At 38.1% G+C, this 62,540-nt stretch overlaps 3 protein-coding genes and 1 non-coding gene across 4 annotated transcripts; 2 read left to right on the forward strand and 2 right to left on the reverse strand.

Moving 5' to 3' along the window:
• Positions 1-9,058: 9,058 nt before the first annotated feature.
• On the reverse strand, positions 9,059-11,194 carry LOC122968674 (tripartite motif-containing protein 16-like). The gene has a single exon (XM_044334068.1). It carries the CDS (start codon positions 11,192-11,194, stop codon positions 9,527-9,529), a length of 1,668 nt encoding a protein of 555 aa, XP_044190003.1. The 3' UTR covers positions 9,059-9,526.
• Positions 11,195-15,041: 3,847 nt separating this feature from the next.
• Positions 15,042-52,795, reverse strand: atp8b1 (ATPase phospholipid transporting 8B1). Its single transcript, XM_044333772.1, has 30 exons — positions 52,485-52,795; positions 38,991-39,172; positions 38,497-38,594; positions 35,412-35,525; positions 35,010-35,108; positions 34,200-34,261; positions 33,748-33,820; positions 33,058-33,128; positions 32,304-32,386; positions 30,876-31,034; positions 30,028-30,116; positions 29,548-29,738; positions 28,645-28,729; positions 27,586-27,709; positions 25,969-26,012; positions 25,582-25,738; positions 25,099-25,287; positions 24,138-24,250; positions 23,810-23,974; positions 22,587-22,698; positions 22,074-22,149; positions 21,285-21,417; positions 20,918-21,046; positions 20,632-20,788; positions 20,301-20,524; positions 19,479-19,562; positions 18,714-18,959; positions 18,320-18,458; positions 17,640-17,770; positions 15,042-16,854 (listed from the first exon to the last, which is right to left on the reverse strand). The coding sequence occupies exons 2-30, from the start codon at positions 39,151-39,153 to the stop codon at positions 16,621-16,623; spliced, it is 3,744 nt and encodes a 1,247-aa protein (XP_044189707.1). The 5' UTR covers positions 39,154-39,172; positions 52,485-52,795; the 3' UTR covers positions 15,042-16,620.
• Positions 52,796-54,794: 1,999 nt separating this feature from the next.
• Positions 54,795-60,572, forward strand: txnl1 (thioredoxin-like 1). Its single transcript, XM_044333773.1, has 8 exons — positions 54,795-55,051; positions 57,239-57,335; positions 58,616-58,789; positions 58,940-59,062; positions 59,510-59,579; positions 59,768-59,940; positions 60,103-60,207; positions 60,298-60,572. Exons 1-8 carry the CDS (start codon positions 54,954-54,956, stop codon positions 60,325-60,327), a joined length of 870 nt encoding a protein of 289 aa, XP_044189708.1. The 5' UTR covers positions 54,795-54,953; the 3' UTR covers positions 60,328-60,572.
• Positions 60,573-61,437: 865 nt separating this feature from the next.
• Positions 61,438-61,519, forward strand: trnas-uga. Its single transcript has one exon. It is a non-coding gene; the product is annotated as a tRNA-Ser (tRNA).
• The last annotated feature ends 1,021 nt before the right edge of the window (positions 61,520-62,540 follow it).

The raw sequence follows: 62,540 nt of genomic DNA on the forward strand, positions 1-62,540 counted from the left end.
AAGTCAAAGTTCCAAGTTGGAAACTCACGATTCATCTAGCCCAAGTTTGCCAACAAAAACACACCTGATGTCACAGCAATATGGCGGCACACATAGTGAACAGTAAGATTAACAGAATTAACTTTTCATCAATTTTTACTTTATGTAGCAACTTTGTAGTTGTCATTTCCATTCAGTTGATTTGTGTTTGATAGAAGTCTTTGTGAGCATGCAGTACTAGCCTTCTCTTCCCATCTCTTTTAAAGTGTGCTATTTCGAATATGGATGTTTGTGAAGTTCAGAGACTTGCCATACAAACATCAGTTTGCTGTGGGCATCCATGTTTTCCCAGATGCACTGAGACGCATTTAGATTGGAAGTCAGGAATACCGACTTGGAACTATCGACTTCTGACTTGCAGCATTAACTCAGACAAGAAATATGGCAAGTTAAATTCTGGTGAATAGGCCCTCACAGAGTGGTCCTGGTCTGAAAGCAAACACAGAAACCCAGACTGGCTGCCTGACAAACAGCTGAGCCAGCGAGTCTCAGGATGTGGGCAGCGGGCAGCAGCAGACGCCGGTGGCTCTGCAGCAGCAAACAGCAATAGCAGGACAGTGAACATCAGAGCAGACAATGATACTGTCAGGTTATAATGTCCGCGCTGTACACCTGCACCAATGTGATTGGATGTTACCGGCTACACAGTTTTGAATGAGCCAGTGGTTGTAAAGCACACTGAAAACAGCTTTGCCAATTAGCCAACACAAGTGCACAACCTCAGTGCTCTGTCTGAACAATTGCCATGTATGAAAATACAGAATAAAATAATGGAAAATAACATGAATATTGGTACATTTACCTCATCATAAAAAATAAAAACAATGGTTGATATGTAATTTCTGGCTTGTTTGAAAAAGGAAATAGAACATTTAGTAACAATGCTTATTTTGATTGTAATACTCCCATTACCACTGGACTCTGTATTTTTATTATGTCAGTCAAAGTTATTTCTAAAAGAAATCCAATAAGCGTTGTACTGATCTTTATTCCAGAGAGACTTGGTCTCTACTCCATATGTAGGCTAATATCTTACTGAGACAGTAATATCTGGTCTCAACTGGAAGAACATCTGGAACTTAACTCAAATATTAATAAGGTGAAAGTGTCTTTCAGGATCATTCATCCGTATTATCCCTTTTAATTTCTTCAGGGATCAGGGTAAGTTGTTCCTTTTGCAAATTGTGCCCTGAACATATATTCATAAAGCTCTCCCATCACAAACCTTCATTCTTTTTGTCTTTGAAAATTATTTCAAACAGTACACAAAAACAAGCTTGTAAAACACTGAATCTATGTACTTTATTCATCATTTTTGTTTAATATTTTTGTCCATTGTGATGTCACTGGAGTGTATGACTTTTGTCTCAAACCCCCTTGCTGTATTTGATGTTTTTCTTGTTGTTTAGTGTTAAAGTTAAACAAATATATGTATATTCTAATCCCCCCACTCCAAAAGGTATAATTAATTAGATATTGTTCAGCAAATTTCACATACATTAATCTGAATTTTTAAAATCCTTCCCATAATCTACTTTTTTAAAATAAACATAAGCTCCTAAATTCTGGTGGCCATACAGAAAAAGTTTAGACCCCTATAGATGTATTTTGACAGCTTTGATAGCAAGAAACTGTAGCGTAGGTCTCTCTGTAGAGCATTAACACTTCCCCTGTCAATATCTGACAGATTCTGGTTCAGGACACTGGAATGCCAGCGATCAAAATGTGTGACGTAAGTAAATATTACAGAGAAACCATGTTTGGTAACAGCTGTCAAAGTAAAGATACTAAAGGTCACTGTGAGAATTATGTTTCACAGTGTGTCACTGATTCATTCCCGTAAAAGGAGTTGTTTGAACTTTGGCCATGTGAGTTTTATAGTCCTGGTTTACAACATGAATCGAAGGTTACTCTATGACTAGGCATTTAAATTAAGAAACATTTACTGTTCACAGTACAGCACTGAAACCAACTCAGTATTTGGGCCTACCACAGTTTTATCTGTTTGGAGAAGCTTTTGTGACCTGACTTGGTTCAAGTTATCTAATATCATTCAGAAAATGTCACGTAAGCCTGTGGTGCAGCAGACACTGATCATACTCTAAATAATTATGATTTAAAGCAACGTTTTGGTTGACTAAGATACACCTCTGATGTGACATATCTCCTAACATGTCTCACTAGCCTTAATGGCTTGTGGTAGCAATTTGTCATTCTGCCACTTTTTATTTAAAATTTGAACTACTGTTTGAATGTGGGAAAAATTAAATATGTAAGGGATAATACTCAACAAGTTCCATGATTGTATTATATATTTTTACATGTATATTACATATTTTTTGACAGTGACAGTTCTACTAGCCATGCAGATAGTTTTGGTTTTAATTGTCCAGGTTTTGAGATTTCTGCCAGGTGAACACAATTATGACAAAGTGGGTGAGATCACACCATTTGTCCCCATCACAGTTTGTGTTTCTTTTCATACTTGTTTTTCAAATTTGTTTGTCTAGTCAGTATATGTAGCGTATGTATGCATGCATATGCATATGTAGTATATGTTGTTTTCACATATTATCCCAGGTTTTGTTTGTGTTTAGCATTGTTACATTTACATTTACACCTGCATTTATGGTTTAATCAAGACAGACAAGTATTTAAGTTCACATATTATCAATTTAAGTCCTGAGCTTTTTGAGTTATAGGTTAGCTTGTGTTTCTGACCATACTCACCATGCTTTCAAGGAGTCAAAGGGGACTCGCTTCTTCTTCTTTGTTGGTTTTCAGAGGCAGGTTGCATCCAAAATGCTGCATTACTGCCGTCTACTGGATTGAAAATAAGACTCAATTCTCCTATCCACTCTAAATTATTATATATACAATATAATGAAAATAAAAAATAAGAAAGAAAGTTCTTCCTCACCCCTCATCCCATTCTCTATAATAACTTTGCAACCTAGGCTCTGAGAGGGCCTGCACTTCATTTCCAGTAATTTCCACCATATACAAAAACTTTCCTGCTGCATCAACAACTATCCCTATTCTCTCAGATTTCCTTTCAGCCTCAGCAGCACAGTTAATCACCATGGCCAGAAATGCTAAGAACTTAATCTTGTCCTTACTAAAACTATATTCATCATGCTTCCTACGTGATTGGTTGTCCCTTACTTCTTCAATCTTTCCATTCCTAGCTGCTTCCTCATGGCTTAGCCTTCTCTTGGACCTGATCCTCATGATTTCCATCTCCTTCTTTCTCTTTGGACAGTCTGCTTGCCTCATGACTCCCCCCACACTGATTACACTTGGGTTTTTCACAGTTTCTTCTGCTGCACTTCTCATCTCCACATTTACCACATATCCCCAAATCATCAAATTTAACCCTAACCCTCAACTAAAAATACTTTATTCTCAGAAATCATACTGGGTTTTCCAAGTTTCATGTTAGGATTTTTTAGGGCGCCTCTCATTCCTTCCTATAAATTATGGTAACAGTAGTCAGATTAGTGGTTATTGTTTGACACACAGTAACACTAAGTTATATGTGGAATATTTTACGGAGGACATTCAAATCAGATTCATGGATCAGTTCTTCTTCTCTCTCTCTCTCTCTCTCGCTCTCTCTCTCTCTCTCTCTCTCTCTCTCTCTCTCCTGATAAGTCTCTAAGAAAACTGCCTTACTTGAAATAATATTTCCCACATTTTCCCAGAAGCAAATTTTATGAATGCCTGAATGCCTCAAATGTTTGGGTTACTACAGAGCCACTACTTTATGTATTTGGTATTTCAGTGAACTTAAATAGTCATGACATATTCCTGTACCCATTGATCATTACTGATAAGGGTGACAATTTTGGAAACAGTTATTATTATTATTATTGTTGTTGTTGTTGTTGTTGCTGCTGTTGTTATTATTATGTGTATATCTTTAAAGAAAGTGGTCTTCTCAACAGTCTCCAGTGGATTGTTTTCAGTGTTGCGTGGTTAAGTGGTTGCTGTTTTTTTTTCATTTGATCTTATTTTGACTCATGCTGTGAACTAATAAAGTTATTGTCATTAGAGGATGAGTTGCTACTGTTTTGTTCTTTTGCTCTTCCTGCTTTCTAGTCCCATGTTTATTAATTAAGTGCACAAAACATTTTCCTTTCCTCCTAGAATTTCTGAAATGAACTCACTTTAAACATTTTATTCATTATTGGGAGAAAAAATCTACTTTATTGATTACAGTCTTTTTTTTTGAAAACAAATGAAAGATCTTAATTATAACTGCACATACAGTATTTAACAGAAGAAAACCAAGCCATAGACTGATTAATTTCTGTATCTTTAATCATTATGTGACATTTACATTGTTATCTCTTGCATTTTATTACATTTTGAAGTTCAAATGAAGCTTCTAGCTAAAACAATGGCTAACTAGACAATGAAAACAGTGCCACCTTCTTAAACTAAAATTACTTCAACAAAAAATCAAAGTAGAAGAAAGTTCATCAGTGCAGTGCAGAAACACCACAGCAAAGACAGCCAAGCAGCAAACATGGAGACAAAATCTACTTGAAAACCAAAACAGAATCTTGCCAATGCACCCAATAATGCCTGTCTCCTTGAGTTCACACAACTCTGCGGATCCATAATCAACCCAAGTCCAGCATAGAGAGGCTGAGTGAATGTGGTCTGGATTCTGGAGGAGAGTCATGGTGTCAGAAATGCTGTAGAAAGACAGAATACCTGCTCTGTGATCCAGGTACACTCCTACTCTGGAGGGCGGAAGGGATGAGATAGAGGCTGTGATTTTGTTGTGTCTGAATTCATATCCATTGTTCAAATATTATAATGTCCAAGACTAGTCATTAGTCCCAAACAAATTTTCATCTGTAGTTCTGCTAATATCCTTGTACATGACTGCAATTGAAACTGTCCCCCTGCTCCATTCCACCTCCCAGTAACACCGTCGGATCAGACTCTCTGAAGGCTGGGCTGCTGACATATAACTGCTGACTTCATTGCTTCTGATAGTGTTAGTTCCTTAACTGTTGCATTTCTGTTCCCCTGTGATAATAAGAGCAGAGTGTGTGCTTTGTTTGGTTCCAGTATGATTTGACATGACTTGAGGAATTCAACTCTGGTCTTGGGCTCTGCTTGTGGCAGTAAAACATCCACTTCAGTCTCTGTCAGGGACATCTTCACCCATATATCACAAAGCATGTCTTCTAGTTTATCTCTGGCATCTGACACAGCTGCAGTCACATCCTCAAAGTATCGTTCTGGACAGATACTGAGATGTGTAATAATTGTGTAGAAACTGGAAGTCATCCTCTGTGTGTGAAAGCTGCTCCAGCGTCTTTCCTCCTCAGATCAGTGATCTCCTGCTGCAGCTTCCCCTGAAACTCTTTGACTTGACTCACTTGACTTTTCTGCCTGGATCTGATCAGAGCCTCTATTCTTGATGAGAAGCATCAGATCTGTGAAGATCTTCTCACTGTCTCTCACTGCTCTATCAGCAGAATGATTGATGGTCTCCACCTCGTGCTGAAGCACCTTCACAACTTTCTCTTTGTCCTGGATTCTCTGCTGGATTTTTTGTCGACTTGTTCTGAGTTCTTCTTGCCTCTTAGTCCTTTCTGCTGCAGCTGAAACTGTGTCACAGCCTTCAGGTTCATCCAAGGAGCACAGATAACAGATGCACTGCTGATAAGCGTGACAGAAAATCTTCATCACTTCATTGTGATGAGAGCAGATGTTCACTTGGAACTCCTTTGAAGGATTGACCTGCTTGTGTTTTTCAAAGGCAGGAGAGTCACAGTGACAGAGCCTGTGACTGTAGCAACTGGAGAGAGGAGTTTCTCACGTCTAAAGCTCATCAAAATGGATCTGAGGTCAAACATGCTCCAGGAGCATCTGTCAGCTCTTGCTCAGATTTCAATTGAGCATGAAGTAACCAGATCGCTGGACAAAGATGAACTGGAGCATTCTCAGTACTCAAGCATAGGAGGTCTGAGGGGACCACCTCAGACTGAATCAACGGTGAGTCTTTTAACACATTCTTAGCAGAAATAAAGTTTATAATAATAACATTATTAATAAAATAAACATCTCATTTCATTCAATGTATATAGGGGGCGACCAACTTGTTCTTTTTCCACCAATCGTAATTTCTCTCCCACTTGCTCCCCCTTTGTCTCTCGTTCTCCTTTTCGCTCTCCGGGCCTGATGTGAGCTGTCCATGGTGCTGAAAGAGCGTGAGGTGCAACTCATTGTGAACTACCAGTAGTTTCAGACGATTTTCATTCCCAAGCAAAATATGGCATTATTTTTCTTGTTAATTTAATTTGAGGGAATTGTTCAAGCTGTTTTTATGTTAGCTGATACATAACACATAGTGCTATTCAACACAGACTAGTAGTTGCTAAGAAGGGTGAGGCTTCTACTCATTCCAAAGCAAAAATATCATTGTTTCAGTTTTTAATTAAGGGAATTGTTTGGATTATTTCTGTGTTGAGTTGTCCATGATGCTGAAAGTGCACATAATGTATTTGAGTTGAAGTCTGAAAATATACCATTATTGAGGAAAACCATCTTGAATCCTCACTTTTTTTCTCTTTCTTATTTGCTGATTCATTATTTGCTGTGCCATTTCACCTCTCAGACAGCAAATGTCAAATAGTTTCACTTTCTCATACGAGAGAAAAGCTGATCCAGATCTCCTATTCTCATGTCCACTTGCTGACATGCACTGAATGCATATCAGCACGTCATAGCACGTTGGTTACACCAACCTGTAAACTTGCAGATCTGTGAGGTCACATGAAGGAGGAAACGTGGACTGAATGAGGCTGACTGTACGTGAAAGCAGATAGAAGAGGGAGGAGTTATCTAGCTCAGATACATTCCAGGAAGAGAAGCTCTTTGAGCAAGTCAGCCTGTTTTTATAGCCCCGATTTACAACATGAATTAATAGTTAGCAAATAATACAGATCCTGCTCTACAACAGGATTCCAGGACAATTTCAAAGTCCAGTTTTAATGCTTTTCCTTGCATTCATTGCTCTTGGTTAAAGACCCCCTCCAGACATGTTTTAAAACGTATATAAAATACTCTACTTATATAAATAATAAATTGTGTCTAATATGTTTTTTCCACAAAAAAGTTCAATTATCTTGTTTAAATCCTTAAAATGACAAGTCCTTCTCCTTATTAAAAAATCCATAATCTATAAATATGTAAATATATTTCATTTCAAAAGTTTTCCTGCTGGACAAAGATTTCTTCTAATTCAAAGTGCATTCTCAGTGTTTGTGCACTGGAGTTTCCACATCACACTTATGTAAGTTGAATACTGGACCCGGATTGGCTCCAAACTAGTTGTGATGTCACAAATCATGCTCATAGGCCTGCACCTTAAAATCTGATTTTCAATGAGCATAGAAACTTTCCACTTTCAGCAGATCAATTTGAAAACAGCCCTCTAGTGTCAAACTCTGCACATCATTCTGCACAATGAAGCTCAAACATACAGCTGTAGGAACAAGAAGAAAAACACATTTTTGAGTGGAGTGGAACTTTAAGAAATTTGTCTTTGTCTAACTATACAGATGGACCTTTCTATGGAATATTGATTTATTTGTGGCAATTACACTTTTCTGTATGTTGTTTCCTTTGACTTGTACATACATTTCCAGTATTGAATCATTTCTTGCACCTGTGCAGCTCACCATCAGGCACATATAAAGAAGTGATACTGAAGGAAACATTTTTTGACCTGCCCTTTTGTTTTCTCCTCATTTGCTGCTTAACACTTAGGTATTCTGAGTATCAGCAGAACTTTCTGTTACCACTTTTGAACCCTGAGGCCCTGAATAAATAAACCAATATACTGTAGTGTTTGTTGTGCACTGAGCTAAATGAATGACTATTTGTGTATCTCTTCTCAGTTTAGCTGACTAAAATAGTTGAAACAGATTCATGTTGCTCTGTTATCAGTGGTGATAAAGTTGGCCCTATTGGAAATGTTTTTATAGTGAGTACAGGGAGTGTTGCCTTCACAACAGTCTCCACTGGAGTGTTGTGAAATTTAAAGGTAGACTTTGTACTTTCTATCCATTTTATCTTCATTTCAACTCATGATGTGACCTAATGAAGTCTGGTGTTGGTTTAAACATGCAGCCTGGGTTTCCATTTCAAACATGAAATACTGTAAATGCTAATTTAAGTATGTTCCTTCAGCTGGAATCTCTCTCTGAAGGCTTTTGACCCCATGAAAAGTCTACAAATAAAAGCCTCCACACAGCAGCTCAGTCTTCTGTCATCCTACTGAGAGGATGAGCTGCAATTGTGATCATGTCTGTGACAATCTGACTGTGAACTACAGTTATTTGTTATTTGTTATTTGTTGTTGTTGAAGTTTCTTCTTCAAGACAGTCAACACCACATTATGCACCACTGAATCAAATTTGTTGTCATATTGTCTGTGTGTTACAACTGATATTTTATGCAAATGAATGATTTAATGAATACTTCCTGGTTTGTAGGCTTTTCAATCTTGAGTGAGAAACCCTGTTTATTAAACAAGTGCACAAACTTGCTCTTCAGCAGCTCTGATAGTCTTAGTCCAGTATTTCAACCACTGTGGAGAATCTAATCAGTGCTATAATGATTATCACAATGATAATACAACTTTACAACACATATTAAAAATATGATCAACTATGATAATAATGTGATAACGTGATAGAAGGAAGACTTGTATTGCTGCTCCATTAAGGTCCATGCAGTGGAACAGAAAATATTGCAGCACCAATGCAAATATACATCAAACAGAAAAACTATAGACCTCATGCCAGGTTACAATTTCCAACATGAAAAAAAATGTTTCTGCAGAGTCTCTTTTTTCAAAGAAATCGAAAAAATCATATAAGTTGTAAAATTTTGGGTTACATTTCAGTAAAATTCAGGTAATATATATACATGCATATATACATGCATACATACATACATATATATAGTGAGAGAAAGAGAGGGAGAGAGAAAGAGAGAGAGAGAGAGAGAGAGAGATGCACATTTTTAGTATCATTCTTTGTTTTCATACTTTCACCCTAAAAGATAAACCTGTACACTGTTAACACACATTTTATGTTTTAAATATTTCATACTATACTTACATTTTCTGAAAAATTATTAAAGTTCTTTATAATTATGTCACTTAAGAGAGGAAAACATACAATAATTACATCCTGTTACTTTTTCGCTCACATAGATTTTTCTTGTTCTTCTTATCTATTTAATTGAACTTTTTTAACACATTTTTTTATACCTACAGAAACTCAATATCTCAGCCCTGCTGTTTGACTGACAGGTGACGTTCAGGAAGGGCAGTGCAGAAACATCACAACAAAGCGAGCTGAGCAACAATGATGGAGACAAAAATTTTGTTTGTAAATTTCAATTTACAAACCGAAAACTGATTCTCACCCATCACCTTGTTTATAATAACTGTCTATTTGAGCTCACACATTTCAACAGAGTGATTAAAGCCATAAATCCTGAATCCAGCATAGAGTGGCTTAGTGAATGTGGTCTGGACTCTGTGGAGGAGAGTCATGGTGTCAGAGACGCTGTAGAAGGACAGAATACCTGCTCTGTGATCCAGGTACACTCCTACTCTGGAGGACTGAGGGCCTGAGATATAAGTTCTGACTTTATTATGAATGAATTCATAACTCTCCTCTGAACACTGTAATGCCCAAGACCTATCATTTTCTCCAAATCTACTTTCACCTCCTGTTCTGCTAATATCCTTGTATGTGACTGCTACTCTAGTTTCGAATTCTCCCTTCTCCACCTCCCAATAACAACGTCCCATCAGACTGTCTCTACCCAGGACCTGCTGCTGTTGGGTGAATCTGTTAATGTGATAAGGATATAACTGTTTCTCTGTCATCACTGTTGTTTTTTTGTTCCCCTCAGACAATAACAGCTGTACATGTACTGTGTTTGGATCCAGTTCGATTTGACAAGTGTATTGTAAGAACTCCTCTCTGGTCTTGGGCTCTGCTTGTGGAAGTAAAACATCCGTTGATATCTCTGTCAGTAAGATCTTAGTCCATTCCTCAGTAAAAATGTCCTGTAGTTTATCTCTGACTTGCGACACAGCCACAGTCACACCGTCAAAGTACCGCAGTGGACAGAGTTCGATGCTGGGTGGGTTTTTGGATTCACTGAGATGTGACAGTGAGGGGTAATTGTGTAAAAAATGGATGTGATCATCCGTGTGTGAAAGCTGTTTCAGTTCAGCATCTTTCCTCCTCAGATCAGTGATCTCCTGCTGCAGTTTCCTCTGAAGCTCTTTGGCTTGACTCACTTTAATTTTCTGCCTTGATCTGATCTGTTGTTTCATATCTGAGCTTCTTTTCTCAATGAGACGGATCAACTCATTGAAGATCTTCTCGCTGTCCCTCACTGCTTGATCAGCAGAACGATTGATGGTCTCCACCTCCTGCTGAAGTATCTTCACATCATTTTCTCTGTCCTGGATTCTCTGCTGGAATTTTTGCTGAGTAATCTTTACATCTTTCCGCTTCTCATTCCTTTCCTCTGAAGCTAAGACAGTGTCATGGTCTTTATGTTCATCCATGGAGCAGAGATAACAGATACAGTGCTGATCAGTGCGGCAGAAAATCTTTATCACCTCACCATGATGAGAGCAGATGTTCTCCTGAAGCTTCTTGGAGGGGTCGACCAGCTTGTGTTTTTCAAAGGCAGGAGATTCATAGTGAGGCTGGAGGTGTTGCTCACAGTAAGAGACTTGACACACCAGACAGGACTTGAGAGCTTTCAGTTTTCTCCCAGTGCAGAAATCACAGGCCACGTCATCAGGTCTGGCATAACGGTGACCAGCCAGAGCAACTTGGAGGTCTGTCTTCTTCAGCTCCTCCACTAAATCTGCTAACATGGTGTTTTTCACCAGGACAGGCCTCGGTCTGAAGGTCTTTCTGCACTGAGGACAGCTGCAGATTTTCTTCTGATCGTCTCCATCCCAGTAGCTTTTAATACAGTTCATACAGTAGTTGTGTCCACAGGGAATAGTCACTGGATCCTTCAGTAGATCCAAACAGATTGAACAGGAGAGTTTTTCCCGGCCCATCTTAATTTCATTCTGAGCCATTTCACCTCTCAGACAGCAAATGTCAAATAGTTTCACTTTCTCATACAAGAGAAAAGCTGATCCAGATCGCCTATTCTTATGTCCACTTGCTGACATGCACTGAATGCATATCAGCACGTCATAGCATGTTGGTTACACCCATCTGTAAACTTGCAGATCTATCAGGTCACATGAAGGAGGAAACGTGGACTGAATGAGACTTTTAGCAGGTAGAAGAGGGAGGAGTTATCTAGCTCAGATACATTCCAGGAAGAGAGCAAGTCAGCATGTTTTTATAGCCCCGATTTACAACATGAAGTAAGTTTGGGACATCAAACTTTCCGAATTCCACCTAAAAATACATTCTGTTCTCAATACACAACCTAAGCTTACCCTGCTAAGATAATAAGTCACATTTTAGGTCAGTGTATTAACCTTGTCCTCTCAGCATTTCAATCATTTTGTTCTAAATGGTCATGATTAAACAAATATGTTCCATACACCAATATCATTACCTTTGAATAATAATATTATATCATTCTAATAATATTATATATTAATAATATTGTTTATTATCATTAATAACTGACAAATAATACAGATCAGGACAACTTCAAAGTCCAGTTTTAATGATTTCCCCTGGATCCATTCTTGGTGAAGAGAAATTTGTCTTTGTCTGACTACACAAATGAACCTTTCTATAGAGTATTGATTTATTTGTGGCAATTACATTTTTTTGTATGTTGTTTCCTTTAACTTTTACATACATTTCCAGTATTTAATCATTTCTTGCACTTGTGCAGCTCACCAGCAGGCAGGTATACAGGCACAGCAGTGATACTTCACTGTCAGGCAGATTTATGATGTGCCCTTTCGTTTTCTCCTTATTAGCTGCTTAACACTCAGGTATTCTGAGTATCAGCAGAACTTTCTGTTACCACTTTTGGACTCTGAGGCCCTGAATAAATAAACCAATATACTGTAATGTTTGTTGTGCACTAAGTCAAAGTTAATTTTCAGACTACTTTTGTAATTCTTCCCAGTTTAGCTGAAACTGTTGCAACAGATTTATGTAGCTCTGCTATCAGTTGTGATAAGATTGATTATATTGGAATAGTTTTTTATAGGGAGTGTTGCATCCACAGCAGTCTCCACTGGAATGTTGTGTAGGTGTACTTTCTAGTCATTTGATCTTAATTTTTGACTTTCTATTAAAAGTCAGCTTGTTACAATCTTGGGTGTTAGTTTAAACACGTAACCTAGGTTTCCACCCAGGGAATACAAGTGGAAATTACAAGGAGCTTCTAGTTTTATTAGCTGAGATATATATTTGTTTAGCACCATCTCTACCAAATACAACAGCCTAGTCAAACAGGAAATACTGCAAATTCAAACCTAAGTATCCTCCTTCAGCTGAAATCATTACTCTAGGCTTTTAACTCCATGAAATGTCTACAGACAACAGTTTCCAGACAGCAGCTTAGGCCTCTGTTATCCTACTGAGAGGGTGAGCTATAAAGGATCTAGGGAATAGTCACTAGATCCTTTAGTGAGATCAAACAGCTGAGTTTTTGTATGTCTGAACTAAAATATCTGGACCAAATTAGACTCAATGCATTAAAGAACATAAAACAGAGGACTTATCAGTCTTTCATTCCTGGAAGAGGAGTAGTTTGAACTTTGACTGTGCATCTTACCTGTCCCTGACTAAAACATCAATTAAAAATGAAATAACCTTTATGATCATCTTACTGGTCTTTTTTTCTTTTTAGCCCATATGGAATAGGAAAAAATGTTATGGTAGTATTATCCTTTAATACTACACCTGAAAGCTAACAGATGTTTTGTTTCTGCTTTTCATTTGGGTTTCTATTTTCATTTCCATACCTTTGGGCCCCTACTAAGCAACTTTCTCAAACTTTCCCTAGCTCCTTCCTCTATGTGCTCAGGGACTATATGACCCTACAGTCAGCTTGTTATTATGATATTATTCCTATTTTGCTTCATTATCATTAGTAGACCTATTGCTATTATAGTTATTAGTGGTTTTGTTTGTTTAAACTAATGACAGATGGACTGGGATACACATCCAGTTTAGAGAGTAGCTTTCCAGACTGGCTGTGAAGCAATTCCTTCATAGCGTGACTACTCTGTAAAAAATGGGGGACAAAATCAACAGTCCTCGTTCTGTGCAAAGATGCATTCTTAAGTTCAGTCAGAGGCCTCAACAGTGTGAGCAAGTTTCTTTCCTGGTAGTTGCATTTCCAGGACAGCAATAACGACTACCAGAATGCAGGTATCCACTCAATTTGGATAATTGACACTGCTTAGGCTTTGGCTGTACTTTTGAATGCATGTTTACACAAAACATGGAGGGGTTTGGATTTTGTCCCCTATTTCCTTTGCTATAGTCACGCCAAAAAGGAATCGCTTCACAGACAGTAGGAATGATTACAGTAACTAACCTTTCAACACATATATGGCATATGAATACTATATTAGGATCAGCTTGGAAAAAATCTGAATACTGAACAGCAGAGTTTTTCCTGATCCATCTGAACTCCTTGCTGTGCCATTTCAACTCAGAGACAGTGGATGTCTGAACTGAAAGGCAGTTAATAGTGTCATTAGGTCAGTCTTTGATTTATCGCTGGAAGTGTTTACAGTCACCATACAGCAAAGATAATTTTGTACATAAAACTGGATGAGAAAGTGAAACATCAGAAACATTTATTGCTCACAATATTTAACTGGAAACTTACTGCAAAGATGAATATTGCTATCATGTCCACACCCAGTTCTCTCAGCAACACAGGTTCGTCTGCTTGGACAAGTTGAGTGACTTAATCGGATTAAAGTTATCTATGCTGCAGGAGACGCCGGTCAAGTTCTTAATAATCATGATTTTATCAAATTTGATGTTCTGTTTGGTGAGCATGACTGCTTGAAGAATTTAGTGTTCTTTACTTAGTGTTCCTAATGAATTTAGTGTCCTTAAAGTAAAACCACTGCTGTAACATTCATACAGCAGCAGTAATGATATATGTGACTCTCAGTTAGGCGCTGTGCACAGTTTACCCACACACAAGAGTAACTTCACTAATTATTTGTGCTTCTGTTGAAGTAAATAATTAATTCAGGTGCATGAATCAACAGAATATCATGTTACACGGTCACATTTGACAGTGTGTGTATGTGGCACCTTGATAAGACTGTCAAGAAATTAACAAAATAAATGAGCAAAAAATGATTCAGTCATGTTAAGGAGATTATTACAGGGAGTTTCCAGTGCCTGCATTATTGTGCACACTAAGACATACCCTTATACTGAATGCAACCTCTCTAGACTAGACTCTCTAGAAGTTAAGTGAACAGATAAGTTATATGAGTAATAATTATTAACCCCCTCATGTAATAAATGGCATTAAATGAATTTAGCAGTGACATCTCTTTCCAGAAAGTGTCTCTGTTACTCTGTATAATCCATAGAATAGACCTTACAGTTTTCATAGGAAACAGATTAGTGAGATCTGTGGGAATTCGGTTTACTTCCAATGTATTAATACTTATCTTGCTTTACTTTTTATTTCACTAGATATTGCAGATTTAATTTTAAATATAGTCTTCTTTCACACAGATTTTGCTTGGTCATTGTTTGTTTGGCTTATGTTGTCAAACAAAAGGGAGTATTTTGTGGAAATACAGGCTTATATGCACCAAAATAAATTATGGATAAATGTATCATTTGGGCATCATAATAAAACTCTATTATAAGTTATATTATAACATTAATTATTATTATCCAAACCTTATGTTAAATTTAAAATCACCACAGTCTGACCAAAATGTGAGGTATGACACACCACAATAAAATAAACACTGGCTTTTATTAACAACCATATGATAAAATACCATCATAGACAGAGACCAAAATATCTGCTGGTACAGTCAACAGTCCTGATCTACTACCTCCATTCATTCAGTAATAAAGACATTATCTGTATACAGTAACATTAGTGTGAAGGGGATACAGTAACAGTCAGAACAGGAATGTGCTAGTTTTGGTTTAGCACTGTTTATCAGATATTCTAAATCTGGTTATAGGATCCAAAAAACACAAACATCTTCTCTGAGTTCATTGTAAACAATCAGTGACACACACACACACAGAAAAAGTCATTATTTTTGACAACTTAAGGAACAGGTGATTTAACATCCAATAGGGAAAAAAACCCCCAATAATCAAATTAGTCAAATGAAAATAAACTTGTGATTCTTTTCCCCATTAGAAGATGTACTTAAGAAACACCTGGATTTACTTTCTGCAAATTGTAAAAGCTTGAAAAGATGTTGTGACACTGCTGTTCAAGAAAGACAAACTACAGCTCCTTACAAGTTCCCTACAGAGTGATAAAAAGGTGAGGTATTGTACAAGTGATACTAGAGTCCAGCATTGAAAGAGGTATTTAAAAGATTTTAAGGCTGAAACAAAGTTGAAGTCTATAAAAATTAGTGATTACAGCACCCATCTGTAAGGACACTTGGGACACAGCAGAGGAAAAAGATCACTATTCACAATTTATTTTTAAATTAAGACACACTTTATAACATCCTACCACCTTGCATAGCCTGGCATAGTAACATCCAACTATTACTTATATTAAAACATTAAAAGAGGATACCATGACATATTAAGTTTTAGCCCATTGTTTTGAACATGAGGGAAAATGTTTGAGTTGTCATCTCAACGGACAAAAATAAAACTATAGAGGTTGCGGTCTGATTTCATGTAGCTTACACTGGTGAAAACACTAATATATCAAGTGCTCTGCCAACACTGGGCTAAAAATGAATGTCAAAAAGTATCACATTAAACGATGTTACAGCCAGGGGGACAAACTGACTAAAAATAAAGCTTTATTTTAAAAATCCTGAGTTAAATGACATTGTCAGTCACACTGTCGCTGTATGACCTCAAACCCCCGGTAACGGCGGTCGTCTCTTCGGTGAGCTTTGTGTTTATTTGCATTTTAACAGAGAGTCTGTGCATAAGAACTGGAGGCTGTGGAGACGGAGTCGCTGACTGGAGCAGAAATGCAGTACATTCAGTAGCACTTCATGTAACTTTCTGCACATTGGCTGTACCTACTGTTTTATCTGGATTTACCTTGAATCATCAGTAAAAACTGGTAAACCAAGCTCTGCATTTCAATCATTTTCATCAAAAAGTTGAGGAGCACTAGTTGTGTTGCAGAACCTTCTACAGCACTTAAATACACCAAAGGAAACTCCCAACAAGCTGTTGATTCTGTGCTGAGCTTCTGATGTTGACCATTTCAGCAGAGTCTCCACAGATAAAGATGAGGACAAACCAAGCGCTCCTTGCACTTTTCAAATATTTACAACCGCTCCTGCTACAGTCTTGCCCCGTCTTCCGCTCAGCCCCATCAGATATTTTCAGCCTCTCTCTGGGGAAACTCCCTGATGCTGTCCTGGGGTCCACCACGGGCCTGTGGCCGCCGCCTAATGCTCCGCCCAGACGAGATGAGGTCGGCATAGCCTCGGGAGTGAGAGAAGGCGTAGGCGGAGCGGCGGGAGCGCCGACCACGCTGGAAGGCTGGTGTCTTTTTCTTCTCCTCCTCCTCCATCTCCATCTCATACTTCTTCCTGTTTCTCTGAATCTAAGGGAGGATGGGAAACAAGCAGGTAACATTACAGAAACAATGTTTTGTCATTTTTTCATTTTGTGGGAAAGGAAAGGTGCTGGATTGCCTCTATTTAGCTAATTACATTTTATGACTGACTTCCATTCTCATCCTGTCCATATCTTAATTTGATCAGGTAATTCTGATACTTCCATAAAATGTAACAACTTCAGAAAGACACAGCAGACAGTACAGTCACAGTAAAGACTCTCTTTTTTTTGGTTTAATAGCCTTCAGCCTTGTCTGGTTTTGCCTATACAATCATTTGATTACAATTACTTTACAATCTCCCTCTCCCTGTATGGAAGCCCATTTATGCAACTTGAAAAAAAAACAAAACAAACACAATCCACATTTTGTTTTGTTTCTTGTTTGAGATAATAATAATAATAATAATAATAATAATAATAATAATAATAATAATAATAATAATAATAATAATAATAATAATAAATAGAGACAATTTTTGATTATAGTTAACAGCCATTTAGGGAGATTCCTTCTAATATAAATTATGCATTTACATATATGGAAAATTCTCCTCTATGATAAAAGTTTATTCACCAACAACTGCTGTTACTCCTATAATAAATATACAATAATAATTAACCTTTTTAAAATTGTTGACATACCGTATGTAGTTATGGTCATTATTGTTCTGATCCGTTGGGTAAAGTATATAAAAATATAGTATGTACTATTTCAAGAAGTCAAATCAACATTTCTGTGCAGGCTGGTAGCTTGACTCCCAGAGGTCTTACCTTGTCTCCTACAGAGGGCCAGATGGTTTTATGGAGGAACTGGATGCAAATGACGGGCAGCAGGCTGATGCCCACTGTCAGGATGATGGTTAACCACAGGTAAGGCTGACGCAGCGCGTTCGATGCTGCACCTACAAACACAAAATATACACGTTAATAGAGTAGTGAAGAGGTTTGATGTGGTATTTAGCGGCCCACAAAGACAGACCAACTTTTAATTGGAAGTCAACTATCAGTCCCAAAGAGCACTGCTTTAAGAAACATCCAATCAGAGATCTTCAAATTCTGCTGCTGGACAACTAATGGGAGAGTTGAGCTTGGCTTAACTTGGATAAATTAGACAGTTTGGATTTTAGATCAATTCAACAACAAAGCAATATTTTCTTTATCATAGAAACAGCTTATGGGTAGTGTTGTATTTGAAGCCATTCCAAAGACCAAACTGAGAAACCAAGGAAAAAATATGATTCGTCAGGAAAGAAGTAACATTTCTAACTAATGGCTAGTTGTCCAGGAGACTCTTTGGTTTCTGTGTTTGGGAACACTGAAGTTTTCAATAAAAATGAAACTGTAAAAAATTTTTAAAAAGATGCAAATTTACAGTGAGAACCTCGAGGTTTCAGGAAATGTGTTGATTTCTATCAACTGTGCCACACTGAGGTGAATGGTTGGTGACTGACCGGTGAAGGTGAATGCTGAGGGGAAGATGACGTGGATCCCAGCACTGTGGATGTCAAACATGATGCCAAAGTAGATCGCTATGCTGCCCAAAACTGCAAAGCAGTTGACAAAGGTCCAGTAGGAGGTATCCAGAGATATCTGACAAACAAGAAGTGAAGTAGACAACAAAGGTCAGCAGGATATTTACATTAAAAAAATCCATACTGTGAGGGTACCATATATGTATTGTGGATTTGATTCATATCATCTTATTGAATCTGAGCTGAATTACAGGTGAATCCAATCAGCTAATATTGGAATGCTAACATAAATGTTACAAGTCAAATGTCAGCATGTTATCATCAAAATATTTTTTAACATGCCTAACAGAGTTGTTAGAAATCTGCCCCTTACCTGCAGGTTGACGGTAAAAATCAGCGACGAAGCGGTGACAACGGCGAAGGACTGGTAGTCGGAGGGGGCTTCTCCATCTTGCCCCATGGTCTGCAGGAACGCTCCGTAAGGGATGAAGAAGATGATGAGTGAGACGAAGATGCCGTGGAACAAGCTGATGAAGAAGTTTCGGTAGTTGAACAACACTCCCTGCTGGCCAGGCAGGTAGAGTTTGGGGAATTTCAGGCTCAGCTTGTCGTTAACATCCTGCAGAGGATGAGGAGGAGGGGATCAGTTAACAGAGTTCAGGTTGTCACTTATTGAGCAGAAGAGAACGGAACAGATTTCCAAACTTTTATAACAATGCATTGTGAATTTCAAATCTTTGGTATTTATCACAACAATATATGGTAGGCTTTGAAAAAGCAAGATCATAATGATGGCCAGAGATAAATAAAAGCAATACTTTACTTTTAGGAAAAGTAAGTTTTATTTATTTCAGGTATTTAAAGACAGTAAATGTGATCAACTCATTAATCCCATTATGTGATATGAACCTGAGAAAAGCCAAATGTCTTTATTATTATCAAATCTCAGCACATTAACATGTGTCTTAGCTTATATCTTATGTATTAACTGTCGGATCAACCAGTACAATTTTAACTGTACTTTGCCATGAATTTGGACATGAATTTTGGATTGACATTACGCTAAAACTGTAAATGCAAAACCAACAACAAGCTTTTTCTGTACTGTGTTTGTGTCCATAACAAAGCCTGTTTTTACCTGGTCGAGAAGTCCAACTAGTAGAACAGGTAAGCTGCTGTAACAGAGATTGTAGAGAGTGATGAACCAGTCCTCATAGGCGACCTGCACAGAGGGAAACAATCATTCAGCATTTCTGGAGATCACGCTACGCCATCAGCATCAAGAGTTTTCTTGCCTTCTCTAACATAGTTTGACAACTTCTACAGTGTGTTCTGTAACGCTGACCAATAGGAGCACAGAGAGCTCTTCCACACACAACTGTAAAAACTGAGAAGCGAAGGAAGAATGATGTTGTTGGAGCTGTCAAGTTGAACAGTGAAGTCGGTCCCTGGCACCTAACTAATCAACTTTTTACATTACGCAAGACAGCAAGCTATGGTTGGTTGGGGTCCAGCATGCAGTCTGTCATGTCCTACAGCCAAGTCACTGCAAGAAATTATGACCCTATGATTGCCTGATACCTTAATGGCATTAAACCATAGTCAAAATCAAAACTAATTAGTGTTTTAAATGTTAATTTAAATATTACTTGACGTGATCTAACTCCTCTTGGGTTTTGGTGTTGGAAACTACTGGCAAGATCGCCATGAAATGTGCTTTGAATATTCATGGTCCTCATAAGATGCATTCAAATTATTTTAATGACCACATAACCTTTCTTCCAGCACCGCCTAGAGGCCAAAATTTAAAGTTACACACAAGAAATATAATAATCTAATGGTCAGGTTGCACTTCATGTGATTCTGTCCACCTGGATCATGTAGAAAAGTCTAATTATTTTGGCCTTATATCACATGAATTGGATCATGGGTCAAACAAACTTGATGCTGTGCTGCTGACCTGTGACGAGTATCCACTGAAGAAGGAGTACCAGAAGTGGACCAGCGTGAAGGCAAAGTTCTTGAAAAAGAAGAAACGGAGGAACTTGCACATTCGGATGTAGGACCAGCGTCCGTGCACCAGCAGGAGGCGCTGCAGGTAACGGAACTGGGCGAAAGCGTAATCGCTGGACATGACGGCCTGCATCCCCTCCTGACCACTGATACCAACACCAATGTCTGCAGCTGGAGGGACAGAGAGAGAGAGCTTAGATTCAATTCACTAAAATATTGCATGCAAAAGAAAATATTATATGTCTTTCAATGTGAACAGAATCTATTCATGAGCTTACTCTTGATCATGTTGACATCGTTGGCTCCGTCTCCAATGGACAGCGTCACAGCCTTCTTGTACTTCTTCACCAAACTCACCACGTTGGCTTTCTGCTTTGGCGTGACACGACAGCAGATGACTGCCTCGCACTCGCAGGCCATGTCCACAAAGTCAATCTGTAGAGGGAAAAAAGACATTCCACTGTGTTTGTGATCATGTAAACCATTATGAGATGCGTTGTCCATTTAAATAATTAGCCTGCAATCATGTTCCACTTTTACACTTTTGAATTTATTAAGCTGTACCTGTCTCATCTCCTTCTCCCAGTCGTTCATTGGCTGTCCATCCTGAGGGCTGCTGGGAGGCAATCGCTTTCCCAGGCGATGAAGACGTAGACGACGACGTTTCTTCTTCTTTTCATACAGAATCTCATTCTGAAATATATGTAGAACAAATAAGCATGTAAAAGTTACACCAGGCAGACAAGATGATTTTGGACAAAATACACAGTCAAATGATTTGCAGCCAACACAATGAATTATGGGAAAATGAGAAAAAAAAAATTCCTACGGAGTTTGGGACACTGGCTGCATTTCTAAATATTACAAAAAGCACTAAAGTTACTCATTTATCATCATTTTAAAATGAGTGTTCATTGTGAATTTAACTCACCAGCCATCCTCCGGTGATGATGAGAGCGTTTTTGCCTGGCTGGGGGAAGAACAGATCTGCAGGTGTCTTTTTGCCTCGACGGTAAGTTGGAGGCTCATTTCTCCTGTTGGCCTGACGAATCCTCAGCTTCTGACTGGAGATACAGAAACAACAAACTGTGTCATTCACCACATTGTGACAACCTGAGACCCTCATGAGCTGTTAAGGCTGTCTTCTATTGAGATACAGTGTGTTTACATCTTATTTTGATTGATTATTTTTTGGCAGTTTGCCTTTATTCAATAGTGATAGTAAAGACACAACCAGGAAAAATACAGGGAGAGGGGAATAACAGGCAACAAAGGTCCTCGATTAGAATTGAAATGGGGATGTTATAGCTACCGTGTATGTTATGCATTCTTGTGATAAATCCATTAAAATGTTGAAATCTATGACACATGTAAACATAACAAATATTGATTACACAGCCTTGCCTGGATACCTTGCCTTAAATAAGCTCATGTTACCTTCAAACCCAACAAGTAAAACTAGTTTTGAAAGTCTTGAGCGTGCCAAATTGATGTTGGTCATGTTTCATTGCTTATACATTCAGCTTCTTATTTTCATTAATATTTTTTATTAAAACAAAAATACATAGGCTTTAATAAAATAAATCTTCACCTGGGTGCCTCATAAATCCTCAGCTTAATGACAATCTCAAAAACTCTGATCAGTGGAGGAAAAAAAAAGGCTAGCATGCACCATGACCTCTAGTTAATTTAATAGCTTTCAAGGATTGGATGGACTCACTTGACGTCTTCTCCGTAGTGGATCTGCATGTCGTCTGTCAGAAGTGAACAGGAATATCCGATGTTCTCTGCCGTTTCTGGGGAAAAGATAAAACAGTAAAGAAAAAAAACAGGAAAAAATATGGCACATGTCCTTTCAGTCTTAATCTTTACTAGCAACAAACACAGATGCTTATGGCTGTTACAGCTGCATGACAGTGGTCTGATCAGATGATTCTATTGATTCAATGTGACCCAAAAGGGAAACTTTTTCAGTCACTTTTTAAATCATATTCCCTATGCATCAAATTAAGGAAGAAGCAGCATCTAAACCCTGTATCATAAAACTGACAAGTATTTAATTTTATTAAATTGCTGTCAATCCAGTTTAATGTGTGTTTGTTAAGAGGCTGGTTCACTCAAAACTATACTGTAACCATTGTTATTTTTTCATTGACACATGAAGCTATATTGTTTTTTGATCGACTAACATTATGACTCCACCTCTCTGCTCTGTAATCTGAGGTGACTGTACCTTTCTTATCTCCTGTCAGGACCCAGATCTTGATGTCGGCCTTGGCCAGTTTGGCAATGGTCTCTGGCACTCCGTCCTGCAGCTTGTCCTCGATGGCTGTTGCCCCAATCAGCTGAACAGAGGGACATTGCTGGTTAAAAATGGCTCTGCCTCCTCATTTTTAACTTTCATGGATTTGCATCAGAAAATGCCACAGATTTTCAGTGAGTTTTTCAGCAGGATTTTTTGAAAAGTGGCTCCTGTCAGAGGACACTTCTCTGCTTTTTTGTTGTATCTCTCTCCTCTGCTGCGCTCTGCTGTCTTGCTCTGTGACAGGGATGTATAAATAGCTGCAGGTCTGTGTGTCTGGTGTAGCTAAACTTTGTATTTGTTTTCGAATAAAAGTGGAAGTAGGCGTAACAATCCTGTTTTTAAGCCAAATAATTTTTCTTCCTCAACAAACACAGATACAAATAAAAATTCTAGGCTCTCTGCACATCCCGAACAGTGACACTTTAAACAAGTTGCCACTTTAAACTACAGTCCAACAGATTAGCTTTTTTTTCCAAATGAAAAACACTTACAGTAATGATTTCCATACCCCCCAAATGTACACACTACCTAAGCTGTTGAAATTGTCAGCAGAATTTGTTTACTAAACCCTACAATTCTTTGTATGCTTTACCTGGTCTGGTATGACCAGTAGCTTATGGTGGCTAATGTAATACAAACTTCAGGTAGATATTGTTGTATAGCTGAGTCAGTTCACTGACTTTGACTCTTTGCTACTTGAACAACTGTAATGTTATGTTTTAGCATTTAAGATGATCCCATAGTTGTCTGTTACAATTGCAACGGCTCAACAAAAGTTACATAGTCTTGTTTACTAAAAGTAAACACACTTAAACATTTGTCAGAGTGTGTGGGTGTGATTTGCAAGAGAAGCAAACAACCTCACAACCATCTTCAGATTTTGATTCAAATATTACTAAATCCTGAACGGTGCACAGAAATGGTTAGAGGAGTCCCCACCCCAATGAAAAGAGCACAGACACAAAAAGTACAGAAAATCTGTCATCTGTTTTGAATGAAATCCAAAGTACAGCTACTGAATTCACATTTCAACTAAGCAAACTTCCTCAGCTGACAATGTGAGATGGTTAAACACACTGGAAAAAAGCTAGTAAGTGGACCTTGAGTTGGGATTTATCTGTCAAACTAAAGCTTAGTTGTTTTCCACTCACCAACAGGTTGTTCTCGATCTGCTCGTACACGCTATCAAGGGCAGCTTCTCGGTCACCCAGGGACACTTGGGCATCTTTGTGCTTCCTGGACCAGGCTTCGTACTCGTCTATGCTGATGTCTTTGTAGCACAAGCACAGCGTCCGCAAGGTCTCGTTGGCAAAGGTCTGTAGCATAAAAAGTGTTCATCCACAGAAATGAGAAAAAATAAGCTAGGTGTAAGCATGTCTCAACATGTACTGTATGTCAACTTTTCCACATATTTCTGCTGTTCAGTGATATACAGCGATGGAATAAACTGGTGGAAATGAGAAAGCCATATGAACTCACATCCAGAGCAGTCTGAGTAGTGTCCTTGTGTCTGGAGTTGGGGGAAAGTCTCTCATAGATGACTGTGTCAGCTCCTTTACAGTAGAGACGAATACGACCATCAGGGAACCTCACTGAGAGAGAAGAGAGATGGTAGGAGGAGGATAGAGGATTAGAGGTGGGGCAAAGTCTTTTTTTTTTGCAAGTCTATAGGAGTAAAAATTTGGAACCAAGGGTACTCCAGAGGGTACCTCTGCCACTGCTACGAGATAAATGGAAAGATTGTGGACCAGCTAAACTCATTCGGAAAAATAGGATTAATGATTTGATTTAAAAAAAATATCCATATATTTGTGTTGAGGATGAAAATAACCATCGAGATTGGTGAAATGTTGATCTTTAGTAAATGTATCATAACAATAACCAGTGAGCTACCAACTATAACAGGCTGACTGCACAGTACACACCTGTCAGTTACAACACCTTAAAGCTAAGTGTTGCTATTGAGCATGCATGAAAACTAATTGGCAAGCTAGCAGAGAAGTCAAAAAAGCTAGATAAAAGTAATGGATAAATGGTTTAAATAGTTAGCTAAGCAAGGATAAACACAACAATTAGCCAAAAGTAATCTATAAGCATTTGAAATAATTAGCTAAAATTATTAGCTAATAGCTAAAAGTAACTTAAACAATTGAAATAATTGGCTAAAAGTAATGGATAAACTGTTTAAATAGAAAGCTAAAACTAATGGCTAAACAACTGAAATAGTTTGCTAAAAGTAATGAATAAATAGTTAAAAAGGTTTCCAGCTTCTGACACTCCAAGTGGTTATTAGGAATGCAAACCTGACCAAACCGACCTCATTGTTGGTTTTGGTCTTTTCATGGGATTTGTTGACAATAAGAAAAATATAGAATATCAACACACTTATCCTTTATCCACTATTATTCACAAGTGTGTGTGTGTGTGTGTACACTCGTACAGATGATAGACATGCGCTTGCGGTCGGAGTTGAAGTCGAGCAGTGCCAACATTTCGTAGGTGGCCTCCTCCTCCATCTCCCTGATGGTGATGGTGTCCTGGGTACGAGACAGAAACACGTAACCGAAGTTCCTGGCTGCTGTCACTAGGGCGCCCTCATCAGGAGATGCTGCCTGGTACACCAGTTCACCTGAGAGAAAGATATAAAGATTGCATGAGGAAGTCATGTCTGATGCAATACATGTCTATAACTCTATATTTCATAGTAATATTGTCATATTGTAAAATAAATGCAATATAATATAAAAAACAACATAAAAAATATACTGCTTAATGCAGCTTTAAGGACAACTCCTCTTTAGGGCATGTTAGGGTTGAATGACAGGAGCTGCAGCCTATCACAGCCAAAGTGGTTGCTTCTTACTCGTCCCACCTTCGCTCCGAGGCTTTTTCCCCTTTGCCCAAATTAAGATTTTAGGATTACCATCTTGGTTCTCCGCCATGACAGTGTGGCAGAGGGAGAGCAGTTTGAAGAACTCTGTAGCGTCTTTATCCTTCCTGGATCGAACATAGGCGACCAAGGAGTGATCCATGAATTGAAACTTTTTGTCAGCGTCCCGGTTCCAGCTCCAGTCCACCGGCTGACGGGAGACAGGAAAATGGTTTTGAAAACTACAAATGCAGATTATCATCCATCATATGCTTCAGTATTGTGCACTTAGTACTTCATTAGTATCTGAAAAACTGCTTTGTTGAACAATATTAACTTATAGTTTGGCTAATTCATATTTTCACTTGCAAATGAAGCATTCGATGATGCTCAAACTAATATCAAAAAATTTCTTCTAATGTGAGTATTATGATGTTTTACCCTTCCTCTGTCCAGCTGCACTCCCTCGGCAGTTGTCGGGTCACCTGTGGAGAGGAGAGCATAAACTTGAAATGACAAAACCGCAGATTTTCAATACTATGATTGAATTCTGGGAATTATAACCCCGGCATTTCCTGGGATTTCTCTCCAAACACTTTTGGCATGAGACACCCACTTTCAGCTACTGTCTCAAGCTCTTACCCTGCCTAAACATAAACTTATGACTATGGAAAAAAAAAAAAACATCTGATCATCTAAAATGATTTTTATTCTACAGTTTTGTGGTTAAAATCTAATTTCATTTATGTAGAGAGGTCCTGGGAATCCAATGACATATTCCCAGGAATCATTTTATTAGTGATTATAATAATGATAATATCATTTAAATCATGGAAAATCCTTCAACCCTATAAAATGCAACAATGGATAACTGTAAAAACAAATAAGTTCATAGATTGCCATTATTAAGCAGACTACTAGAAATCTTGGTTTATTTTTTGATGCAGATCTCTGTTTTGATGATCAAGTGAAGAATACTGTCCATTCATGTTTTTTTTTTTTTTTACCTAACTCATGAACATCTGATTTACAGTACATAAAGTCATACATGCTTTTATTTTTTTTCCCCACAGACATGCTGTCCCTGTTCTAGACAACTTCCACTGGCTACCTTTTATTTTAAAATTTTGCTGACTTTCGAGGCATTAATTGGCCTTACTCAAAATATACTGCATCACTTTTTATTGACTCCTTATATGCCTAGTTCTGCTGGTTATTCCCAGATCTCACCCAGAGTTGAACAAGGAAGTACAGTGCCTATTGAGATCAGACAGACCACAACTGTTAAATCACTTCCATAAATATTGTTTTATACTTTTGAGGATATTTATTTTTTCTTCAAGTTTCACAAGTCTTTATTTGCTATTTTATTTATTATATTTTTTATTTATTTATTTTAAGTTTATTTTCTCTCTACTTTAACATAACATTACATCACAGTTTGTAAAACAGTAAAATCATTTGCAAACATATGCTCTTTGTATCTTTTACAACCATTACTCAACAATCTGTTTGTTCTGCTCTTATCTATAGTCCCACTCCTTCCTGTAACAGCCAGCCAGTTTCCCTAAAGGGATCATTACAGGCCCATTTCTCATCTTTCTGATAACACACTAATGTCAGCAGGTGCAGGCAGGGAACATACGAACCCTATATTCACAGCATAAACTTGATGCATGTGTGTAACATCAACTTATGTTAAAAAACAGAATCCTGCATATCCAGGTGCACTGCAAAAAGACAGTTGTCATTGCAATAATGAGCACCAGGTGTCCCTCTCTCACTTTCAGATCTCCTTTCTTCCTTCTCTGTTTACCTACACAACTACACCTCCCTGGGTTTACTGTATCTTTCCATTCTTCCTTCTCAGGTTTAATTCACTGACACTGCTTGGGTTAGTGTGGGAATTCCCTTGAGCAAGGCCACATTTAGAGATCAATATCTCTGAGTCAAGCACCAATACTGCCAGCATTAGAGGCAGAGTTCTCACTGGTTCACCTCTTTTAAGGTCTTTTGAGGAATTAATTTATGTTGGATTGATATAAAGCTAGACAGTACCGTAGCTGCGTCCGGCGATGGTGCACTTCTTGAACTGCATGACGTTCTGTGTCAGAGTTCCCGTCTTGTCGGAGAAGATGTACTCGATCTGTCCGAGCTGCTCGTTCAGGGTGGTGGTTCGAGCCTGCACAAGGGTCAAGAATTGATTTAATGAGAGGTTTATCCAAATGATGCAGAGGGAAAAGGTAGCACTGCTGACCTGCTGCTGCTACAAGTCCTACTTTTTACTTGGAGTGCTGCAGTTTGGCTCTGTATTGTTTAGACAGGTAAACAAAACCTAAGTGTGAAGAGTCATTCTTGACCTTGGGAAAAGTAGTTTGACAAAATAATGGTCACTCAGGGTCCACTTAGTAGCTTTTTCTGAAAAAAGCTTTTTCTGAAAAGCTAGTAGGAGGACATTGAGTAAAGATAATGTTGTCATAAAAGGTTTGGCTCTCTTAAGCAAGAAGTTACATTATTAGAAAATAGATTACTAAAACTGATTCATAATATTCAATTTCAATAGGAAGAAGAATAAGAAGAAGAAGAAGAAGAATTTTTTTAAAGATATACTGATTTTTTTATTATTAATGTATGTTATGTGCAGTAAAAAATACATGAATATGAACTTTTACAATGATGACTCATACTCTCTTGCATAAATGATTAGTAAAGTTTCAGGAAAATAGAACATAAAACTAAGTATGTTAATTATCACTATATACTTAAAATCCATTCAACTAAAAATAAATAATTTGCAATATATTGTGCTTCAGCCTACAGATGAAGCCACAGCTAGCCGAGTCCACTCAGAACATGTCTCTAATGTGTTATTTGCTGCTAACATGTTCATATCAATAAACACCTTTTTTGCTACTGTCCACAATTTTTGTTAAAGCACAACAGTTCAGGAAGATTATTATATAAACAATTTCAAAAAAAAGTTCTTATACATCAAAAAGTCTCACAGGAAAAAAAAATAGTCCATGTGCAGGATGTGATGTGTTTGACATTTGGAATAAAGTCCGGATGAAATACCAGGAAGTTAAAACTGCAGTGATAAAAGCAGTGATAATGTACCTTAGCTGGCGTGTCTTTCTCTGCAAAATACATCTGCAGGTCCCAGTTGATGAACTTACTCTGGCCCAAACGAATCACCTCCACACTGAACACAAAACAGGAAAACAGAGATTTACACACTGGACTGTAGTCAGTTCAACAATTATTTCTAAATAATAAAATCTGAATGTGATTATCTGAGGTATCATCTTTTGTGTCTCTGCTAGTCTACATTGACATTCCTACTTTTCCCTCCTACATTGACAACATTATTGTCAAAATATATGCCTTGTCAGCAAAATGAAGAAATGTTCAGGACTTGACTCTGACTGGAGTCCACATCATGTGACCAGAGTCTACAATCCTTGTCAAAACTCAGTAAGTGTGGCCTGTAATCAATTGCTTTTCTTGCCAAGTAACAGACTGACACTCAGTGAAAAAGTGATGAGGACAGAGAGGAGTAAACAATAGTTCTGTCAGAATGTGGCCTCTATCTGATCTTCAGGCTACTGCTGCTCCATCTATATTTGTGTTGGTAATGTGAAGTTACAGTTTGCACTTAGTAAAATCCTTAGACAGAGAATGTGCTTTTTTTAAACAACTAGAAGAACAATACATTTAAGTACTTTTGGGTGAAATTTTATTACTATGAGGAGCCAGAATCACAAATTGTCAAATCCTTTTCCATTTCCACTAAATTCAACAGCCAGCTAATGGCATTTTTGTGAAATTCATCTCGATAACTATCAAGTATTCGTTGATTACCATTAACCAGTCACACAATTGTATATAACATGAATCTCCTCTCTGGATCTTTGCTGCCATGGTCATAAATGAAAACCATTGTTTTTGGTGACATTAAGCAAAGTTACTCTCTGAAAGATTGTAGTTATCAGAGAGTAATAGCACAGTATATTTGCTAACCTGACATATAGTGAAATTGGCACCATGGTATTGAGGACGATGATGTATCCCCAGAAGCTGAGGAAGCCTCTGTAGGAGGCGTCCTGGTTTTTGCCATCGTACAGATACCAGGCCTTGGAGCCGATCTCCTCGTACCAGAAGGTGTGACCGATGGCCAGACCTGCCGCCAACAGAATCAGCAGCACAAAGATCTACAGGGCAAACAGACACACAGGTACACAATGAGCAACTATTACAAAGACCAAGTAATGTGAATAAAACAAAAAATCTATTTATGTAACCTGTTGTTTTAAAAAGTGAATTCATGGTCAGAAAGAGACAGCATGCAAGGTAAAATGCATCAAGTAGAATCCAACAGAGAAAAGTCTCTAGAATATGCAGCCGCTAGGTCTAAATGATAACAGACGATAAAAGCAGCTAAATGATGAAACTGAACATTTGTACTGATGGTGATGAATGTCGCATCTGATTCAGACTTACAGTATAAACCATGTAGTTCATCAGCTCGTCAATTTTAGTCCTCTTGAACCTTGTCTTCCCGCCGTTCCTCATGATTTTGGTGTCGGCACCTTCAGGAAAATAAAACAGTGACATGTTTTTATTTATCACTCATCACTCATAAATTATTCACAATCACCATCAAATGTAATTCGCTGCGACTGAACACTTAATGTGGATTGGGGCTGCAATTATTGATTATTTTAAATTTTCTCAACTAATCTATAAATCATTTAGTCTATGAAATGTTAGAAAATAGTGAAAAAATCTCAGGGTCCACAGTGATGTCTTCAAATGTTTTGTCCAACCAACCGTCCAAAACACAAAGATATTTAATTTACAATAACATTAAACAAAGAAAAGCACCAAATCTTAGCAATGGAGAAGCTGGAACTAAATCATTTTTGGCACTTTTGCTCAAATTATTTAATTGATTATCAAACTGTTGCTGATTAATCTTCTGTTCATCAACAACTGATGAATGCACTAATCATTTCAGCCCAAATGTGGATTTTTTTTCTTGCATTAGGAAAAAATCATCTAGACCAACAGACTACATTTAAGGGTTATTTGATCCAATAATCGACTTTCAATCAAATTTGAAAATTATGTGCTATAATGTTTGTTTAAAAATAAAATTAATGTGATTACTTTGCTATCAACTAAATAAAAGCTCAACTTTACTTTGCACAACAAAAATGCTATATCCACATCTTCGGACTGCTCTGTCTACCAAAATTTCCTTTTCCCTCATTTTGAGTTCTGCTGTGATTTCCAATGAAGATCAGGAATGACATTGCCTCAACAGAAATGTGGTGAAGTGTTCATACCTGCAAAGATGACCACTCCGTGGGATTCCTCAGTGTTTCTGATCTTGCAGCCTCGGAGCAGCATGTTGTCCAGACCCAGAGGGTAGCGCTCCCTGTTCCAAAGCATCGCCCCTGTGAACTTGTCCAGACGGTTGTTTGGCTCCTCGCACTCGATCAAAGCTTTGGGGGAGACAAGAGGAGGGTTAGTCTGAACAAAAGACTAAAACTACTAAAATCAAGAGGGTTCATCCTCTGGGGAGCATGAATTAGTTCAGTAAATGGAGATATCTTCATCTGGATCCAAGTGTAGGCAGATTGACAATATCAGCGGTAATGGGGCAAAAATTACCTAAAACGACCAAAAACATGGACAAAAAAATAAATATTTTATCTGCAGGGTGAAAGGAATTAAGAAACAGTCTTTTTCATAAATCCAACAGATAGAGAGCAACATTAGCATTCATTTGGAATCGTCTTTTCTGGCCACCCGATGAATTTAAGTCCAACGTGCGTGTTCCTTTTAACTGTTTTTTGGTCTCCAAAAACTCCTGAAAAAATATCTGTCTCTTTAGCTGCTGGATGTTCCACTATGTTCATCAGCTAGTAGCTAGCTTTGTCTGCTGGGCAGGAAGTGTACAGGGGGTTTATCAGAGCGTGTTTGGTGATAACAGTTGCTTTCTGCTACGACAGCCCAGAAGTTCAACAGTTGCAGTGAAGCTCAGACACCCATTGAAGGAACAAGAAGACAAGCACATTTTGAGTGGAGTAGACTTTACTATAAAAGTATTGATTTAAGTACCTTTAAGTTAGTTGAGAACTCATTGGAAAAACTACCTGTTCTAAATAAATACTGAAAAAGCACCCCTATTTTTTATTAAAAAACAAAAAATTAAACATAAAACCACCAGACATTGAGTAAAAACTTGCTTAAACTAAATTTAAAACTAAACAATGTACACTTATAGTATATCAAGAAGGATATAAACACAATAACACTACTTTTGAGAATCTCTTACATAAAATACACACTGCATATTGCAAACAGAAACAGACGTAATCTCAATTCTTATCTGTCTCTACTGTGCTTATCACTCTGTGTGTTTTAATGAAATTTCTATTTATTCATTGGTACTTAAACAAAAAAGTCCTGCTATTCCTTTTTCAGGTTGTGGTAGATGGAAAAAATGTAGATATGTTTAAAGATATTAATTAATTGTTATTATAATTATTCCTCTCAATTCACCAAGTATAATAACTTTAAGATGTATATTATATCTTCACAATAATTTCTATTCTAAATTTATTCCATTTTTATTCTTTCAATTTAAAATAAAAAATGAGCTTCTTGTTCTCAGTCAAATGTTTGAGTGACTAAAAGCTGTTTAAATCTGGTTTGTAGTTTTGATCCATGCAGTTGTTAAAATCTATATATTACACAGAGGTGTTTACCATTAAACTCAGCCAGCTGACGTTCCTCCTGCAGTCTCTCATCAGTCACTCGAAGTCCCATCTTAAACTTCAGGTTCGTCTCTCTGCAAAGGAAAAAGACAACATACACAAAGGACTGAAAACTAACCTCAGAGGAAGGCAGAATGACATTTAACCAGAGCTGGATTCAAATTCATAAAATTTGGATCAAGATGGATACAGTCTGGGAAAGGTCTAAAGTCTAATTTCTCTGCATGTTGTTGGGGATACCTAATAGCAAGCTTCCTTTATGAAAATGTATTGGTTTATAATGAATTACCTGGTGCAGTTTTCATGCTACAAAGCTCTGAAATACTGATGTCTGTGTTTTGTTACCATGTACTGGAAAATGTCCCATTAGAGACACCTGAGCAGGTCCGGTTTTATTGGTTTGTTTGATTTAAAAGGCGTTTCTCACTCAGTCGCAGAATATAGGTCACACTGGCCATGGGGCCAAGCTTGGCGGAGGCTGTCCAGCAAAAGCTCTTTAAACATTTAGTCTTATCTTATCGGTGGGTAATTAGTTGACAGAGCACTTGAAAAAAACGACATATCAAACAAAAACTTATTGAAGAAAAGAATACTGCCCAAGTAGTCACCACGTAAAAATATACTGTATTGTGTGTTACTGAATATAACACTCTAATACTGGTATTACTGTTCAAAACTATGTGCATAACTGTGTTCTTTCTTACTTTTTTAATGACAGAGAAGTTAAATTTAAAAAGTGACTTACCCGTCGAGCTCGGCTGTTTCTACGTAGCACAGGCTGTTTGGGTTGGAGCTGGATAACAGGAGGATATCAGCCTGAAAAGAAATAATGTGAAATGTATCAAGAATTCTGAAGACTTAACACTCAAATCTGACTACACATCTGCTGTGTGTGTTCCTGTCGTTAAACATGCTGTTGTCACACCACTTGTCAAAATCTACCATCCCCACCTCATGTTTAAATTACCATTCCTGTCTCAAATCATGGAGAAAAACTGTTGCAAATCAGCTGATCTAATAACTACATTATACTAAGATTTTGTATGATTTTATATCTGACTGTACTAACAAAAGTACAGAAGCAGCTCATAAATATATTTCTGCGACCAAATGCAGGTAGTTAGTTTTAATCCAACTGGATCTTGGCAGAGTGCACCATCAAATGTAATTAAATCATGACAGGTGAGGTTCAGTGTCACTGTGTCTACATTTTAATGGTTCCAATTCTACATTTTAAAAATGTACCTTTTTGGTTAAAATACATGATTTTATCAATTCATCTCATCATATTGCTTATGGAGTGCCTCAAGGTTCAATTTGAGGTCCTAAACTTTTTAGGCACGCTAGTGTATGGCAATGTTGGTCACTTGGTCAGTCAGGTATACAGGCACCGTTACACAGTCCTGCAAAAATTAGGCAGGCTAAATCATCCTACTGGAATAAAGTCGTTTTTCCTCAGACGAACCACATCTCCGACCTGGACGTTCATCCACTTTGACTCTTGAAACCTGAAGCAGAGAAGATTTATCATCATTTTTATATGTTGTCATCACCCACGTAATCATATACAAAAACAAAACAAAAAAAATGGCAACATTCACTTAAAAAGGACCAAACCTCACATAGAACACGAAACCTAACAGACATTTTATCCCTGTAGTTTTATAAGTTGTTCAAGTGTTTCATATTCCCAAATGCTTCATATCATCAGATTTTGGGGAACAAGAGTTATTGGTTCATCATTGGTTCAGTATTCAAATGTGTTGTCAAACAAGGACTTGAACTATTGCCATTTCTCAGAAACTGTAGGGGTCCATTTTTAAAGATGGTGGACATTTACATTAAATGCATAAATCAAAACTAATGGCAGGTTAACTTTGTTCTGACCTGCCATCCAGCAGGACCTCACACTTCCTGTTGTTGATCTCCTTGTCCATCCTGTGCCGGGCCTGAAACAAAAAAAGAAACCAATATTAAATACTTAATATCACATGGAAATACACTGTAGCTTTAATGTAGTCAAGATTTTTTGTTTGAAAAGTTGTGTTTTTTCCCATCCATCTTGGCATTAAATCAATAAGAAGTTGATGTCGCTGGCCAACAAAAGACAATCCATTGATTTACCCCCAACTCTAACAAGAACTAAAAAAAACCCTGAACAAACCTCACAACTAAATAAATATTTGTATTTTGGTCATGTTGAGGATCAGAATGACCTTTCTCAGGGATTGTACTGTAGAACTGCAACATTTGTTGATTAATCAATTGACAGAAAATTAATCAGCAAGTAATTTGATGTTCAACTAATCACGCAAAATGTCAAACATTAGCTGGATCTGGCTTCTCAATTGTGATGATTTGTATATTGAATATCTTTGGGGTTCTGGACTGTTTGTCAAATAAAAAAAAACAAGCTATTTTTGTACATTTTTAACATTTATACACAAAACTACTAATTTGCGGATCAATAATGAAAATAATCATTAGTTGTAGCCCTACTCCAAATTAAGACTTGAGCAAGGCACTAAAAGATGAATCATACAAATTTTATATAGAAAGGCACTAAACCAATATTATTGGCCAATTATATCTTATCACAGATATATCCTATATATATATATACTATGTTGGCCAATAAATAACAAGAAACATCAGTACAGAGTACAGTGTGTGCATTTCTAAAAGGAGAAGTCTTACAAGATCGTCCACCAGGTCTTTGATGGCAGTGACTCCCAGCACCACGACCAGAGGAATCAGTGTCGTGTACCAGGGCAGAGTGGAAATGTCTGGAATAACCTAAAAAACAAACATACATTTGATGGCATTTGTGGGTCCTTGTCTGGATATATTTTTAATCTACATGGCAAAAATCTCATTTTTGTGGTGGGATGTTTTCAGCCAACTTGCAATATTGAGGGTTATAGACCAGTACCAGAGGCACAATATACAGTACATTGATCCAAACATCAACAAAATTGGTATGTTAGGCTCAAAGTCTATTCTATTTTATAAAACACAAATGATACACACACAAACACTGAATTTTTGAGGCATCAGAGGACTGTAGACAGACGGTTGGTTAATTTTTTTTAGATGTACCTGTAAGATGAGCAGAGCCAAGAAGTAGAGGTTGGCAACTCTCCTAAACTGCTCGTACAGGTTGAGGGGGATGAAGGTGAGAAAGTTGTACTTGTATGTCTTGATGGCGTTTCCCTGCAGAGAACAAACATACAGCAGACAGAGTGATGAGCCAGTTAGTATTTTGTTCTTTGCTGTTAACTACAGAAAATATATTTCTCAAAGAAGGGCATTCCATCATTTTTACACATGAAAATCAGTTTACTGGCCAACGGGAGAACTGCTCAGCCAGTGAAAACAGTTGCATAATGACGTCTGGAGCTCTGGAGCTCCTTCTGAGGAGCCCTGATGATGTCATAGCAATGTCATCAGGGTTATCTTAGCTTGGGCTTAGAGACTAGAAATTTATACAAACTTTAGGTGTGGAGTTTGAATGAAATGGATGTTTTTGACCTTTGACCCATACTAAAAGACTAAACGTCGACCCCAATCATTTTTTCATTTTTGCAACCCAATTTCAAAATCAGTTCGGATTTTAAAACTCCTGTAGTCTGAGCCCAGCTTTAGGGTGAAATTGCTGCAGCTATCAGTCCAGTTATCGTGATGTCAGTACTGAGGCGGTGCTGTGTTTCAGCAGAAGAGCCTTCTGAGCTCTGTCCATTACAGACTGGTTTCCCCTTGGCAGCATAGTCTTCCCTGCTGAAGTGTCCCTGAGCAAGACACTGAAGCCCAACCAGGTCAAGGTCTGTTCTGAGAGTTTGATATTACTGATATTGGGTGATGAGGTCTGGCTTGCAGTTTGGGTTCCAGTTCATCCGAAAGGTGTTGGATGGGGTTGAGGTCTGGTTAAGTTCTTCCAAACCAAATAGGGAAAACCATTTCTTTATGGAGCTGGCTTTGTGTACGGGGGCATTGCCATGTAGAAACAGGAGAGGGTCTTCCCCAAACAGTTGCCACAGAGTTGGAAGAACACTTTTGTCTGAAATATCATTTAGTGCTGTAGCATTAACATTTTACTTCATTAGAACCGAGAGGCCAAGCCCAAACCATGACTCAAAAAGTAGTCAAAAGTGTGTGGACAGGGGTTAGGGTATTGCTTTACTGATATTCCTTCCCTACAACCAAAGGACTCATGAGAATACCTGGCTTCCAACTTAGCAGTCAGTGTCCTGGTTGACTGTGCAGGCAGAGGCCCAGTTTTTGGGGCTGGCAATAATAAGACAGAGGTGCATTTCATTACAGATAATCATCTGGTTCACCTGAAGGTCAAACAGGGATGGTCAAAAACATTCATCAGCTTATTAAAATATTTTCTCTCCACCAATGTATGGTTAGATTTAGTACTCCAATGTGAAGAAGATAAATATTTTAGTTGTTGAAAACATGTTCTGGCTTCAGTCTGTCTGGGTCTTGATGTGTCTAATGTGTCTATTAGGGAGACACACTTCAGCTCAGCTGGACGATCAGGTTTCAGGCTCCACAAAGACTGACGACACAGAGCTTCAGACACAAAAACACTTCAGCAGCTGCTTAAAAAAACACTGTCACACCAGCAAGTTTCAGCAGTTTAAAGTTAGCTGGAGCTTTAAATTAAAGAAAGTAATCCAAATTATAGTTTTCCACAAGTAGAGAGAAGTAAGTTAACAAAAGGAACTGGATGATAAACCAAAAATTTACAGAAAACAAAGAAAACCAATAGTCTTTGCTGATTTGGGTATGAGAGCGCTCCCCTAAATCAAGTTCCACTCAGTCATCATTCGGTCAAATCCTTCCACCTCATCTCCCTTTCATCTACACTTCATTTAAAACAATAGAACATACAAAGCAACAGTATTGTCAAAGCATAAATAGCATATTTAAAACTTGACCTTTCAGCAGATCAGGGAGCCTTCATGGAGTCAGAAATGGCTCAGCAGAAATAAAGATGAGACATCAGGAGGAAGCAAGAGACAGACACGAGGAAAACTACCAAATCAACATAGCAGGCTTCCTTGTTGCTGTTGTACATCATGTTCATTCATTAACCTGGTAATCATGTGAGAGAGAGAACTCAAAGCTTTACCAGTCATGCAAAAATATTTGCATTTTTACTACTACTACTTACTTTTCTTTGGGAATGATGTCAAATAATGTACTTAGACCTGGTTAAAGTCCCTCACAGAAATGTACAGCATGAGTTCAACTATTGCTTACGATTCCCATCTCACATATGATTTAGTTTGTTTAGTTAAAGTTAAATACATTTCTGTTAAAGTACAGAGTTATAACCAACATACATTTTGGTATATTTACATTTTGTTGTAAAAATGACACTAATAATGCTATAAAGATATTTTTCATACCATTGTTGACTTTTTTTGTTACGAGACAGTAAATGATTCTGTTTTCATGAAAAACTTCTCTTTTTGTAACATAACATCACTTTATCTTGTTATATCACAAAATTTTCTCATTACTTTAATCCCACTTTGTCATGGTTGCAGCAATACTCTGCTGCAACCACCGTGTGGTTTTGGGGTTTTTTATGGTGGTGGTGGGGGGCTCTCAGTTTTACACCTGTGCAGTACTCTACCAATGGTTGATTATTTTCCAAATCATCTATCATGTTCTGTCAGGTTGATGTGCTTCCCTTTGGGCAGTCATTAGTTTTAGTTGATTTCTAAGTTAATCTTGAAACTCTCTGAAAGTAGATACTCAATCACAATGAACAACAGGGTGCCTTTTCAAAAAAAAAAATCAATGTTGCATTATCATGTGATAATGTAGTTGAAAGTAAGGACTGTTTTTAAACTCGGGATAAGACTTAGCATTTGCTTAGTGTTTGTCTTGCAGGTTTGAATTTTTACCAGCATGACTTGTCAATGCAATACTTTTCTCCAATCTCCAAATATCAGACTGAAGACAATAATCTCTGCCTGGGAAGTCAGTTGGGTAAATACATGAACAGTTCAAGGGCTACGACATGCAAAACACCTACTTGTCCTGCTCTTTGTCCAGGGTGTGCCAACCCTGCTCAGCTCTACAGTATATGCTCAGGGTTATATTTCTACCGGGACCAACAAGGACAGGAGGATAAAGGCGAGTAAATAGCTTTATATGAACTTACAGAGTATTTGCTCTTCTTAAAGCACAAGAAGACTTTTTTCTGAAACTCTGGCAGGTGGTGGAAAGGTCGGTCATTGGCTTTCACCTTCCAGTTGATCTCTGAAAAATAAAGTGTTAAACATAAAATAAACAGTTTCTTTAACATAAATTTAACATGTAAACTACTGAATAAAAAATGGTTTTGCGATTTATTTAAGTTATGCTCAATAAACAATGTAAATCAGTCAGCTTTTGGAGCTGTTCGAAGATATATTTTGCCTCTTTAGACGGCGCTTGGCTAACAGTTTCCCCCTGCTTCAGTCTTTGTGCTAAGACTAAAACACATTTTGGACCTCTCCCTGTGCTGGACGCACAGAAATGAAATGGACATCCATGTTTTATCGTGTCTGTAAGAACAATGGTCTGACAAAAGGGATTTCCTAAAATATAGCTGAGGTTAGAATAAATAAAACTGAAATAAAGTTATTATCATTAGAAATCTCTGTAGTGCCTCACCGCTGGCTCTAGCGTCCACTGGGGGGTGCACGGCTCCTGGTGAGTCCTCTGCTTCCCCGTCACTGCTCTGTGCCAATTCGTCATCCGTCTCGTCGTCACTGTATGGCATGACCTCATCGTCAGGCCGCATGGAAGCCTGGGAGTCTACCCGCGGCCGACTCATCTTAACACCTCAGGTATCTCTGAGAAAGAAGAAGAGATTCAGTCGATCAATAAATGTAATGTGAAATAATTCATATCCTCACAGGCGTTTTTGACAATTTTTGTAACAAATGTTTGGACGGTTTGATGGCAAAGATTAAACAAATGTATCAACCTCAGGCCTCAGATGCTCAATGATGGAAAAAGAGTGAGGAAATGCTGATAAAGATAAAAGACAGGAGGAGGAAGATAATTTCTAACAGCTTATGAATCTCATAAGCTCATGTCCGCTTCAGAAATGTTAAATTATTTTACAGCATTTAAATTTTAGAAGAAATTCATGTCACAACAACAGAACACCCACCTCGATCTGTTGAGTCATTCCAACCATCAATACTCAGTGAACAGATGCAGAAATAAAGAGCTGCAGTTCAGGTTTACTTTCTTATTTAACAGGCTGGTGTCTGCTAAATCCCCTGATGTAATGTGACGAGTGTGTGATGATGTTGCAATGTGTGTTTGGGTGTCCTGTAATTAATGAATATCTATAAACATGCGACTGAGGAATGTGACTACACCCTCTTGTGCGTTGTCATTGTGTACTCAGGACTCATTACAGTTCAGTGTGTTTACATGAGTTTTATTCAGCTGATTTGCTGTCTGTAGCAGAAACATGACACAAGATATGTTAGCATGAACAGGAAACCAGGTGTTTTGTTTCAGGTTAAAGGACTGAGAAAAAACCCAGTGAACACTAGTACATGAGATGGCGAGACCTCATGACCATGTAACCTGTGATCAGGTTTGTCAAAGTTTTAGTTTCTGGGAAAGTGTGACTGGAAGAGCAGGATGAAGCACCATGAAAATAAAGACCACAATTCAGGATTTGTAAGCAGTCATTCAAAACATGTAGAAATGGACAGAAAAAAATCTAGAAGAAAGGCAGAATTTGGCTTTTTAAAGGGTGATATTCTATATTTTTGTGATTATATGATTATATTTGTGACTATATTTTATTGTCAACAAATCCTATGAAAAGATCAAAACCAACAATGAATTCATCCTACTAACAAGAATTATGTATTCCTTCATTACTATGAACAGACAGTGTCGTTTATTTTGACTTAAGTCAACACACTCCAGTAGGGCTGTAGTCTCTTGGTTGACTGGTTGATTAGTTGGTCAATATGCTCTTGTTCGACTAAATTCTTATTGGTCGTGCTACATCAATAGCTTTCCAGGATTAATCCATTATTTCCTGTGGTGGTAGGAACAAACTAACAAATTACCTGGTAAAAAATGAGGGTGTATTCAAAACAGCCCCGTTGTTTTCACAACTTTGAACGCGGCCAACCTAATGGAGACTGCTGGGTCTAACTGTACTCAACGTTTACTGAGTGTTTACTGAATCAGTGTTTCCCCTATAATTATAACAACGAGAACCCCTGACAGGCCAAAAAAACATTTTTAATGTCAAAAATAATGCCAAATAGCCATTCATTAGGAAATCAATAGCGTTTGGAAGCCTCTGTGCAGTGCTGTTCCAATACGTGAGTCAACCTCTGTGTTGTTGTCGTCTGGGAAACTGTTGGTAGCGTAACTCCGTTAAGGAATACGGGATTGCGTAATATGTTTGTGAAGCGGGTGGGGAAAGAGCGATCGGCAGAAAAATGACAGTGAATGTGAGCGGAGCAGAGGAGAGGAAAAGGTTAGCAGTAAGTTGTCGGTCTTGCAGTAAATGAATAGTACAAACTACAGTGTGTCAGTTAATAAATGCTGCAATTTGTCAAGACCCCCAAGTGCTGGAAAAGTAAAGGGGGTTAGCTCCAAAGTTAGCAACAATGGGTTAGCCTAACCTGAAGACATTAAACAGAGAAATAGAGAACGGAGAACTGTGTGGCTGCTGAATTCACAGTTCACTCTGTCCCGTAACATCCAATAATAACAAATTTCCATAAATTGTGAGTTGACTAAGACATTGACAACAGATCAGTTGGGTTGGTTGGCAGCTGTGATTCACATTATTTTGTCCATTTTGAAATGTAGGCGTTTAATATACAAGTCAGGTTAAATAGTGTCTGTTTTGCAGATATAAATGACTGACTTGATGATTTTTGATGTCCGCCTCGACCAACAATGTAATGAACCCACTTTCTCATGGGAAATCCCCGCGACATCCGCCTAACTGTTCCTGGTTAGCGGGTGCCAAGTTTGGACTGGCACTGACAGGCTGCTGAATGTTTAATGATGTAAAGGAGTCCATTAGCACAGCTGATAAGATTCATTAGCCCGGTTTCCAAGAATAAACACGCTAAAAAGCACTGAATGGGGCCAGACAGGAACCATGGCAGGATTCAAATTTGTGAAGTGTAGTGTTTAAATGGAAAGAAGGGGTCGTTCATGCAAACTGATATTTCTATTTCTGGAGTTAACGAAATCTTTTCCCCTTCCAGATCAGTTTGAGATTCATCACTGTTCAGTTTAAGTTTTCTTGGTTAGTAGACTTTATATTTTTTCTTAAAAATGCCGTGTTTATTACCTAGATACGGGACCATGAGAGGCAGAACTTTACACAGTCTCTTTACAACAGTCTTTGACTACTCCGAGCTGATTTTATTTTTATATCATCTTTTTCTGTGTGTATTTTTAATTGTATTTCTTTATCTACCTTTGCATGCATTTGACTGGCCAATGCACTGGATTGCGACTAAAATGTTTCACCACAGTGGTCTCAAAGGATGTGCTCTAAAACCCAGACCATCACAGTGCTGGTTTGAGCTGTTTGGCGTTAATTCCACTCAATTTTTGTTCGTCACTTATGCCAACAATACATAGACATACGACAATACAGACTAAACATATTTTTTATGGCTCGTCATGGATAAATTCAACTGAAAAAGGTACTTTAATTTCTGTTGGCAGAGAAATTTGAGTTCACCATGGCATCTCCACCAGCTGCTGGACATACAGTGCCAAGCCTGCTGCCTGATCAGCTGCATACATTCCATCCTAACAGGTTTTTCAACCTTTGCCACTACTGAAGTAGTACGTCAGCACGGCAAATGACTGAAGGGGCAGATGTCAGTCTGAACAGGAACTCTATGGATAAAAGGCTCATTTTGTTTGAATGTGTGTGTGTGTGTGTGTGTGTTTGTGTGCATCTGTCTCACTGACCGTATTTCGCAACATTAATGAACAGTTGCAGGTAAGTTTCCATCAGTGGTTTCATGCTATATCTTACAGTGACACAGAAACATGCTGAACACTCCACTACTTCAACAAGTGTTAGAAACAACACACTGTGTCCATGTTATTTTACAGTTAACACACAATACAATTTAAACACCACATTCTTGCATTTTGTTGCCATTTTTTTATTTGTTTGGAATCTTTGGAATATCACTGTTGTCAACAAGTTGCATCTGTCTAGACTGATGAAGACATGTCGCGTGTTATCCTCTAACTATCAATGTCAACTGCAAAATATCACTACTCAAATATATGCCAACTCTTTGATAATAAAAGGAATAAAAGGATAAATTCCAAACATTTTTGCATATGTTGAAAAAAAGAAAAGGAATCATGGGCGTGATCAGATGTTGTTGTTGTTCTTCTACAGGATGGGAGTGTTTAGGGCGGGTTTGGCAAGGCAAGGCATGAATAACCACCAGTAGTGGTGTTTTCTGCTCACTCATGCAACATCATCAGGTTTATTCAGGCTCTTCCTCCTTTCCCAAATGAGGAATTCTTGGCTTCAGAAACAAACAAATAACACTTTACCACAGCAAGAACAGCCCACAACCTGCTGTTTCACCTAACCTGAACTTTTAAGAGCCTTGTGAGACTCTGATATTAGTGTCTTTCTTGTGTTTCCACTGTATTTTACAAACAGGGAAGTTTCAGATATATGCCATTAAAGAAGTGATAGCAGGGCTGAATACTTCATTTTTATGAGATATTGGGTAGGCGAGGGAAGCAAGCAGTGTGGGACAGGATATTCCTGTTGATTGTCTTAAATAGTTCTGTTAATGGAGAATCCAGGGTAGAGGTGTGGCCTCCACAAGCTGGTTGGACATCCAGTGCATTTAACCACTTTGCAGTTTATGAGTGTTGTGATCATTAAAAGGGGACATATTATGCTTTTTGTGTTTTTTTGTTATTTATATACAGTTACGATGTCAGATATCTATGTTAAACATGGTCAAAGTTCCAAAACATGAGGTTAACGCATATAGAAATGCTCCCTGTACATCAAAAGTCATGGCTTAAACCAGCTTAACAAGACTAGCAATCTCACCAAGCATTCAGTGCCATTATGCAATTAATTACTAGGTAGATTAACACACAATGCTGCAAACACATCTTGGTCAGTACTTACAAAGATTGGAGGTCCAATTCCATAGATGTAAGGTAACAATACACTCAGACACCAGGCTTCAAAAATGTCCCCTCTGAAACCTGAAGTATGGCCAAATGTTTTTTTACTAGGTTCAACTGGGATCTATTTATTTAGCCACCTTGAACTACGGTCAAGTTCAAATCAAATCTGAGCAGAACAACCGATAAAACCAGACCAGTGGATGCTCCTCTACACAGTTCTAAAGGACTAGTGTGTAGGATTTAGTGGCATCTAGCGGTGAGGTTGCTATTGCAACCAACTGAATACCCCTCCCATTCCACTCCCCCTCCCCTTCCAAGCGTGTAGGAGAGCCTATGGTGGCTGTGAAAGGCCCTCTCTAGAGCCAGTGTTTGGTTTATCCATTCTGGGCTACTGTAGAAATATTGTGGTGCAACATGGCAGCCTCCGTGGAAGGGGACCGGCTCTCTATGTAGATATGAAAGGCTAATTCTAAGGCAATGAAAATAACAATTCTTATTTTCATAGGATTATACACTAATTGAAACATACTTATGAATATTATATTCCATTTCTGCACAGTCTGTTCCATTAGATGCCACTAAATTCTACACACAGCACCTTTAAAGCAAACACTGCATCCAAAGGAACTGTGTTGTAATGAATGAGCTCTGCCTGGTCATACAAGTCTGCACATGCAAACTGAGTGGGTGGGGGGTGGGGGCAAAGAGTTTGAAAGACAGAATGGAATGAATGAGAGAAGGAATGAAACTTGGAGTGGAGAGTAAATAAGATGACTCAATCAAATAAGTCAACTCTCAGTAGGTAATTTAAATAAGTATTAAAGGTATAATTCTACAACATTAAAAACCACAAATGATGCTTTCCTGTGTTTTTGGTTTGATTATTCTTGATGACAGTTCAGATGGAAATTAACTGTCTTTGAAACATATTTTTGACAGAAAAATGAACTTTAAAAAAAGCACAAAACTAAGTTTCTTCCCAAAGAAAGAACCTATCCAAATTTCCAATACTAACAGTAGTTGTCTTGACAGGAGTCCAGAAGGAGTGTTTTTAAAAGGGTTTCTGTCAGGATTTTCAGTTTGAGTCAAGATGGAAAAAAGATTAAATATCTTCATAAAGAGATAAATGTTACTACAAAGTGTGTCTTTTGTCATCCAAACTGCCATCATTATCAAGGTAAAAAACATGCCACACCAAAGGAATATACAACAAAAGCACAAAAGCCCTGAGTCATGCCCGCACACTACTTTAGAAACCTGTCATCACAGAAGGCATGCACGCTATTAATATAACTTCTTCCTTGACTGTGAAACAGACGAAAGTCGAAAGTGCCTATCATTTTTGCAGTGGACTAACTAGAAACCTAAGACCTTCATGCTGCATGCCTCAATACACAACAAGACATTGTGTCCCATCTTTCTTCATCGCAATTATTAGATGCTTTGTATCGTCACACCCCAATCGCTTAAGATTAGTCATTAATTGGATGATGCAGTTGTCTAGGGAGAAAACTGCATTCTTTTCGAAGTTTCAGAGCTCCTGTGTACCAGAGAAGCTGCTGTTTAGAGTTTAGATTCACTTTTAGGTTTCTATTTAGACCTTCAGTTAACAGACAGCAGTATCACCGTTTTCTGATTTGCTCTCTCTTTTGCTGTGCTGCCGGAACATTAATCCATCACAACGTTCATCTACTGACAATACATCCCCAAAACATCTTGCAGCTGCTTGATATTAAAAGTTTCCCAACTGCAACCTGCTTTAGGGGCTTTTATTATGAAGCGGTGACAGGAAACACCGCTTCAAGTCACTACAGTTAACATCTGCCAACTGTAGGCCGAATTAAAAGAATATACCTACACACGTAGAAAAAGCACCAAGATACTGCTCCATCTGTGCACACAGAAATTCTGGACCAAGCATTAATTCTGAAGAAACAGAGGCTCTTCAGTTGTAGGAAGTTTGCAGAAATCCATTCTCTCACAGCTGCTAGACATACCAGGTAGGACAGGTCAGAAAGATTATTGGGCTTTACAGGGAGATATAACCGCATATGTGAATGTAACAATTCAATGCAACACCATTTTTTACATAGTGTAGCCAAGGAGACGCACATATAGAAAAAACAGTAATGGTCCTAAAACTGAACCCTGAAGGACTCCGCATGTTGTAGGTGCTACAGAGGAAACATCAACTGAAAGAAAAAAAAACCTGTGAAAACCACTGTTGTGCCAGTTATACCAACCCAGACATACCAACCCACTGCTTATCAAGATTTAAGGATCTACAGTAGATAAAATGTTTTGTCCTTTGTTATTTCCGTGTATTGAGGGAGAATAGCAAACGAAATTGAACAAAAACATCAGTCAAATCTAAAATATGAAGACATCTATTAATGGCATGTCCAGAGAAACATGCATGAAAAGAAGCAGTTGATATTTTAAATAAAGTTATTTTATTGAATTTCAGCTTGGCTTATTGTCTAGCTGTTTCCCTAAAATTATTAAATGTTTGATAAAAATCAATTCTGTATACACAGGAGTGGGGGATGATGGATATTTTCTCATGCTTTGCAATGAAAGAATACATTTGAGAAGCACTGTTATTAGCAGTAAACAATAATAGACAAAAGAAACTGCAGCCTCAAGTGAACTGAGGATATTAAAAGAGGAAAGACTGTCTAAGTTTTCAATTGAAGTGGTAAATTAATTGCAATTTTTGCAACACTGCCTAATAGACACATGACCTGTTGACAGACATCAGTTCACTTCTCATCAGGCAACATGAGCATAAACAAACTACATAAATAAATATATTTTTCCACTTTCAGATGAAGAAAAAACACGTTGACATCAACCAAGCCTGGAAACAGCCTCATCAAAAAGAAGAAATTCATCCATTTTCCTCCTCAATACTCGCTGCTCCGCCAAAAAAACAACCAATTGGAGGCTCAGCAGCAATAGCAATGTGTTGATTGCCCGTGTCAGAAAACAGGTTTTGGTGTCTGCCCATGGGTGTCACTATAGCAACAACAAAGAGGGAGGAGGGGGGAGGGGGGAGGGGTTCACGGAGTAGGACAGAGGAGAGCATACGTACCTGAGCAACGACAGTGAAACCTGAGAGGGGAGGGGGTCAGCTCTTGCTCAGACAGCTGGGTTGAGGAGGAGGATTTAGAAAAATGAAACAAAAAGCAAGGAGACTTTCTTTCTCTACTTGTGAACAAAACACTGAAAACCACATCATTGATCTGTAGGTGTTCATTTCTTTTTTTCCCTATGTAACTAACTCCTACAGTTTCAGGCTCTAGAGCTCTGACAAATTGACTGAGAATGTATTTTGAGTTCTTTGATGAGGTTTATCTTTTTATAATTCTTTTAAAGAGGAGGAAGAAAGAGTTTTCATTTTGATTTTTGGACTACTTGGGAGCAGTGGGAACAAATTGTGAGCACAACACTGACATATCAACACCGTTTAAGTTGATAAGTTGAACCTGTTAGCAAACATTTGCCTACTTATACTTCTGATAGTTACAGAGCAACGCTATCATTCATTTGGAGTCGTTTTTCTGTCCACCTAATGAAAGTAAGCCCAATATTCACTCTCTTTTAGCTGTTTTTGCTCTCTACCAACTCCTGAGGGAAATATCTGGCACTTTAACTGCTAATTGTTCCACTATGTTCACCAGCTAGTCTACAGCTAACCATGTCAGTTTGTCGTTTGGTGCTGAGCAAGTAGTGTACAATGGGTTTTTAAGAGTTTTTCTTTGAAAAACAGCTGCCTGCTGCAGCCAAAAATGTTACAGAATGCTAAGAGTGAACCAAAACAGTGAAGTTGCAGCCGGACAGCTAAACCATGAGCTGAAACTCACTATAAAGCCAAGGAGAGCTGCAGAGCTGCTGATAATTCTCTGTAGGTTCATCACTACGAGCCACGCACAACACATTGTCATTTGATACACTGTTATTGTAAAAATATTGATTGTAGATACTTTAAGGGGACAGGTCTGTGACAAAAACGTATGACCATAAGTTTAAATTTCATTTAACCAACAGATGAAATGACATTAAATTTTGCAAGAATGTTTCTGTCAATTTGAATACCAACATTAAAGTTTACTGTAAATCTCTCTCTTGCAGACTCCTCCAATAACAATACAAACTACCTTATTGTTATTGAATGCAAATAGATTGAATGGCCATTACAGAAAAAACAGCCAGTACCAACACAGTGGATTGCTTCTGATATTTATCTACAGCAGGTGGTATGTGTGGTATATGTAGGTTTTGGGAAGGCCTTTATCTTCAGTACATGACCACAAAAGCTCACAGACATAAAAGTCACCAGAGGGTCCCCAAAGGCAATTTTGTAGGAAACAGTGGCAAACTTTGGTTGGGATAACTGAGAAATTCGTGTGTTCTGACAATTCCCGTCAAACAGGGAATAAGAGAGAGGGATAAGAGAATTTGTCATCGAGTTATTAGAAAAAAAGACACTCAATTCAATATGCTCTGTACCAATGATAAGATGACATTTGCAGATGGAAAAAAAGTAGCAGGAAATTTACAAATTTAAGCAAATTATGTTGAACCAGTACAGTCCAGGACAAAAAGATTTTTGTACTGAACCTGTTTTATAAATGGCCACAAGACTGATCTACTGGGTTGCGATCCACCAAATCTAATCAGTTATTTCTTGGATGTTGGACAAACCAAATTTCATCAAAATCTTTGAGGTACTTTTTTTTTAGATTAGATTAGATTAGAAATATTTAAGACTTCCTGGAGTGAGCAGGTACTGTAGCAAGAGCTGGTAAGTCTAAGTTTAACCATGAAAGATATTTTACTTATTCATTATCAGGATTAGTTCCTGACGTGACGGAGGTCTGTCTGGACTGCAGTTGAGGGAATTTAAAGTATTTGTGTCTGCGACTGACCGTCCAGTCTGGGCGAGAACAGACACTGCATTATCAGTCAGATTAAAGCAGAGTCGGGTTTCTGCAGCACCTGAGGGGAATCTGTTTGAGCCGGTGTGCGTAATAAACAGGCGAAAAACAAAAAGGAACAATGGATGCCTGTTTTTTGCTGGATTCCCACTTAATACAGTGACTCTGCACACACGGCAGAACAAACCACAAACTATCTACCACCCTCCTCTTTTATTTACCGACATCTACCAGTCATGGCTTTTTAAGTGATAACAATTATATACACGTAAATAAGTGTAAAAGCACCAGGCTGTGTTCAGTTTGATATGAAAACTGTGTCCAAAAAAATCCTCATCATTCATTTCAGTGAGGTCACTGCATGAGTACATCAGGGTCTGAACTTTGCTTACAAATAATACTGCGTCTGGTAAACCTTAAACATCATACAGATGATTTTTTACTCAAATTGAACATCCTGGATCATAATTAATCTTTTTTTCACCTGTTCCTGAATCTTAGGGACTTTCCATAAATATATAAGTATGTTCATGTGGGTGAACTGAACGTGAGTTGAGGAGTATGTCACGTAATTATAAAATATGACACTGCTGTTGTTAAGGCTGTGTAAGACATATTGTATACTATACCATTATCATCACCAGTGAGAGCGTGTGCCAATAAACTATTTTAGAAAGTTACAGATAAACACTCAACACACACCTCATATTTAAAATGTTCAGTTTGCACAAAAACTGACACTAAGTATGTTAATCTTATACTATCCTGATTATTAACGGACTGATTTTGTATTTACTAACAACACAGCAGGTGATGTGTGAATTGGTTAGCCTATATAATGTCAGAAATATCAACTTACATTGTGGTTAACAGAAAACACAAATCCTCACATGGAGAATATGGACATATGCTTGATAAATAGAATAAACAATTATCAAAATCATTTAATTGTATGCCAATCAACTTATTAATGAATCTACTAATCAGTACAAGTAAATATAGAAGCATCGTCACCTTCACTCAAATGCTATGCGTGTGTGTGTGTGTGTGTGTGTGTTCGCTGTTATTGGAGCTTAATGAAGGATAATGAGTCGAGACCTAATTGAGATTCTTCAGTATTTTACTCACAGCAGGAGTCCAGGTAATGAAATCCATTCACTGACAGTCAGTCCACAGAGACAACAGATGCTAACTGCACACAACATGTGACCTCACACTGCCAGGGCCCCTGAGCAAGGTATTAATACTGCCAGAGTTAAAGATTCGATTCTTTTGTAGATGATGAGGATGGTCTCTAGATTTCTACTTTCCTTTGTTTAGGAGTTTTCTCCACCGAGTCTAAATTCACAGTCGTTATTTTTCACCACAGCAGACATCATTTAGACTTCACTTACACAGTGAAATCATGCAGGCTTACTCCATCTCCAAATACTCAAACTAACATCGTCCCTATGTAGTCAAATTGTATTTGACTCCTACTTTGCCTGTGTTGTATTTGTGGCATTTGCCTTTGAACCTCTGCAGGGTTCAAGCTTGTCAAGTGAAAAATGTGTCTGACAGAAGTTATTTTGACTGGATTAAAGGTGGATCAATGTGTTGAAATTCGGGTCTCTGTTTAGTTTATATCTCGCGCTCTACTCATTATGAAACAAAAATTTCTTTAAAAAAAAAAATCATAATGAATCCCTCAAAACCTTAAAACTTAAACTAGCCAGAAATCCCCTCATTTGTCCATTCATTTGAAATTGGTGAAAGCCAAACTCCTTAAAAAACACCTTAAATTGGGCGCAACGTCAAATATATTCCAGCTGAATATATATTCCCTTCTTTGTTGCCCATCAACCATTGCAAGATTAACCTACTAAAGGGCACCAGAACAAAAATGTGTTGTTGGGCCTCTATTGGCCCCCTAGATTTTGACACAGGGACCCTATACAAGAGCAGAGCCACATGATAAGGTCACGATGCAGCGGTGCAAACCCCTGATGAAATTTGCAATTATTTCTAACAACCAAAAAATGCAATTGACAGTGAATTTGGGGCTTTTGAGGCCCCTAGGGGTCCGGGGGGGGGGGGCGCATCAACTGTGTTCAACAGATTCCCCCTTAATATATACATTAATGTGAAATATTTGACAAATCCTGTCCAATCTAATCTTCACGTTACTCCATAGTTGGTGGACGTGATGCTCAAGCTAAAGGCGAGGAGGAAGAAGATGACTGCTATGTTTTCAAGGGGCAGGACAGGAAATCATGTGAAACGACCCAAACTGACACGCTGACAGAGAGCTTCAGTCCCAAACAGATCCAGGAACTGAACCAGTCATACTGTCCATATGGGAATTATACAGAAAACCTAAGACAGCTGCCACAATGCCCTTACCTTAGCTAAACCTTTAATCCATTTCCCTCTCAAGTCACAATTCAAATTCTCTGTCAGTGTCTCCAAGGTTGACCATTTCCATAAGAGACTAACATTTCCCTAATCAAAGGACTGAAACTTGCTTTGTCTGCTGAAGAAGAGGCGCATTGCTTGTTTATGGAAAAACAGCCAGACTGGTTGGACGCATGTGTCCAGCAACCTCTCTCTGTGTTCAGACAACACCAGCTACAACTGAGACTGTGTTCAGAGTGTTAAAGTGGTTCAACAAGTGCAAAGTCAGGCATTTCGATTTGTTTGAGAGCAGACCTTGAAGTCTTAATGGCTTCTGTTTTCTGTTAACACATTCATGTTGTGACAAGGTAAAGTGATACTACACCCAAAATCTCTCCTTTTACCATCAAAGATTTACCTCTTGTAGACTAAAAGGCAGCATTAAAAGGTCTGTAGTTTGCTTTGATTCATGTACAGCCTGGATTATCAAATGTTAAAGACTCCTTCCAGACATGTAACATTTCAAAAATACTCTCTTGTAACAATAATAATAATGATAATAATAATAATAATAATAATAATAATAATAATAATAATAATAATAATAAGTGTATAATATGGATTTCCCACAAAGTCCAATTACCTCGTTAAAATCTTTCAAAACATCTTCACTTGGCACCAATGAAATAAAGAGGCTCAATACAACTTCAAACTTTCTACTCAAGGATGCATGATCAGAAATGATCCTGAAGCTGTGAGATTTTAGTTTGAAAAGGATTATCAAAGAGTTATTTTAGAGCAAAAATTTTTTTTTGGGGGGGGGGGGGGGTTATAAGAAACAGACTAGTCATTCTTTTTCTGATTGTGACTCTTTTTTATTGCCACCAGGTGCTGGTTGTTTCATCACTGTATATCACTACTTTTATATGTACACTCAGCTGCCAGTTTATTAGGTATGCCATGCTATAACTAATGTAGTCAAATACAACAGTGCTGCCATAAATGCTGTGTTCACGTGTTCACACAACTGAACATTAAAATGTTCAGTTGTGTCTGAATCTGTTTTAGAGAGGTGTTGATTCAACTGCTTCTTTATTGACAGCCTATGAACAGGTTGGACAAAATATTAGAAACTATTAGAAATGATAACCCAACTTTGGCAACATGTTTTTCAATCCATGTGTCATATAAAGCCTCACTACATTTAAACCAATTGAGAGAGATTAAGAGAGTCAGTCATTGTATATTTTTCTTCTCTATGATCAATTATGTGTATAATATTCCTTTAAAATGTCTGCAAAGTTCAAGAGAGTGACTTTTTCTTTTGAGCCTTACAGGAAGTCCAAGAGGTTTTGTCGGATCTGATAGGATTTAATCGGGAAATCCAAAAACCCTACAATACTATATGACTATAGGTCATATTAAAAAAGTCAGAGCCTGCACCCAAAGGAGGGTGAAATTACCAGCAACTACAACACAAGTTGTACAGTGAACCTTTTCAGTCCCTAAAACAGCATAGGCTCTCTTCAGAAGAAAGGTGAGTTGAGCAGCAGCCGCCCAGGTAAAACCCTGAACCTGATCTCGGTGTATTTAAGCCCAACAACTCAGAGCAAAACACTCCAACACATACAGGTACATTTAAATATTTAACTGGACTTACTCTGTGTCCTTTGTAGATTGATATAAAAACGTGAATCCTGTTGAATCCTCAGTCGGTGTCCGGGCGTTTTGTCACCGCACCATGTTTTCCTCTTCTTCCTGCTTGTAGAGAGCTCCGGCTGCGGCTCCCCGCCCTTCTTCCCCCCGCAGCCTCACCTGTTCTGCCCGCACAAACCCGTCGGACCGGTCCGACACGCCAAACGCTTAAAACAACAATAAATAGCCTCTTAAAAACAACGGCGTGGCATTCAGGGACTATGAAGCTGCGGAAGTGGGCGCGTTGGTGTTCTGGTCACATGACGTACAGGTAAAGGTGTGTAATTGAATTCTTAATTAAAACAGGTGTTTTGTTTTATTTTTTTTTTACAAAGGAGCTGCTGCGTGCTTCCTGTTGCTGTCGAACATGTCATTTTGTGGTTTTTACTAAGGCCTATTTTTGACTTTTTTAATTATTTCATATAGGTTAGAGGCTGACATGAAAGTGAATTAACAATAGTGCTCTGTGGGGACGTAATCCCTTAATATTAACCTTAATACCTTTTTATCTTTCATTAAAACCACTTCACGTATGGGAGCAATTTAAACACATAAAACTAGTGAATCAGAAAACATCTAACTGACCATAAATGTACAATTTTCTGACATTTTATGGACCAAACAACTAATCAATTAATTGATCATGACAGTAAAAGCCCCAATTAACATTAATAACTAGCAACTTGTATGTAGTTGTTGTCTACTGTTAGTCTCTGTAATAAAAGACCTGTCAGTCAAATCAGGATTTATCCTGCATGTGTGGTTGTACCTTAGGGTTGATTTTTTTCAGTGTGAGCTGCAAACAGGAATGATGTGTACACTGTTGTATATATATATATTGTCATATATGAGCACAATTATTTGTCTGCAGCCAGCTGACTGATTTCTTTTCATGTGAGTCTTTACATCTTGATCTGGTGACATTTCATTTTTGTTACTTGCCAGCAACATGTTTGGTCAGTTCTCATGGACTCTGCTCCATTTACTGACCTGCAGTGCCACCTAAAGTGAATCCTGGTCAACAACTAGTGAAACATCATTTACATGTTAGAGTGAAACCTCATGTCAACACAGACCTGTAATGTTGTTTCTGATCGTCACTTTGTTTTGCTGCTGCTGTGGATCCTCTGAGAGCCCCCAGTGAGTCACTGTGAGTCTCAGTTTAGTCCCTAGATGCACTGAGGAGACATGTACTTCCTAGCCCTGTCTACTAAATAGCCTTATGATGTCATCAGTCAGCACAAACTCAGATTATCTTTGCCTCTGCTGCTTTCATTTTTAGCACTCTTTTTAAAATCTTTTTTAAATGAAAGTGCAAGACTAAATTGATGGAGTGCCCTGTTTATTTCAACCAGAGATATAAAAGCATTACTAATTACAACAATGCTTTCAAATAAAATCTGCACACCACCAGTGCTATATGGGCATTCTGCTTTGATCTGCAGATCACAGTAATACACGTAGACACAGGAGATCCAAAGCTCAACTGGACCTTATTAATGACATTTTCACTGTTCTGTTAGAGTTGGGAAGATGAACTGTGATGTGAGTTTATCCTGGGTTCCTGGGCATCATGGCATGCTGAGGTTGAGGGAACAGAAAAAGCACATTTATTAGAAAATTAACTAATTAATAGATGAGAGAGAGGCAGGAGAAAATGAGACAAGACAAGGACGTTACCTCTGCATTCAAGCTCTGATCAAAAAAGTAATGTGTTGCTCAGAGACTTGGGGGGATGTAATTAAGAGCCATGTTATTGTTGTTAGCCAAGGAAAAACATGTTATGCTAAAGTGGTAGTTCATGTAGTTTTAGCATGTTTTGCTAAAATGTGGGAAATACAATACTGAAAGGAGTGTATTGTTTAAGAGATTTTTGGTTTATCTAAAGATGGTAATATTGGTAGTAATAATAATAATAATAATAATAATAATAATAATAATAATTGCACACAGCATATACTGTTAACTCCTGGTCTATTTAAAATTTAAACCTAGCAACTCTTCTCACCTAGAATATATTTTACATATGTTTTATTGTAAAATATTTCCTTTTTATATTATTTAGGACTACTTAATTTTGTGTAAATTTTTGACAGTTATGCACCACAAGAACACCAAGATAAATTGCTTGTATGTACAAATCCTACTTGGCAATAAAACTGATCGTGAACCATTCTTTATCCTATGGAGGGCAGTAAAAGGCTTAGAAGCGTCTAAACTGCCAAAAAAAAAAACCCTCAGAAGAAGATGAAACTTCAAGCCCCACCTTTCCGGTTGTCTGTCGACCAATGAGAAGTCCACATCCTGAATCAGAAACAGGACAGCTAGTGACAGAAAGCTGCAAACACAACACGTTTTATTTATCAAGTTGTTCAGTTTCCTGCCTTGAATATCACTGGGTAACTAGTTTACACCACAGCCCCAAAACTGTACCATGGTCGGTGTTAAAGTGATCGGGAGCGACCCGGACTTCCAGCCGGAGCTAGCGGCCGCCGGCTCCAGGCTCGCAGTGGTGAAGTTCACAATGGCCGGGTAAGATCGCCACCCGGCTCCGAGGCCGCGCGGCTACCACGTTAATGTCTTCTGTTAATGTAAGACGGGGGGAAATATTCAGAGCTCGTCGTTTAACTGTTTTGTGGAGCTGACATGAGCTGAATAGAACGGTTATCTTACTGGAGCTGCTTTCATTGCGAGGAAGACTAGGTTAGCATGCTACCGTTAGCGCACTAGCTCTGTTGCTTACAATGACATAGCACTATTACAGTAACTTGGCTGTCGAGGGGTGCTGAGATTTAAACATATGTTGGTTTATTAAAGGGAGAGTTAGCTATCACCTCTAGTTCGTTATCATCAGCAGGAAAAGCAGCAACTTTGCCACCAACTTAATGTTAAACAGAGATCTGCTATATTTTACTCCAAACAGCAGCCAGTCTGTGTCTTCACACTTAAACTGTCAATCACCTGTGTTGATTTCTGTACATAGATATGTTGACTGTACTTACAGAACAAATATCTTTAAATTCATCCACTAAAAAAACACAAAAAACTTGTTGCAGTGCTCATATAGTTCTCACTTATTGTTATTATAATCTACTTTTTTCTATTTTATGAGTTATTTTTTACTTATCTGTATGTATATTCATTCTATGTACGTACCTTTTTTTTTGTTGTTTTCAGTTCACACTTTCTTTGGCAATATAAACACCCCATGCCAGTTGAAATGAATTGGAATTCTGATAGTTGGACAGATGAAGTAAACAATTTCAAGATATCACTGTGAACTCAGCTAAGCTGTGATGGGCGTTTATCTAAAAATTATGCATTTAAATGAAGCATAAATGTATTTAGTAATACACAGTATATAGTAATCAGCTGCGGAATGTAAATATTAAAGGACAGGTTCACAATTTTTCAATTCTGTTTTAAAACAACAGTCAGGTGAAAGAGGTTTTACTCCCTGTAATCATTCCTCCTGTTCATACTGGCTATTAAAAGATCCCCATCAAATACAATTCCAATGTAAGTGATGGAATCCAAAATCCACAGTGTGTCCACACTGTCATTTTGTGCAAAAAATGCATTTGAAATTTGATCTAAAGCTTATATGAGGCTTCAGCAGTCTGAGTTAGTCATATCAAGTGGATATCTGACACATTTACAGTCTTTTTAGCATCAAATTCCCTCTTTATGTTTCCTCAGACAGTGTTTCCCTGTTGAGCTGTGGTGGAAGTATAGTAACAAAAAGAGGAACTTTGGCACTAAAAAGACTGTAACGTTGAAAGATATCTACTTGATTTGACTCATTTGGACAACTGAAGCTTCATATTAGCTTCAGATAAACTTTTAAATGCATTTTTGCACTGAAGGAGGATTTTGCCCCCCGTCACTTACATTGTAAGTAAATTATGAAGGGATCTTCTAATAGTCAGTATGAACAGGCCAATGATTACAACAAGAAAAACATGTTTCAATGTTCATTTAAGCACCTGAGTATTGTTTTGAGACAGACTTGAAAAATTGCGAACTTGTCCTTTTAATACTTCCAGCAGCTGCTTACTATCAGGTTTTGCCGCTGTGAGTGAGGAAGAAATAAAGTAATACTAGAGAAGATGACACGAAGTACAGCTTTGGGTCCCGAGGAGTTTTTGAAGATTTGAACCTATGAATCGTTGGAGTCCATATCAGTTTGTCACAGATGTGACAGTCTGTATCTGTATCAGCAAACATGTCAGCTGATAAGTAACGAGAGATGTCATCAGAATCAGGGTCTTCATAGTCTGTCCACCAAAGAGCACTGACAAGTTGATTTTTCAAATGTCCCACTCAGTTCACAATTCCTTTAAAAAAAAAGGGATATCTAAAATATTGAATTATGTTATATGTTGATTTCTGTCGAGCCATAGTCAGAACTGTTTGGGAAATGACCAGTTTGTAATAAATCACTCCAATAGTGCAGAAACCTCCAAATTATTCAGATTAATTTATTACTCAAATTATTACTACAATATAAAACAAGGATAAGCAGAGAATCCTGACATTTGGAGCTTAAACTAGCTAAAGTTTAGCTTTTTACTTGATAGATAACGGAAACATTTCAATGAGTATTAAAATTGATGTCAGTTTCTTTTCTGTTGATCCACTTTTTGATTAATTGAGTGTTTCCAGCACTACATGGAAAACCAGAGCAGATCAATAACGTACTCTCCTTTGCCTCCACAGGTGTCGGCCCTGCGTTAGAATAGCTCCAGCTTTCAACATGTTGAGTAACAAGTACCCACAGGTCGTCTTCCTTGAAGTAGATGTTCATGTCTGTCAGGTATGTCTGATCCTCCACCTACAGCACACTCACCCCTCCAACACAACTGGAGAAAACATGAAACAATAATATATTATTGAATCATTTTCTCTGAAAACCCAGATGTAGCATTGATATTAACATATATTATATTATTATTTTATGACTGTTCAAATCATGTCAGACCAGTGCCAAAGTCAGGTCAGATAACTTGTGTTGACCCATTCAAACCAATGGCATCCCTGTACAAATACAAAATACAACCTTCACTCCCTTTCTGTGTAATCGAAACAAGTTGGACGAGAAGCATCACAGAATCCCCCAAAGATAATTTCATCAGCAATCATCTCATGACATTTTGGCTAAGTTGATCAATGGATGAGCAGCAGCATAATATTTGAAACGTCAGTTATATGTATCTGACACATTCTGTGTCTGTATTCTTATATCTGACTTGCTTCAAATACTGAAGGTCCACATTCAAAAGTAGAAGGTTGATCAGATTAAAATCCCGATATGATATGAATCAAAGATCAAAGTTTAACTGGAAAATTGTTTATGAGGTGATAATTTTTCTAGTGTGTTAGTCCATCTCTGTGGCTCTCATCTCCAAGCCCACTGGTTCCTACTCAGGATGTAAATCTATAAAACCTGCACACAAATGTAGTTTAATATTCAAACTACCGTGTGTGTGTTCATGGTAATGAGGAAACATGTCACCCAGTGAAACAGTGAGGCTCACTGACGGGTTTAAGAGTTTTTGGACAGCAGAGAGGAATGAAATATATCAGACTTACTTGTTTGTAGATCAATTCATTGATGTTTTGGTCTTTTCATGTGATTTGTTTACAGCAAGAAAAATATAGAATATACCCAGCACTTAATCCCTTAATTTGTAATTGTGCAGGAAGTCTCTATTTTAACCAGGGACCAGCTATCATTTGGGATGAAAATAAAACAGCTGGTTGGCTGCTGAAACAGTGACTGGTCCACAATTTCCGCAACTTACCAGCGACAAAGACATTCATTTCCTGTCTTGTGAAGCACTGCAGATTGAGTCAAATCTAAAGAAACTGATCTTCATGCTGATATAGAGATGTAGAATGAACACAAGTCACCAGACAGATGCTGGTAGAGAATGAGAAACAAAGCTGCACGCAGGGAGAATCGGCATAACTTTAGACCAACAGTCAGTTTTAGACAAGGTTTCAGTGATTATGGTCTCAGATGTTACTATTAAAGAAAACTTGTAGATGGATGAGAGGCAAGTTTTACCAATCCGTCTCTTTTTTTTCTCTCAGGCGACAGCAGCAGCCAACAACATCTCAGCAACACCGACGTTCTTGTTCTTCAGGAACAGGGTTCGGGTGGATCAGTATCAGGGGGCGGACGCTGCAGGTCTGGAGGAGAAAATCAAACAGCACACAGAGAACGACCCAGGAAACAATGAGGACTCCGACATTCCAAAGGGATACGTGAGTAGACAATGCTCCAGACACCTTTCATCATTCTGTAGAAAAACTGCTCAATTGGGAAGGTTTTGGTTGGCCATCAACATTTTGTAAGTTAAGTAAAAGCTGAAATAGACCCAGAGGTTGAGTTTGTCTTGTCTGGTTTGTTTTCAGATGGACCTCATGCCTTTTGTCAACAAAGCCGGCTGCGAGTGCCTCAACGAGAGCGACGACTGTGGCTTCGATAACTGCTTAATCAAAGACTCCTCCTACCTGGAGTCTGACTGTGATGAACAGGTAGGAGCTGTTAACTCTAACAACCTTTAGCAGCTGTAATAACTATTGTCACTGGCAGATTTTATTAGTTGTAGGCCTGCAATTAACGATTATTTTCATTATTGATTATTTGATTGGTTGTTTGGTCCATAAAATGTCAGAAAATGGTGAAAAATGTTGATCACCATTTCTGTTGTTGGTCTGAATGCAGCCTTAAGTGCCTACCATGTAACCATAGCATCTCTGGTTTGGATCCAAACCAGGACCATTGTCATATATCAACCCTCTGTCTCCCCATATTTCCTGTTTCTCCCTCCTGTGAACTGTCAAATGAAAGCAAAAATGTCACAAAACTAATCTTAAAAGACTCTTCAGCCCTATTTTAGTTGATCGTACTCTCTGTTTGCCTATTTAATCAGTTGAATTTGGTAACTTGTCTAATATGTTGCTGTTTCATATCTTGCTCAGTTGCTGATAACTATCGCCTTCAACCAGCCTGTGAAGCTCTTCTCTATGAAGCTACAGTCTTCAGATTTTGGTAAGTTCTCTTCTGCTGCTCTTAACTTCAGTCATTAATCTGTATCTCTCATCTGAAGATATTGCAATGAAAATAATTGCAGTTCCCCAATAACTAACATCCTCTGTCCCTCCCTCCCTCCCTCTTTTCACCTTTCTTTCCCTCTCCTTTCCTCCCTGGCTTCATTTATCCTTCATTCTCTGTATCAGCCCAAGCTCCTAAGGTGGTGAAGGTGTTCATCAATCTCCCTCGATCGATGGGTTTCGATGACGCTGAACGGAGTGAAGCCACTCAGACTCTGGATCTGTCGGAGGAAGACTACAAAGACGATGGGTTGATTCCTCTGCGCTACGTCAAGTTTCAGAACGTACAGAGTGTTACGGTGAGGGCCAGATCACCAGCATTATGGCTGAAACGTTAACATGAACAAGCTTGAGACAAAATGGCTTTCTTTGTATGAGTTTGCGCTATGTATTACCTTAAAATTCTGCATATTGGTATTTAATTTCATGTTATTGACAGTGTGTCTTTTTTTTCTCACCAGTTGTTTATCAAGTCAAACCAAGGAGACGAGGAGACGACAAAAATCAACTACCTGACATTCATAGGCACTCCAGTGCAGGCCACCAATATGAATGACTTCAAAAGGGTATGGACCAGTCACAGTGACCTGAATTGATTTTAGTTTAGGTGTGTTTGTTTTACTCATGGATGGTGGTTTTATTTTGTTGCCACGCAGGTTGTGGGAAAGAAAGGAGAGAGTCACTGAGCAGGAGAACGAATGGCGAGGAAGAGAAGAGGAAGAGGAGGAAAAGGAGGCTGCAGATACATCCAAGGACTTTCCCTCAGCCAAAGCTGCCACACACACTCTACTGTCAGATACACACACAGCCTCCAGCAGCCCTCCTCAAGCTCGGAATGAATTCTCTCTATGGAGACTCTCAGTCTATAAATCATTTGTATTGTAATTCTGATGAAAGTCACTGTAAATAAAACAATCCTTTTTCAAAGGCATGTGTGTCGTGCCTGCTTTCTGTGGGAACCACAGCAGGTACAGGAGAAGTAGTAGAACTAGTAGTGGTACTGTCGTAACAGCCGTGAAAGTAGCGCAGGGAACAGCTAGTACTGCAGTACAAACAGTAGCAGGGGTGGTTGTAGTATGTGCAGCTGTAACAATATAAGCAACAAGAGCGGCAGTGGCAGTAATACTAGTAACACAAAAGCTGTCATATTAACAGTAAAACATTTCAGTCAGCGGTGCGTTTGCTCAATAATGTGCAAGGTATGAGTATCATGGAAAGCCAGTTTGGCAACATTTGTGTTTTGTTTATCTTGGCACTTAAAGTTCCTTGGCGTAGTCAATTTGGTAACCAATATGTCAGTTTACATTAGAGGAACACCAATCACACATGGTGGAAAGTAACTACAAACATTTACTCAAGTCATGTTCTTTAGTCACAATTTTGAAGTACTTGCTTTACTTGTGTTTTTCCATTTCATGCTTTCATACTCCACTACATTTCAGAAATAATGTACTTTTTCCTCTACTACATTTATTTGACAACTTTTGTTATTAGTTACTTTCCAAGTTAAGATTTACATAAAAAAACATGTTAAGTTTAAAATACAATGCATTGTTTAAGATTAAACCATTAGCTCCCAACCTTTTTGGCTTGCGATGTGTGAAAAAAAAAGTGTCTAGTTAACCCTAACCCCACCAAAGAGACATTCTCCCTCTTAACTTCTTAAATGTTCTTTTCAAGGCCCAAATACCTTCAAGGCTTGTGGTTTATACTGTAGTCCGGCTCTCTAATCTATGGTACTTGCAGGTGATTGTATCAATGAGAAGAAAGATATTTAAATACAACACAGGAAAAGAGCTGTGATGGCCGAGTGGTTAAGGTGTTGGACTTGAAACCCAATGGGGTTTCCCTGCGCAGTTTCAAATCCTGCTCACAGTGCTGTGCAACTGGCAGGTCCATAAGGCTGTCTTTGTTTAGCAGAACTAGAGTATTAGGTTGAGGAACTGTTATATGAGAAGTTCTGGTCAAAGGTAAAAATGCAACCATGAAGAGAAAGTTGGGGCCAATTTAAAATTGGAAGTTGGTTTTCTCTTGGTCGAATCAGTTAATGAGTTGGTCATCTTTCCCGATGATTTGATTTCTTTTCATACAGAAAAAAAAATCAAGCAGAACAAAATGCATCACTAAAGGCATGTTTATTGGTTAGATCTGAGGCAGTAGCAACAAAGTAAACACAAGAAGAAGTGCGTGAAGAAGCTCCTATCTGCCAAAATATCTAGAAAATATACATGCTCCATTGCTAGTCCAGGTCAGACCTCCACTCATCCTTTAGCTAGCTGCTAGAAACTGTTGATTTCCCTCATCTGCATTCTAGCATGAAAAGTGCATCTGGCTTCAAGAGCCGTTTAGCTCAAACTTGTAGAGTATGCCTTGTAGTTGAGTGGATCAAGGTCAGATCTAGATCTTCAATGATTAGCCAAATAATCAATTAATTCCCATTGTTTTGAGTCATTTTTCAAGATAACAATTTCCAAATTTTCTGATTCCAGCTTCTCAAATGTGAATATTTTCTGGTTTCTATAGTCCTCTACGAGAGTAAACTGAATATCTTTGGATTGTTGACTGTTGATCAGGACAAATAAAGACAAATGAGGACGTCACCTTGAGCTTTGAAACATTGATAGAAATTTTTCACAATTTTCTAACATTTTATAGGCCAAACAACTAATTGATTAATCGGTTATTAGTCAGTTGAAACAGGAAGTTGGCATTGGTTTCAAGGTGGTCTCGAACCGTGCTCTCTGCTGATTTCCAACTTGCTGCCAAGAAACTTACTAACCATCCGCCAACCCCTCCTCTTCCTAATAGGAAAGTCAGCTCATATAGATCGCATGTGAATTACATCACTTTAGAAATGCTGCGATGATACGTTTTGTTGACATTTTGATATGATATTTAT

This window comes from Thunnus albacares, chromosome 18 (genome assembly GCF_914725855.1).
Source record: "Thunnus albacares chromosome 18, fThuAlb1.1, whole genome shotgun sequence".
Lineage (NCBI taxonomy): Eukaryota > Metazoa > Chordata > Actinopteri > Scombriformes > Scombridae > Thunnus > Thunnus albacares.

Bases quoted from the DNA above. Each gene is read 5' to 3' on its own strand.
- LOC122968674 (XM_044334068.1), bottom strand. From the start codon at position 11,194: ATGGCTCAGAATGAAATTAAGATGGGCCGGGAAAAACTCTCCTGTTCA.
- atp8b1 (XM_044333772.1), bottom strand. From the start codon at position 39,153: ATGAGTCGGCCGCGGGTAGACTCCCAGGCTTCCATGCGGCCTGACGAT. The intron at 27,710-28,644 runs GTACATTATCAC...ACCCTTGTGCAG, and splicing joins AGAAAGACACGCCAGCTAAG to GCTCGAACCACCACCCTGAA. The intron at 25,288-25,581 runs GTAATCCTAAAA...TCTTTCTCTCAG, and splicing joins CATGGCGGAGAACCAAGATG to GTGAACTGGTGTACCAGGCA.
- txnl1 (XM_044333773.1), top strand. From the start codon at position 54,954: ATGGTCGGTGTTAAAGTGATCGGGAGCGACCCGGACTTCCAGCCGGAG. The intron at 58,790-58,939 runs GTGAGTAGACAA...GTTTGTTTTCAG, and splicing joins CCGACATTCCAAAGGGATAC to ATGGACCTCATGCCTTTTGT. The intron at 60,208-60,297 runs GTATGGACCAGT...GTTGCCACGCAG, and splicing joins ATATGAATGACTTCAAAAGG to GTTGTGGGAAAGAAAGGAGA.